Below are 72,089 nucleotides of genomic sequence, written 5' to 3'. Positions count from 1 at the left end.
TGTCAGAAATAAGTCGAATCTGAGCACAGAGACATAACAAAAGACATAAAAACCTACTGGTGAAAGGGTTGTCTAGTAGAAAATGCAATATAAAAATGTAAGTAAAGACCAAAACTAATTACTTACTCACTTACTACTACACTTACTAAATAAATAAGGTCTCCATATATGTAAATTGTAAAAAAAAGAATCCTCTTGTTTACAAAACAATCTTATTAAATTCAGCTTAACATGATTAAATGTGCTCTCGTCTGCAGCCTGCACCATCCTGATCACAGAGTGGAGGACTAAATACAGGAGAGAGATGAACAATCAGGACAACAACGCCAAGTCCAGAGCCGTAGACTCACTGCTCAACTTTGAGACGGTAGATAGAGCAATATGTTTTCTATTCATTTACCCAAGGCATTAAAACGTTTCTAACGTTTCAGAGTTCTGAAAAAGTCTGAAAAGTCTGTAGATGTTAGAGTTACAGGTCATTTCAGGATGTTTCAATTTTCTCTGGATTCTTTTGTTTTGTTTCCACAGGTGAAATATTACTGTGCCGAGGATTATGAAGTCCGCTGCTTTGAGGAAGCCATTCTGAAATATCAAGTAAGCTTGAAGAGTGACATCATCTGGTAACAAACCTGTTAAAAACATCAAATCAATCTTCAAATCTGCTGGCTGTGTTTGTGTAGTACTGTGAGTGGAAGAGCTCCGCCTCCCTGGCTCTGCTCAATCAGACCCAGAACGTCATCATAGGATCAGGACTGCTGGCTGGATCTCTGCTGTGTGCCCACCTGGTCTCAGAGGGACAATTCCAGGTATCAGTGTAGAGTAAAAATATGTAGAATCCAACATCAAAATCTAGTCTGCATACAAGTTATACGTCAGTCAGTAGCCTCATGTCACAATATTCTAAGATGATGATGGGTTAAATTTGTGTTCTCAGCTTTGTAGTGGGAGAATAATTCATACAGCTGTTTTCCAGTAACAATTATAATATGATCAGTGATGTTCAGAAGCTGTTTGTGTTTACGTTCCCCTCAGGTCGGAGACTACGTTCTGTTTGGCACCTACATCATCCAGCTGTACACTCCTCTGAACTGGTTTGGTACCTACTACAGGTGAGATGCATGCAGAGAAACAGGAGACCACTGACCCCGAAAGATCTTTGATTCATCAATGTCTGTGTAGTGTTTCTGTATATTATATATATATATATATATATATATATAATATTTGAATAAACTCCATACTTTTCAATGATGGGAGGCTGGTTTAGAGGGGTTTTTCTAGAACAACAATGCTGTATTTTGCTGTATTTTAAATCTCCAATTGGCCGATACTGGCATTTATTTATTTTACTTTTTGGTATTTACTTGTTTACGACTGTACTTATACTATTATCACAGTGAGAAGATACCATGTAATACTTTGTGTATGTATTTATGTGACTTTAATTACTGATAGTAGGAGAATATATCACATATATTAGCTTATATACACTTACTAAAAAATAACAGTATATTCATCTGAGAAAACGGCTAAAACCACTGTACATAATACTACTTCTTCGCCTACTTCTGCTACTAAAGCGAGTACTACTACCGCTCCTTATAGTACTACTGTTACTACTGCTAGTACTGCATCTAATACTGCATCTAAAATACTGGTTGCACATCGTGTGTCTCTGCAGGCTGATTCAGAGTGCATTTGTTGACATGGAGAACATGCTCACACTGTTGACGGAGCAGAAAGAGGTGAGTCACAAATAATAGATGCATTTCAGTAATATATATTTATTTATTTTATATATATATATATAATTAAATGTATATGTATTTATTCATTTTTCCCGACTTTGTTGAAATTGTATTATACTGCTAAAAAAGAAGTAAATAAATTATATAAAATATAAATGCATAAATATTCTTTTTTATATTTCAAAGTATTTATTTATTTATGAAACAAAATATTTTCTACACCTTGTCAACAAATACATATATTCTTCCTTTAAAGAAAACATGTCAATATTGTGATATGAACACATGCAAAAAAGTGGCTTTCCTCTTTCCTTCTCACTATTATTTCTGCCGAAAAAGAAAATAGATTATTTTATTTTATAGATCATAGATTATTTACATTTTTTTTTACATTATATTTTTGAATTTCAATATCATTACTTGTCATAATACTGGGCAAATATAATATTATTGTTTGGTTGATATTTCTTAAAATACATGTATAGTAATAATCTGCTACAAAAATAATTACAGATTAGCATTATAACACATTAAATAAATAGAGAAGTGTGTAAAGTAAAAATATATAATAAATATAATTATCACATATAAGAGGATAACACAAACTAAAATCTCCCTAAGTGTTTCTGATTGCTCTGCTTCAGTCTTCAGTGCTTTGAAACATAGAAACTCACTCAGTCAGAGGTCGGAGGATTAGAAGATCAACAAGTGTTTGTCTGTGTGTGTGTGTGTGTGTGTGTGTGTGTGTGTGTGTGTGTGTGTGTGTGTGTGTGTGTGTGTGTGTGTGTGTGTGTGTGTGTGTGTGTGTGTGTGTGTGTGTGTGTGTGTTTGTGCACATACACAGAGTCTGTCTGCATGTATGTCTGTGTGTACGTCTGTCTTTGAGTGTGTGTGTGTGTGTGTGTGTGTGTGTGTGTGTGTGTGTGTGTGTGTGTGTGTGTGTGTGTGTGTGTGTGTGTGTGTGTGTGTTTCGGTGGGAAAAGGCGTCCTCCGGCTGCCTCACTAAAGGCTCCTACATTCACAGGCCCTTGATATGGTAAACAGCCGCATGAATGTGGACAAAAGCATTAAGAGCACCTTAAAAACACAGCGGCCCTTTTCTTTGGCTTGGGAAGCGGCGGGCAAGGGGGAGGGGAGTCAGGGAGGAGGAGGAGGAGGAGGAGGAGGAGGAGGAGGAGGAGGGTGAGGAGGAGGTCAGAAAGTAGAGAGGGATCGCAAAAATCAAACTTTGCTGGCAATATTTTGGAAATGTTCATGATGACAAATCGCAATATCTGCATAGATGAAGGGATGAAGATTTAAGGAAGTGAGAAAAGGTGAGAAGGAGGTGATTATGAAGGAGGGGAGGAGGAAGCAAATGAAAAAGGGAAAAAGGAGAATATGATGGAAGGACGAAGAATGGGGGATAAGTATGGTTTTACATTTATTGTGTAAAACACATCTCACTGTCTCCTCTTCACTTTCTCTCTTTTCTTTCTCATCTATCCTTCTCATCTCCTTTTATTCTTCCCTTCCTCTTCTTTTCTCTCTCCCTTTTCCCTTTCCTAGCTCTCTTCCCTTCTTCCCTTCTCTCCTTCTTGTTTTTTCCTCTCCTCCTCTTCAATCCAGCAAAACATAAATAAAATAACCTCTTGTACTTGGTTAGTTTTTGACGTTAGAAACAGCAATTGTCAATAAAAGAAATCTCAACTCTAGGGGCACCCCACTTGCTTTCTCCAGAGCTTTTGACCACATCACATGGTCTTCATCGCCACATTGCAGATGGTATTGCAGATCCATAAAACTTGACATCATGCTTAGCACCTTTTGAACCTTTCATCCATGTTGACGTAAAACTAAATGGAGTTGAACGTTTCCACCTCGAACCTTGGAAACAGCAAAACTCCATCTGCTGATGAAGACCATGTGATGCGGTTGAAAGCAGCGGAACAAGCGAGAAGGTGGAACTTGAGTTGAGATTTATTTGATTCTTTTTCTGGCTTCTCTACTGTATCTTTCGTGTAAAACCAAAAAAATCTGTGTTCCTTGTATCTCTTACCCTGGTTTCCCCTTCTCTCCTCCTCCTCCTCCTCCTCCTCCTCCTCCTCCTCCTCCTCCTCCTCCTCCTCCTCCTCACAGGTTCAGGATGCTGAGGATGCACAGGACTTGCAGCTCACAGCAGGTCAGGTGGAGTTTGACAGAGTCTGTTTCAGCTACGTGCCCGGGTGTGTAGCCAAAACGACAAATCTGCTTCCACTTTTCTGTAGTTTGATCTGATTTCATTCAATTGTACATAAAACAAAGAGTGTCGTCAGCATAGAAACAACAGCATATGTCATTTAGTGAAACATTTAGAGGGAGGATGTTGGTTTGATTGATTCTGCACACAAACAAACATCTGACACCGTGACACTGGAGACAGCTGTTTGAATCTCACGTCCTACAAACAGTCAATGTTGGTCTTTTTTAACTGTGACCACCATGTTTTTTAACGTTAACTAAATAGTTTTTGTTGCGTTAATTTAAGTTCATTTTGATCCTGACTGTTGCTTTTTTATGTGTGTGTGTGTGTGTGTGTGTGTGTGTGTGTGTGTGTGTGTGTGTGTGTGTGTGTGTGTGTGTGTGTGTGTGTGTGTGTGTGTGTGTGTGTGTGTGTGTGTGTGTGTGTGTGTGCAGCATTGAAATCCATAAGGATGTGTCGTTTACGGTGGAGGCGGGACAGACAGTCGCTTTGGTACGTTGTCCTCTGTTTACTACATCTATTGTCTATCAAGTCTAATTAAATGTGTCACTATAACCAAATAAAAAAACAATATTTCACACTTACTGTACCTCCAGTGGTGTTCATCAGTAGTGTAAGACCAATACTCAGAAGTGTAAAAATACTCTGTTACAAGTAAAAAGTCCTGCAATCAAAATTTTAAGTGAAAGTACAACAAGTATTAGCATCAAAATATACCAGAAGTAAAATAACTCATTATGCAAAATTAGGCCCATTTCAGAATCAATATAAGAAGAACATGGAGATGCTAGAAGATGTTATTTGTGTGTGTGTGTATTTGAACCAACCCATGAAAATTAAAAAGCAGTGTGAGGGACTGCCATGTGATGTGAACATTAAATGAAAATTGAGACAGGACTTTCCAATAAAATGTGTGTTTCTTTGTGTGTGCGTACAGGTTGGTCCATCTGGATCAGGGAAAAGCTCCATCCTTCGTTTGTTGTTCAGATTTTACGAACCTCAGAGTGGCATCATCCGCATAGACGGGCAAGACATCTCCAAGGTAAATCAGGCGGAAATCTGGATCTGAAAAATAAAGTAAATTGTGAAATGTCTTAGTTGCACACTCTCTAATGTCCACCAGGGGGCGACTCCTCTGGTTGTATAGAAGTCTATGAGAAAATGACTCTACTTCTCTCTTGATTTATTCCCTCAGTAAACATTGTAAACATGAGTTTATGGTCTCAATCTCTAGTTTCAAGTCTTCTTCAATACAGCATGATGTTCATTTAGTAAATGATGCTCCATTTAGAGTCAAACAGACACAAACAATGGGTGACGTCACGGTGACAATGCACTCTTCTTATACAGATAAACACACACATATACACGTTAAACTGAGCAGATGGTAGTATTCTTTTAAACTGCTACTTTCACCATCAGTTGTGTTATCTTTTATCTGTCTTTCTCTCTCTCTGATTCTGTCTCTTTTTTCAGTCTTCATCTCCTGCCTTTTGCCTCACCACACACCTTGACTCCCACTTTCCCTCTCCCTCTCTCTACACACACACACACACACACACACACACACACACACACACACACACACACACACACACACACACACACACACACACACACAGTGAGCTCCTGTCACACTGTGAATAAATCATAGTAAAAGGTTCCTGAATAATGCAGAAACGAGTCCAGACGGCAGATGTGTGTGTGTGTGTGTGTGTGTGTGTGTGTGTGTGTGTGTGTGTGTGTGTGTGTGTGTGTGTGTGTGTGTGTGTGTGTGTGTGTGTGTGTGTGTGTGTGTGTGTGTGTGTGTGTGTAAAGTTAGCCCAGTTATTGCAGTTGTAGCTAAAATGACTCTGCTTACCATTTCAAAATCTCACTAAAAAACAAACGGCACACATGTACACCTGTTTCATTACGACAGACATAAATGTTCAAGTGAGCGTGACAGGGATTTTATGAGGACGCTCATTTATAATTAAACAGCAGGAGGACCGTTTTAATCAAAAGAAACACATGTGGTCGCCTCTTTAATCAGGATTCTGTGTTTGTTTTTTATCACTATTGTCCCTTTGAAGAGGAAGAGGAGGAAGTGGTTTAACGCCTCAGCTTCCACCACTGAAGGATAGTTCTGTTTATGTGTTCGAGTCTCTCGTTTTTATGCCAGTAAGAACTATAAATACGTAGCATCGGTTTATCCTCTTCCACTAAAGGATTCTTCTACGTTGTTGTCATAAATGGTTAAATCTTGCACCAAATCTTTGCAACAAATGTTAATGCTGCAACAACTTATGAGACTTAATGTATGGACTGGCCATAATTTACTTCCATTATATTGTTTTAAGCCTTTTTATAGGGTTCCAAAACAAAACAGTGTTTGTCCCATATTTATGACTTAAACAACAGATGATGTATTCCTCTTCTATGTGGCATCTACTGATGACCTGCTATCTCCCCCTTAATATCCCCTACTCCACCTTAAAAAAGACAAAAATGGGACTATATTGTTCATTTACAAAACAAATGAAAATGACTTTAGCTTTGGCAAACTGATCTGGTTAATTGGCAACGCTGACAAAATTGAGACACATATGATCGTGTTATTGGGAGGACGAACCTCATGACGGGAGGAAAAGACTACTCATAAGGCCATCTGTGCTAATCAAGAATAAATCCTTTACGATATAAGGCAATAACTTTTAATAGCTGCATGAGCTGTGAGTTATTTTTTACTCATAATGCAGGTGAGAACAAACGATCATAAGGGAATAATCTATTAAATAAGGGCGGGAAGTCCCTTAAACAGCTAATCAGAGTTGAAGAGAAGTGAGAGGTGTTTGTAATGAATTAATAAAAGAGAATTGGATCTAAAGATTGGTCATAAAGTCTCACCTTTGTAACAGAACGAGAGTGAGAAGGACTTCGGGTTTGATGGCAGCAGTTTTTACACACCATCTGTTTCACATTCCTGTTGACCCTTAATTTAAAGGGTTTTTGGTTAGGTGCCTAAAATAAGATATTACTTTCTGTAATCCCATATGGAAAAGATCGTACAAAATCGTACAAAAGGCCCCATGTCATATATATTACTTATAAGTTTCAGATAAAAGATATAAACATTTAGTAAAATTGATGTATATCTTTTCCATATGGGATAATCCGGAATCCAAAGAAAATTCTGATGTAAAAGTGGTATTGACCGTCTCGTCTAACTCTCGGCAGGAAAGCGAATAAACATACTTCCTGATTCATAAATTAAAAGTCTGCTTTTTGCACTAAAACTTGCCCTTAAGCTTGGTATTTTACCTGCCAAACCATACCTGCACAAAGAAGCAAAACAAATCACAAATTCATGTCATGTATTATGAAAAAAATACTTACTCAAGGTCCACTTACTTGCATTCCTCTGAGCTTGCAACTTCATCTCAAAGTTTTCTTCTTTAACTGTGCATTGCATTGGTTTTACCCAGTCTACAGATTGAAATGTTAAGCAATACTTTGAATGTGATGACAAAAGACTCTGCAAAGAGTTAGGTCAAAATATGATTCATATCAGTGATGTTGTCCACATGTTCCAGCTGAATCTGGGATTTGTTCTGCTTGTCGCAAACAGCTGCTCCTAGATCATAGGATCTTTTCTTTTCAGCAGTTAAAAGGAAAGGAAATATGTTTCCCAAATATGTCTTAATACAAAACTCACATAGCCATATGTCCTACATTAAGAGAGTTATTGATAACTGTTATCATTCCTCCTCCTCCCCCAACTGGCCATGAAATGACTCTAATACTACGACACTAACAAAAAGGGGACAACCACCACAGTCCTGTGCCAAAATGCATACAGCTGAAACCAATATGAGCTAGTCTGAATGGGCCAAGTCTTTTATTTATGACTATATTCAAAATTTCACAACATTTGTAGAGTTGGGATTTCAGTCTGTTAATGTGAGTGTTTAATAAATGTTTCATCACATTTGAATAATTGATTTTTAAATATAAACAGTGCATCACGTGTTGCACAGACAAAGCATGTTAAACTTTATAGTCTTTTTAGGCAACAAAACAAACTTTAAAATAAGTATTCGAACTAAGTAAAATATGTAAACGCATCACAATCGCAACTTTAACAACTCAACAACACTTTGGGACATGAACACCGGCCTCCTGGTTGAAAGTCCTGTGTTTGTTTGACGCATCCATCTCCACTCCCTTCCTCTGAGCATTCATAATTCACACTGATGTGTTTAATCTGTGTGTCCATCACAACAAAGGATCCTTAATGACTTTCCAGTGGTGCTGAAACGTAATTTTGACTAAACCTAAAGGTGAAGGAGTCGAGGTCATTCAAGTAATTCTTTTTGACCTGGTTGGTAAATATAAATACTTTTTGTTGCCTTTCTGCCAAGCAGGATATTTTTTAGATGTGCGGCCGGTTCTTGACTTTGCAACCTTTTGTTGTTTAAGCTCTTGGGTTTGTTTCTAGCCCACCGATCCTCTGCCACTCTGTTTGTCCCGTCATGTGGCAGCCACATGTGTTGAGCCTCTGATGAGTCCGACTCTGCCGGCCCGAACACAGCAGGCTGATGGCCGGTTACTGAGTGCTGGTGTGAGTCATATGTGTGTTCTTAAAGGTGTCTGTCAGGTATTAACTGCTCATAACATCTTCTTGTTATTCTATGGTGCACGTTCCTGTTCGTCAGTAAAGAGCGGTCACACAACACGCATATTAAAGCAATTGGGAGGAACTTTAATCAATAACTTTAAACAGAATTGTCGTAGGGTTAGAGCAGGACAGAGAGTTATCCAAGAGCCACATTTAAAAAAAGGAAAAGTCTGACATTTTGTTGTAGGTTAGCTTAGCGCAAAGACTGGAAACAAGGAGAATCCTGGCTGTCCAAAGGTAACAACATCTGCCGACTAGCATCTTATGTGACATGTTGTACAATCACATTGGAGGGCAGAACTGTTTACAGCTGTAACAAATTCCCCCCCCCCCAAAATCAAAACTTCAAAAGGTTTGAGTTCTGAGCTACAGAGACATGACTTTAACTGTAGCCTCTTCACATTCTGTTGATAATGTTAAAGTACATTTTTTTTATCTTCTAAACTAAAATTTTGGCCAGATCTTAATCCAAGTATTTCTTAACCAAGTTGACCCAATCCATCCAGCCAAAACATCCTTCTCTCTACTATATATCATCTACATATTTATATTTAGACAGGAGGTTGGGTATTTGGTAGAAAACAGTATTGGTGTAGAAAGATCTAAAATTATTATTATATTCCTTTATTGATCCCCGTGGGGAAATTCGGGTGCTGCAGCAGCTCAACTACATAGAAACAGATAATAAATAAAACATATTATACATCCCCTCCCTGAATGAAAACAGGGACAGGGGGGCTTCTGTTCCTCTGGTAGTCCACCACAAGCTCCTTGGTCTTGCTGATGTTGAGCTTCAGGTGGTTGTTGCTGCACCATGTGATGAAGCTCTCAATCAGTCCTCTGTACTCCTCCTCGTTGTCCCTGGTGATACATCCAACAATGGAGGAGTCATCGGAAAACTTTTGGAGGTGGCAGGAACCAGAGTTGAAGCGGAAGTCCGAGGTGTAGAGAGTGAAGAGGAACGGTGCCAGTACAGTTCCTTGGGGTGCGCCGGTGTTGCTGATCACAGACTCAGAGACACAGCCATCCACCCTGACGTACTGTGGCCGGCCTGTGAGGTAGTCTGTGATCCAGGAAGTGGTGTCGGGGTGCAGGTTCATCTCCAGCAGCTTCTCTCTCAGTAGGGAGGGCTGGATGGTGTTGAAAGCACTGGAGAAGTCAAAGAACATGACTCTCACAGTGCTTCCCTGCTTCTCCAGGTGAGAGAGGGCCTTGTGTGTCAGGTAGATGATGGAGTCCTCCACCCCGATGTGTGGCAGATAGGCGAACTGTAGTGGGTCCAGGAAAGCTGTAAGCTGGGTCCTCAGATTTACTGGCATAGTATTCATTATGTCTCCTGTGTGAGTACAGCTGTCCAGCTGTCTCTATTTTCTCCTTTGTTCCGCTGTTAATGTCTCAATGAAAAACATAAAAAGCTTTTTTTCTTTTTCCTCTCCATCTTCGATCAGAAACAGATGCTGTGTTGTTCTTCAGTGGAATAAATACCAAAAGTAAATGGCAATAATCAAATTAATGAAAAGTGAATGATTACCAGCCAAGCACCAGAGCTAGTGCAGGAAATGGAATTTGTATTGTTGAGGCTGCGGAGGAAAAGCTTTCCACAGGAAGTACTCAAAATACTGCAGAGAGTCATTGAAAACCGGAAATTATTTCTGGGGAGATCAAGAGCCAGATTTCTGAAACGATGAGGAGCTCCTTCTTAAATGGGGAACTGAACTGATCGGACCAAGCTGGACCCTTCTAGTCTGGACCAGCTGCTCTTCACAGTCTGGAGATGTAACTGTGTTTGATCTTGAATATAGAACATTCAGTTTTAAAACACTTCCACATTGACTGCAGAATTGGAGGTTGACACCTGGATTTTACACCGTTGTCAACTTGATCAAACCGTTGTCTATGTAAAACACGATCAATGACCAACAACTCCGTTTTCTCTTGCCTCTGTATATAACGGTAGTAACATACTACTTACAAGGCTCCACTGTTTGTACACACACAGTAAAGAACACAAGATTGGAGACTTGCCGCTAGAAATCTCACCACAGTCTGCATGGAAATATTTGATATCAATGTAGATTTAGTCCTCATGCTACAGGGTGCATGATTTAACAATAAGTAAGGACATTGGCAGTGCAAATGAAATCAGATGTAGAGAAGCAAAGAGAAGGTGAGTGGGTAGAGTCAGACATGAGAGACGGAGAGACAGGGACAGAAACTGGTTCAGGACGTGTGCTGTCTGTGACCCGGGGCAGCATGCATTATATAGTGTAGGATGAATTAAGCCATGCAACATTTATACAGACGTATGCTGTGTGTATGTGTGCGAGAGAATAACCTAGTTTAACGCAAACGTAATAAATATGTATCATGACCCGCAGATCTGAAGAGTCCATACATTGAAACATTTCCATTCCACCGGTACAACACAGTCTGTGTAGTAAATGTGAAATACAAGACTTAATATTTAGAGGGTCGGGTTTCAATGCTTGCTCCAATTTTGGAACCAGGTTGGCAAAAATATTTTGTTTGGTTACAAAACTCACAGTTTGGTTCCTTTCTGCGTCCGAAGGTGCGTCAGGCTTCTCTGAGGTCGCACATCGGCGTGGTTCCTCAGGACACGGTTCTCTTCAACGACACCATCGGCAACAACATCCGCTACAGCCGAGTAACGGCCAGCGACCAGGAGGTGGAGAGAGCCGCCGTGGCTGCTGACATACACGCCAGGATACTGGAGCTACCTCAGGGTCAGGATGGAGTGTGTTTGAGGGTGTGTGTGTGTGTGTTGGTGATAATGACGAAACTGCTTTAAAAATTGTTTGACATCGATGTTTGCCAAGTTGAATCCTGAAAATCTCGATGTAGAAATGAAATGATGATGATAATAATGAGGATGACGGTATTTCTTCCCAATAAGGTTATGACACGGATGTGGGGGAGCGAGGTCTGAAGCTCAGCGGTGGGGAGAAGCAGAGAGTGGCGATCGCTCGAACCATCCTGAAAGATCCTCAGATCATCCTGCTGGACGAGGTGAGAAAACGGGGGAGCGAGCAATTCACACACATGGGACTATTAAATGATTGGATTGGCAGTTGTAAAACAGGGTGGCACACACAGGGGGATTTCTATCTCTCATCTTGGATTACAACCGTCGCCATGTTGATTTTTATGCAACCGGTGAACGGAAGTTACCATATTTGATAAGCAGAGGAGTGACGTAGAGACGCCGTATACAGCTCTCGTAGTGACCTTTCAATCACAGTAAGCTCTAAAGCATCCCCTGCTTTATGGTCTGTTTGACTCTAAATGGAGCATCATTTACTAAATGAACATCATGCTGTATTGAAGAAGACTTAAAACTAGAGATTGAGACCATAAACTCATGTTTACAATGTTTACTGAGGGAATAAATCAAGTGAGAAGAAAGGACATTTTCTTATAGACTTCTATACAATCTGACTTCTTTTTACAACCAGAGGAGTCGCGCCCTGCTGGTCAGTAGTGATAATGCAAGTTTTAAGACACTTCGGCATTGGCTTCACTCAGCAGAACCAGAGGTTTATTTGACTCTGCTTATATAACATTATACTGCACTTACACTGATATACTGTGTTTGTTCCACCAGGCCACGTCTTCCCTGGACACCCAGACTGAGAGGAACATCCAGACCTCACTGGCCAAGATCTGCACCAACAGGACGACTATAGTGGTCGCACACAGGTGACATTACTGCCCAGCTGTGTGTTCGATAACTGCGAATCTTCCTGATAAGTTCGCTTGTTTTTACTCGAGCAGCAGACACAATTTCTTAGTGTCAAGACACCAAGCACTGCAACACATAGCCAATGGATGCTATCTATTATAAGATTAGATCAGATTCAACTTTATTGTCATTAAACAGATCACAGGTACTGAGACAAAGCCAGTTATGCCCCAAAAAGTATAAAATGGGGTTTAAAACACAATAAAAACTTGAATAAGAAAGTGCAGTCAGGGCGTCAAAAGGAATACTTTATCGTACTTAGGCACAGATTTGCATACCAACATGCTGACAATGACAAATGTCACGTGACGATGTTTAGCAGGTAATCTTTTTCAACCTGAGCAAACCATTCATTTAACATACAGTACCAGTCAAAAGTTTGGACGCACCTTTTCATTCAAGTACTTTGAAGAATGTAAAATATAAAACATATTCTGGTTTGTTGAGCATTTGTTTGTTTACCACATAATTCCATATGTGTTCCTTCATAGTTTGGATGTCTTCAATATTAATCTACAATGTAGAAAGAAAAACCATTGAATGAGAAGGTGTGACCAAACTTTTGACTTGTACTGTATTAGCATTTACTTATTGTGATTATGGGGCTAAAGGAAAAGCGGTATTGCCAAAGTCATCAAAATTCCTTTTAAGGGGGACATCAATGGATGTACCAAATTGTATGGCAATCCATCCAATAGTTGTTGAGACATTTCACTAAAAAAATAAATGTCAGCCTCATGGAGGAACTAGAAAAATAGTTAGCAGATCAGCAAAGTCAATAGAATACGTCCTCTGGGGATCATGCATATCATTCTGTAATTGGAGGTATCCAGGTATCACTAAACCCCTTTTAAACAGAAATGCATCATAAATATACAAAAAACATCTATCCGTCATCATGTGGACATTCAAGCAATATTTGGTCCAACGTGGTACTGGACATGAGTTTCTATTCTTTTGACATTTAGAGCACAAACACAAATTCTCCCATTGATATCACAACGGTCTTTTGCAAAGTGATTAAAGTTGTAATACAGGCCAAACTGAAAAAACAAAAACAAATGTGAGTAAGAGACATGAAAGGAAAAGGCCAGGTGATGGATGTGGTGAAAGGAAAACAGGATTATAGCAGAACACAAAGAGAGGGATGGAGAGATTAAAATGAAAAGCTGATCGGAGGATATGAGATGACGCGCGATGACAGGTCGACAAAAGTAAAAGAAACAGATGTCTGGTTATTCATCAGTCTGAGTGATTTAGAAAAAGACTTGAAAGGCGCTGACACTCGCAGACAGCGAAGTGGCCTCTGGTGCTGATTCCTGCTCCAGGCTTCATCATTTCCTCTGTGTTCTAGTACAATGGGTTGTTTTTGTTGTTGTTCATTAACATTATTAAAACGTGGTTTCTGTTGTACAAAAGAAGATTGGTTAAATTTAAAAGTGTGTATTTGTGTTTTCCACTACAACAAACATTTGAAAACAACATTTTGTTAAACAGATGTCCCAATTTCCACTCGACAAAAAAACATTGACAATTTAGTTAATCAGTTGCAAAACTCAAGCTTATGCTGCCTTCCAGAAAACACGAAACTTGACCTCCTTTAAGAAAAAGTACAACGGAACAGCATTAAGGGGAAGAAAAGCATCTACCCCGACTTTATGAAGGAGCAGTTTGTCTGACTTCACATAACAGTGGAAGCGCACATTGTAAATAATAAACCATCAACTAAAAGGCAACTTTTAAAGTATATTTGCCTGTATTTAAATAGAATAATAATTAGTATCATATAGTTAAACCAGTTCGGCAGGTCAAATTTACATCAATATATGTCACTAATGTTATTAGGAGGCTGGTAACGGCTAAACAATCTTTAAACGTACTCCTCCGCATGAACGTTTTAGAATTGTGGAGGCTTTTTGTGTCTACATGTGCAAAAGAAACTAGTGTTTTTCAAGGTCAGTGGTTGTTTCTGTTTGTATTTCAGCGTTGCAACCTGGAACGTTTGGAAGTTGACATTTGGACATTTCTAGAGTGAAAATACTTACATCCTAGTAGTGTGTAACGCAGCCTGCTAGCGTGGTTGTAGACTCTTTATATTAAAATGTGGTGGATGCATTGATACACTTTTGCACACACGTGAGAATGTGAGCACCTGTATGGAAACTGAGCCATGCATACAAACATTGTTTACAGATGTTGACTGTGAGTAATCACCTGTGACTGGTGCTGACACCAGCTGAGCTGTCTGAGCTCTTTTTGTTTGTATTTGTCATCTCCCTTTTTAGATTAATTGTATGGTGCTCATTTTGAACAAATATGGAACTCATATTGACCTGCAGTTGTAAAATAAGTTGATCTTCTTAATCTTTCAATAGCAGCAGCAGCAGATGGAGTCTGCTCTTAGGATCAGGACTGTTTATTGACTTTGTCAGTTGGGTTTTAAATAAAATGAAAACACACAGTCACAGCAGACAGGTCATGATTTCACTATGAAGGGTGAGCTGGAATCTCTCTTTAATCAAGTTAAGTTATTGGATGGATGGAATTTTTCCTTTCTCCGGCTGATAAAACCAAGCCATGCATATGAGCAGTAGCAACGTGCTAACACTTAAATGATGGGTAACAAATTGTCATATGGTTTTGTGGTTTTAAAAATGTTAATGTTCCTCATACTGGGCATTCTTTGACTTGGATTAATTCCTGCACGCTCTCCTGAAGTTCCATTGTCTTAAAAATGCAAATAATGAGTCTCAAAAACAATAATCACACTATGTTGTTTGCAAAAAGATGCAGGAGATCCTGTTCTAGTTAAATGTTTTTAATTAACTTAACTTGGTGCAACAATAGCATGTGTAATATTGGCCCTTTTTAACAGCAGACATTTCGACTTGTCATAGCAGGTAAAAAACCAGCCTGGTCTCACCAAATGGGGTATAAATGACTTTGAATTTGTAAGTCATTTAGCCTGCAAAACAACGCAATTCTTGCTTTTTACGTGTTGATAAGGGTTCTTGTCTGTACTGACTGCGATGTTAACTAATACGTGTGAATATGCTACGCTCAGAGCAAGTGACGTAGTATAAAAAGAGAAAGAATAACTTATGGTGGGTGGCAGCAGAGTTGGGTGGGGAGTCAAACAAACACAGGACTTTCAACTAGGAGACAAAAATGTTGATTTGTGTGATTTTATGAAAGTAAAATGGTAAAATCTCTCCTGTGAAAAGTGCCTATTTGATCAATCCTAATATGAGTTATCGAGGCTTCATACATCACAACAAAGAGCTGTAGTTTAGAATGCTTTTGCATTAGTGGCAAATTTCCCCACTGTGGGACTAATAAAAGATTAATATCTTCTTATTTTATGTAAGTTGTTTTGGGATAAATATACATTTGTCATAGTATAGAGGTAATGCAAATTGTTGGATAGTTATTTAGACAATAAGACCTTGAGTGGAAGTGGCAGCTGAACCTCACCAGTACATTCACTGGGTTTGATGGGCCTTTTTCACAGCAGGAAAAGCACAGGTGTTCTGTTTTATTTAGGTGTCCCAGTAAGCGTTGTCAGTAATCCAGCAGGCATAAAACCCACGTCCTGAAAGGCGTAGATCTAAATGAAAATCAGCCATCATTAATGCCATTAGTAACATCTGTGGTTTTCCTGCTATTACAAGTCAAAATATCTGCTAATAAAACAGGTTTGTTTTGAACAAAGTTGAACAGAACCTTAAAAACAGGACATGAACTACTACAGCGTATACACACTGGGTGTTTTCTTCCTGCTCTGAAGCCTGAATGAGCGGATGAGAAAACCTTTGACGTCTGCAGTCTCCGGGGAGAGATATTTCTACCTTTGACCGAGGTTTTCTATCAAATATTGAAGGTGGACGTCCAAAGATAGCCTCCATGACACTAAAGCAGAGTGGTGGCTCTGCTGAAGCTTAAAGTGACACTCAGCAGTTTGGAGAGGCATGAACTCTATGGTTTGCAGAACCATTCTTTTTTTGTTCTGCTCATAGTGTCGAGCGTTATTAATTCCACCGGCGATGAGGAAAACATGTCCCCCTTTGCCTTTTTCAAAAAACTATTTTAAGACTCAGATTCATATAGAACAAAAAACTTCTTCTTCACTTGCGTATAAATATCTTTTAGTAACAACGTTTCGGTACGTAGACCTTCATCAGGTTATTTTGGACTCAGATTCATGCATTTATCCCTCATATTTTCATTTTTGGCGAAACACTACAAGTGAATAGTGTCAAATATTTAATAGATAATTTGTCATGAAGACTCCCCACTTGATTACTTTCATTGATACAATGCTATTTTGTATTTAAGTTTTCTGAACTGTTATGTTTAAATTACCTTATTAAATATGTGCACATTTTCATACCTTTCCATGTATGAAAATGGATAAAGCCAGGTTCAAAATTATTGTTTCATTTTGTTGACATATTAGAGTCAATGGTTTTTCTTGAGAGAATCTCTTTGTATAATTCTTTTTAGTAATAATTGTTTTATAAATTAAGCTATGAATGATTTATGAACAAACCTCACTGTAGAAACCTTCAGAATATAGAAAGGAATGAAACTGTAAAGTGTGGTGTATGTAAGTGATACTGAAGTGGAGATTTATGGATCAGAGTCTGAAAAAAACTAATTTAGAGAAAACGACTTTTAAAGATATGTTTTGTTAAATTACAGTTTTTTGAAGACACTACAGGTAATTAGGGTAAAAAAACTAATAACTAATAAATATCACCATGAGACTTCCGAAGTTGATTACTTCTGATTATTCTTTTTTGTAATACAAGTTTTCTGAAATGTTATGTTTAAATATGCCAATGAGGTATTATCTAATGGTAACTTTTGGTGGATTAAGAAGAAATCTAAAGACGTAAATAGACAAAGTAGTAAAATAACCAGCTGGATATGTATTTCCGTTTTCTTTTCATTAGTCTGGAAGAAGACATGTTATGGAAGAAAAATATCCCAAAAACTCAAAAATGACCAGTGCATAAAAACTGCATGTTTTTACCAGAAATGTCTCCCCTTCAAGGGAAATATTGGGAGTTACACAAAAACACATCTGTGGACATCGGGTCACATCACAAAGTGGAGCCCAGAGCTGAGAGCCAGTTAGATGTCTTTAATCAGACTCTCATCAGAGACTGGTCATAAATATTAACTTTAATAATTTACAGGCAGGTTCATACGGAGTTCTCCAACCCAGAGGAACATACCCAGCTGTGTGTTTGTGTGTCGGTTAGTGATTACTGAGGAATGGCTTTTATAAGACAGCTGAACATATTTAACATCTAACCGCACATTATACGACTCTTTCTTTCAACAACATGTGTCTCCATCTTTTCCTTGTTTCCTCATCTTATCCTCCTCCTCCTTCCTGTCCTCTGACTGTCTCCGTTATCTTCCTTCCTCTCGTTGTGAAGACGCTGGTTGTTCCAGTAAAGTGTGGATCTTCACACGTGTGTCTTTAAAAAAATAGTATTTAGTGTTTGTAGCTCTGGCCATTAATTATATTGTTAATAATAATAATGTCTTTAATGTCGCAACCTCTGGGGATATAGCAGCATCACAGATAAAGGAGTCCAGGAAACACAAACAGCCCTTATACGAATTATTAATAAACTTTCAGCTTAATTCAAATTATTAAGAGGAAACAAGGTCTAGGCTACTTTATGCAAATGAGGGGCGTACAGCGCAACTCCTGAAATACATTTAACCCTTTGACGATCTTCTCACCTGTTTGGCAGAAAACAATACAAAAGCAGCAGGTGATAACTTGTGGAAATTAAAAAGAGGAATAAAGTTTGTGTTTTGTTTCAGGTTGTCGACCATCGTCGGAGCAAACAAGATCCTAGTGGTTCACGACGGACAGATAGCAGAGAGAGGAAGGTATGGTCGAGTCATTTGTGTGTGTGTGTGTGTGTGTGTGTGTGTGTGTGTGTGTGTGTGTGTGTGTGTGTGTGTGTGTGTGTGTGTGTGTGTGTGTGTGTGTGCTCGTGTGACACACCTGAATGATTGTGTGTGTCCTAAGTGCTTGCAAATTTGTTATCTGTAGATCAAAAGCTCAGAGTTGTGTTTTGTGTGTGACCCTTAAACCCTTCTGGTGTCTCTCTGTCAGCCCCAGAGGCTGATGGACAACATCACACACACACACACACACACACACACACACACACACACACACACACACACACACACACACACACACACACACACACACACACACGATAGATATGCCACTTAACTGCCGATGCATACAGTCCTTTGATATAGGAGCTGGTAATGAAGACTTCCTTTCTCACACACTGAGGTCACTCACACACACAAACACTAACAGGAGGTTAAAGAAGTGACGTGTCTCACTCTCTAATATCTATAATCAGATAAATATAGATCATACAGATGAGTGTATTCTCCCTAATAATCAATAGTTATGATAAGGACACACCTGAGAGATGAGTTGGTCACATACTCGGTGTGGTGGAGGGTAAACTCATGACGGGACTTTGTGACTTTGTTTGGCCCTGCAGGTTAAAAGCATTCATCTTTTGATCGACACTGTGATGTGTAAACACCAGACAGGCCCAGTTCAACCTCCGGTGTCCGAATACACACAATTTGTGCCAAAAAGTGTGGGAGTGTATCATGAAACAGAGACGGGAAGAGGCCTCATCCCGTCCCCAGGCTGTCCCTGTGCTTAACATTCCGTGTTGAAAAGGCTAATTCTGAAAGCACAACATTTGGTTATCATCATTTAGCTTTGATTCATCTTTGGTTCAGACTGGACCTTATGCGTTGTTATAAAGCCAAACTTCTGCTCTAGTTGCTCTCATTTACATATTGTTCTTTGTTGTTAGACTGCGACGGCTGAGCTCCACAAAGTGATTTGATTGGGGTTCATGAATATTACCTGTTAACCAGTCAAACCGTTACACTCAAGATCATTTCCTTATCTCATAATTGATAATGGTAATTGTGTTGTTTTGTTTTTTTGTGAGAAAAATTTAAGGAAAAACAGGTTAGCTAGACAGATGGAAAATGAAAATCTCTGCAGGTTTGTCATTTCTTTATTAAAATGTTTACAGTGGATAAAGGCTACATTAGCGGCTGCTAGCATTACCAATACGTCAAGATACCTAAAGGACAAAATACAGTAGGTCGACTCTCAAAACAATAAATACAGTCGTTGGAGAATACCAGCGACAGGGGCACGATGTGAAATGGTTGCAATTTTAGACACGTGAGTTAACGTTGAGAATTAAAACTGAAATAAACTGACTTTGTTAGAGTTTTTGCCTTGTTTTACTTGGTTAGGTTTGAGTTATCAATCTAGTTGGTTAGGATTAGGAGAAGATCATGCCTTGGTTTAAAATAAGCATGTTTGTTTCGTAATATGGGTTTAATACCTAGAAAAGTTAAAATACATTAACAATAACTTTTGTTTTAATTGGCTGCTTGCACAGACAACCTTTCCAGATGTTTTTTTCAGGTAGAACGATCTGAGCCTTACACCTTCACTACGAAATTTCTGTCATAAAGTTGCATTGTGGGTAATGTAGGCACAAGGTTTTGACAAGGAAGAAGAATGTGGAGATTAAAAAAAAGACTATGGTTCTCCTTTTTTGACAATGCTTAATAAACAGACACTTTTAAGATAAGATAAGCCTTAGCATAATTTTATACTCCTCCTCTTTCCTTCGTTAACCTCTTGACCTCCTCTTTCACTCTCTCTGTCCATGTTTTTCTCGATTTATTTTTCACTCTTTTTGCATTTCTGCGTCACTCTTCCTCTGCTTATACCCGTTTTCACTCTTTCTATTTCTATCCCGCTCAGTTGGTCTGTATCCTTATTTCTGACCCTCGCTGAGTGTCTCTCTCTCTCTCTCTCTCTCTTTCCGTCTGGCAGTCTAGACAGCGACACACTCGTGGTTTTATTAATTCATAGTAAAGTTGGTCAAAGTCTGCAGGAGGATTTTTTCATCCAGCTCAACTTTGTTTTTAAAGCAGCTCTGGTGTCACAAGACATTATGAGTGACCCTCCTTCTCCTCTGCCTGCTCAAAAATATCAAAAACAAGTCCTTTCTTATGTAAAATAAAAAGAAACATGTAGCAGACAGCACAACAGCTCCTACAAATTGTATTTACTAATGTACATTTGTTATATTGGACTTTTATTTTTAGAAGACAGGGTTGTCGGGAAAAACCAAGTCCCAAGTATTTCAATTTTTCAGAAAGGCAGAGAAGAGTTACTGACCCTTTTAAATGATGGCATTTTGGTAATTTTGTCAGTTTCTTTCTTGTCTCATCCTGTCTTCTCCTTTTCTTCAGACACGAGGAGCTGCTGGTCCAGGGAGGTCTGTACGCAGCCATGTGGATGAAACAGCAGAAAAGCAACGACATACAAACAGAAACACAGATGAACAACCAGCCCCCAGAAACTTGACACTGAACTGAGTATTAACCTTTTTTTTTTTTTATTCAGTACTCAACAGACATTGTTTTGTCATATCTAACGTCCTGCATCTGCACCCATGGCTAACTAGTAAAGTCTGTGCGGTTAGAAAATGGGATTGAAACTGAGCTGTTTGCAGCAGCTGTTATTCTCATTGGACCTAATGCAAGAACATTTCTTTTTTTTTTTACTTTCTCTAACTTTTTTTCATACAGTGAACTCGTACGATTGTGCCATGTCACATTCAGCAAAAGCCCCAAACTTCAGATAACTGTGTAAATGACCAGCGTGAACTTGATGAATGGCACCCATAGACTGTATTTAAGAAGTGGACGTAGTCATCGTGACTTCACCCATCGGTTTGTGCACTGCCGTTTTGCAAAACATGAGAGTAACGGAGGTACAAGCTGTTTCCTGCAGTGTTACGTTTGTTCTAGTAAAATATCATGCTGATGCCAGAAAACATGCAGAAGCGGCAGAAAACCGTACCGTTAGCCAGATAGCAGCTATAGCAGCGACGCTTAAGAGCTCTCTAAATAGCAAGGTGCTTGTGAAGAATCCACCCGAGTCACTTAAAAGCAGAGGTGATTATGTTACTGAGATTGTTTTGGTGAAAACATCCTGGATGGGCTGAGAGTGCCGATGTCAAAGGTCACTATTTGTGGTAAATCTATATCAGCAGCCTGAGGGCCAGAGAGAGGAAGACAGATAGGCAGTGTGCTGTATCTTATAACGGAGTCTCGTTAGCAATAAAAGCTTCTGAAACAACAACTGTGTCACAATGTTTCTCTGTAAAATGATGTTTCACTTTGAAGGGGTCTACATCAGGACTTCCATGCATCAGAAGCTCCCTTCAGACATGCAATTAGCATTTTTTTGTCGGTTTTATTTAGTGTGTGAAAGACCCTCTGGCAATTGGGAGGATCCCTTCTATCTCCCCCCAAAACCCCCACCTGAAATACAAAAAACAAGACACGCTCGAACCACAGACCTCAGCTTGGCTCCTTCTAGTTGCCAAGAAGAGGAGAGAAAATGTCCCGTTTTAATCCAGGTTTTCACAAAACACACTGGATCAAATTTTTCCAAAGGGGGCGTTTAGGGCCACAAACAGACGTGAAGATGGGCTCGTTTTCTGCAACCTATTGGAGCTCTTAATTGCTGTGTCTTTAACGGGGGAAAAACTTTCTTTGAATAAATGTTCTGCAGTAGTAAGCTTTTAAAAGACATTTTACTGACAAATGTCAAATAATTGTCAAATAATTGTTATATGATTTTAGTGACCCTTGCCTTTTTGCTATTGATGCTTAGATGTCCGCATTGGTTTTATTTAAAGATAACTTTATTGTCAGTATCCTTGTAGGTTTATAGTTATGCGATGCAACAAAAAGAAATTCCAATAAAGGTTAAAGAGAGGAGATGACCGTAAAAAAAAATTCAGTGGAAACTATTAAAACTACCTAATAACATCAGCGACACATTGTTGACATCCAGAGCAGGTTTTCCTATATGAAAGTATGAATTATTTAATAATATATGTTATGTTGCGTTTTAGTTGATGGTTTAAAATTGTAAATGTGCTCTGCCATTGTTGTGTGTTGTCAGACAGTTGGTTCTTCGTAAAGATAGTTATAATGATATATAATCCTAGATGGATTTGCCCAGAGTCAAATTGGAAACTCCGACTTTGAGAGGCATTTCATTGTACCTTTTCTTGTATGAGGTTGGACGTTGTAAATGAAGGACTTCTAAAACTGGAACCTTGGACACCTTAAATAACATTTGACTCCAGTAGATGCTGAGAACGCTCTTTTTCACAAATGCAATAAAACTCTCACAAGTTAAGGGAGGTAACAGCAGCAGTTTATCACAACATTTGTCCAACAAGCAGAACATCAATCTGCAGAAATGCACAGATTTCAACTGTTTGGCTCGCAGCCGTCCGTCCTCGTTCATTGCAGGTATGTTAGCCATGCCATATGGAGTTTGTTAGTAAGATTAGACTCATAAATGAAAGCTAATCGCGTTGCCAATTGTTTAGCTGCAAATGTATTTTAAAGCTTTTTGAACCTATTCTATTGCTGCTTAAGAAGGACTATTTGTTTACATACAAGAATAATAAAGAAATGTTTTTTTCTCACAATATAATAAGAAATAAGAAACAATAAGTGTATCGATAAGAGTTCTAGACTGAAGCTAAAGCTAAACAGGAAAGATTATGTTCACAGGATTAGCTGACAGTTACTTCTCTACTTTGCCCTTTTCTCCCGATGTGGTTACTTGTAGTTTGATTTCCACAGAAACAGCAGTGCTTTAGAGTTGATAGCCAGACAAATAAATCTCATGTACTTCACTGGTTTCTAAACATACTTTATTGACTAAACTTTGTGATTTGCTGCATGCAACTAGAAACATTTCTGCTAAATTACATCTCATACTCTGTACAGGTCATTACACCAACTGTGAATATGCACATGTCAACTTGTTGGACGCGGTTTTTGGTCCAAGATGTCCCACGCATTTGGAAGGTTGTTCTCCCAATCATCTCCCATTTCTTGAATAAACAAATCTCTAATGTAAAACAGATCAGTACAGCGACAGACACCAGTTCAAAACACAGTATGGCGGGACTGGGATGTACACTGGGCCGTGGTATATATGGTTACTCTGATAGAGAAAGAAGAAGGATGTCATGTACAGACAAATATCACAAAGTACCACCACACGTAGAGGTTAGTGTAAGGATGGGTTAATATTAGAACGTGTGCATGTTTCATGTGATGCCTGTCTATGTGATTGAGCACACACACACACACACACACACACACACACACACACACACACACACACACACACACACACACACACACACACACACACACACACACACACTTGCAAGTTGTGCCCTTATTAAAATGCCATAGCCAGTCTGTGTAGCAGTGAGGGCAGTCTCAGTACTTCATATCTTAATCATGATCATCGCCAACCAGTTTCTGTCTCTCGTTTCAGGGCTGTCTCAGTGTCTTTATCTTTCTGTCTCCCTCAGGTTAAGATGCATAAAAAGTCCTCCTTCTCTAAATCTTCAAATTAAATTTAGATATCTTCTATTTTATTCCTGTAGGTTTGGTTTGTAGGTTTCTTGCTGACTAGAATTAAACTGGATTTGTTTAAAACCTGTCTGGTTGTCTGATCACTCAGGCTGGTTGCCCTGCAAATCTAGCAGATCTGTAGAGTAGCAACTGTCATCTGCAAAGAAATTGACAGTTGACATGTTTGTTCAAACCGCTAACAATGATTGCAGAGTTTATGTCGCATCTCACATTGCTTTCTTTTATTTTTAAAGGACTTAGCTGAGGACTTAAGTTGTGAGAGTGTTAAATGTCATGAAACAAGCTCATTGTCTTTTTTAAGTTTAGTTGTAAACTACAATGGGACACAGTTTGGATGACCGAAATGTTGACTTTGGGAACTTATTTTAACAGTCATAGTTCTACTTGACAAATATGGTACAAATTCTCACTCCCAACCTTTCAAATACCGCAGCTCGCTCAGTGGCCCTACGCCTCAAACTCTACGTATCCAACTAGCGTCATTTTTGGACAAGTCAATATACACTTGTTAAATGCATTGTGTCTTTACAAGATAAACGTCCGTCTTCACAGGAAGTTTAGGCAAGAAAACTACTTAGTCAGGGTTGAGACAAGACCCTGGTTGATGTTAACTTGACTACGAATGAGTCACGAGACTAAAAACGTGACAAAAGTCAAGATTTACTTTTCGTTTCATACAGGACTCGGACAGCATTCTCCTGTATGAAAGTCCTGTGTTTGTTTGTACAACCCTAAGGGGGACAGTCTCACACTTCTCAGTTGCTTTGACCGCCTAATAACAATTGGTTTGTATAGGAGTTAGTGAAAAGTGTGTTTCAAACAGATTCTAAATGGTCCCTCCATGTGTCAGTATCAGACGCCAATGGGGAACTGACCTCGCTGTGTTATTAGATGAGTCGAGAGGGAGAACAGGTTGGAATATAATGATATAATGATATAATGATATAATGATTTGAGAAGAGCAAGTGGCAGAAGCTTATGTGTCGCCCTACTCTCCAAAAATATTGTCAGTGCTGATTGTAAAAGTTTAATCTTGACCTTGGAAACACTAGATGATAAATGAATCAACTCGGGAGACGCAGGTAAACGATAGTAAGTGGCCTTTGAGTTAAGATTTTTGTCAAACCATTTTCATTCACATTTCATGTGCACAAATGCAAAAAGTAAACCCACTTTATGCTTTAGGGTTTTGTCAGTTTTGACAAAATGTTTTAAATTTCAACCCTTAGATCAACGAAAGGAGAAACAGCCAAAAATGAAATAAAATGACAACTGCAAAAAAAAGCATATAACAAACACAGGAAGAAATTAAAGAAGGGAAGAAAATGAGATGGAGGCACGTAGGGAATAAAGTAGAGAGGAGGTTAGAGGAGGATATCAAGAGAGGAAAGGTTGGGAGGAAAGTAGCTGACCAAGTTGAAGCAAAAGGAACAGAAAAAAGAAAAGAAAGCAATAAAAGGAAGATGAACAGTAAAAAATAAAGAAAGTTGATTGGCTGTGAAATGTTTAAGTGAGCTGTGCCGCACGCACACACACACACACACACACACGCACACAATCTGGCAATGGTCTCAGAGTGGTTGTCCTTTTGCTGAACTCACAAAACACACACAACAACACACACACACACACACAAACACACACACACACACACACACACACACACACACACACACACACACAAACACATGGTTCACATGGTGTTCAGGACACTCCCGTTGGGATGAGCTGTCAGCGCCATGGTTACTGTCTGAGTTAGGACGGAAAACACATACAAACACACACACACACACACACACACACACACACACACACACACACACACACACACACACACACACACACACCAGAGTCCACCAAGCAAACTGAAACTAAAGTCTTAAAGTTTTGTGTGTAATTCAAACACTCATGTCTTTCTGTGTGTGTATGTGTGTGTGTGTGTGTGTGTGTGTGTGTGTGTGTGTGTGTGTGTGTGTGTGTGTGTTCATAATTAATTTGTTCCCCACTCCGTCATTCTCTCTCTCTCTCTCTCTCTCCAAGTCGATCTCAATGTCTCTCTCTCAGTTGGTCCGCCTGTGTTTCTGGTGCCAGAGTGCAGTGGGCAGGTTCTGGCAGCCCTGGTACTCTCGCCGCATCTCGCCTTCCGTCAGAGGCGGCGTGGCGTTGCAGGGGGCGCCGGCCAGCGTCACGTTTAAAAGGCCGGCCCACGGCTCCAGGAGGCGGGACATCCCAGTGCCCTGCTAACATCACAGGTGAACGAAGTGATTAGAAGATGATTTAGAAGAAGTAAAAAATGAAAGAAACCCCTTAAATGTGATAAATTACCTTTCCCAGGTGGTCCAGCAGGCAGCTCGCAGGGCTGATGTAGGACCAGCTGCTCTCCTCCCAGCCAGGGTTCAACCTCTGGTGGCTGTGGGTCTGCCGAGTCTGGCTCTGGATCAGAACCACGTTGAGGTGTTTCTGGGACCCTCGCAGCCTCTTGGACAGAACGCCGCTGTAGCTCTGATCCACGAACAGCAACACTCGCGTCGCCCTGCAGCCGGCCAGGTCGGCCAGCAGCTCGTTGACGGAGTATCGCTCCTTCAGGTCAGCCTGGGAACAGACAGAGAGAGAGACGTGGTCGGAGATGTCAAATTTTGAACAGTTTCGCTTTCTCCCATTTGGCTTAAAATAAATTAAAAAAGCAACAATTCCACAGTGAAAAACGCACCAATACAACGCTGATTCAATACAGCAGCCTTAGCATGCCAGCTAACGTGTTAGTGGTAGCATACACACTCAAACCCAACTGTAGGTGAGCTTGATGTTTAATGTGCAGCCACTTGGTTTCACAAAAAAAAAAGTTTTTCTAACATCAGTATCACCAGATGTGATATAACAAATGAACAGAATTTAAAGATCATGATTCTAAATATTTGTTTGCAGCCTGCTGGACCCATTTTGCCTTCAACTAGATGAGTTCATATCCACATTTTGACAGCAACACAAATACTTTTGTCTGGGTGGTCCTCATGTGTGTGTGCGAGTGTGTGATCAGAGGAATCATCTTATCAGGCTGAAAATAGCTCCCATGTGTGAACACCATTTCCACTCTGTGTTGGTGATTTGCTTTGAAGACAAGTCTGTATCTGTGTGTGTGACATTTCTGCATGATATCCCCTATGCACACACACACACACATGCACACACAAACACAAACACAAATACAGACAAAGACAGTAAAGGGAAATAAACCATTTGGTGACTTATTGAAGTTGTAGAATAACAGCAAAGCCTGAGCGGAAATGCTAGAAATTTGAAAATTAGGTCGTGAAAAATATAACTAGAAAAGGTCTCATGCTCGGCTGATGGTGACAAGTTTGTGTATTTGATAGAAGCGAAATGCAAATGAATTATGAACGGTGGAAGGATGAATTACTCTGGATTTGGGTATTAGTGCATTTGAAATTATCCGCTGAATTACAGACATCAGATGTGTGTTCAGCGATAAGGAGAAAACATATTTCCATCACAATTTCTACATCGTTTTTGTTTGTCTGAGGTTTGACTGGAGCTCATCATCTCGTTGTGTCCTCCTCTTCTTCAATGGTTGAATGGCATCCAACTGTTTATCTCCATAAAGCAACTAATAAGATTTGTAATGGATGGAACCATGAATCAATTAATAATATTTTGTCGTTGATGGAAATGCATTTTTTTTTTGCATTTTCACGATATTCTGCATATACTGTTAAAATTTTGCATAACTTCTTTCTTTCTTACACACACATTCTCTCCATCAAACCATTTTCTCTTGACCTTCTCATTCACTCACTCTCACACTTTTTCTTAAACCCATTCGTTTGTCATTGTCTGATCTCTCTCTACATGCGTGTGCCTCTCTTACGACGCCGTTGAGGTTGGCGTCCCACAGCAGCATGGTGCCATCGTTGCGCGTTGGCGAGTTCAGGTAGAGAACCAGCGTGTCGGCGCAGTGCTGCTTCCTGCAGACGTACGACACATGGTTACGAATCACCGCTTTCTCCGTTGCCGAGTAAACACCCTCGACATCGTCTGTGGGAAAGGGGGGGGAGAGGAGTAAGACATGTTGTAGAGATGGTTCAGTCCAATCTTAGTAGAGTTTGGCTGTTTTGGACCTAAAAGTAGGAAAACATGCTCAAAACTAGCTTTTTCTTTGTCTAGAACAAAAAAAAATGGTATATCTGTTCCACATATCTAAACTCTGAGCTGATTCTTTGCTTTTGCTAAATCATAGTTTTTTTATAACAGGGAGGCCGGGAAATCAAATGCAGCTACTATTACTTACTTTCTGCAGAACCTGTGCTGGGTTTAGACAGGATTAAGTCCACATTAAAACCACATGGTATAAATCAAGCCTCTTTGTTGAGGCCAAGACATACATTTTAATGATCCATGTTACTCCCTTAGAACTTTCACAGATATGAGGGAGATTTTTTTTAAAGGTTAGCAGCTTTAATGCAGATGTCAGATTTCAAAAGTATGCTTTCACATGAGATTTCTTTAGGGCTTGGGGATGTGGCAAAACTCTTCAAATAAATTTCATATATCGAAATATCAAGAGATAGCATGTTTTCAGGTAATTTAATAAATAAAAAGTCTTGAAATGTCATGAAATAACCACATGTTTTTTTTGTGCTCTTGTGAATTAAATACTTGACTAATGCAAAATACGGCATATTTTCTCATTAAACTAAGAATGTAACTGCTAAATAATCAGATTTTCTGAGAAAACTTTTGTTAGTATGTTATTGTAATTATTGAAATAATAACATTTAGACAACATAATTGTGTATAAAGATATCTCAATATACGATTTCATCCCTATACGATCCAATTGAAAGATGACAAGTTCTCATGGTGAGTTATCGCCCAGCCCTACATTGCTCTACCTAACAACTTATAACAGTGAAGTCACAGTAAAGAAAGTTGAAGTTGGTGTTTTAATGCCATGTTTGACTTAAATTTAGTGGTTTTGTGAGACAGAAGTAAAATAAATTTTAGTTTGACTGTTCATTGGGCGACGCCGTCCTACCAGGAAGCTGTCCACTGCTGGCGAAGAAGGTCTTGATGTGTTCTTTGTGGAAGCCGTTGTTCTGCAGCATTCTGTAGAACCTCTGAAGGTTCTGCACATGACGCTGGAACGTCATCTGCTGCTGCCAGCCACCTGCAGTTAGTCACACACACACATGTTCAGAGGGCAACGTGAACACAGCTGCTGTCTTTATTAGCTCCAAACAACCAAGGCTCTGTGTCGGTCTATCATTAGCTACATTCAGCTGGTTTACGGCTGATATAAAGCGGAGATGTTCAGCCCTGTGGGTGGTGGGTGGTGCTGGAGGCTTGTAAAGCCCAGTGCAACTGTTCCACGGCTCATCGCTATTATGATCCAATGTTTCGCCTTTTATTAACACTACAATGTTCTTGTAAGGTAAGTTGGATCTGAACGGATAAAGTGCCACCCAGTTGTTGTTCTTGTTCTTCAATGTAAAGATTGAATAAGTAGGAATCAGGGTTCCTACTTATTTCTAGAGACTATTTTCAAGGACTTTTCGTCATACACTAATGCGTTCCTATCTGTGGAAGTCTGATTTAAACTCGCGTAATCTACGGCTTTAACTTACCTGTGAAATCCTCTCTTACGTGCACAGAAAATATGACAGAATGATCGTCGATAATAATAAAAAACAGCCAGCAGTGAGTAATATTTACATTTTAAAGATAATGTAACTTATATTATTTAGAGTCTCTGCCTCTTAAGTTGTAACCTGCATGTGCTACCTTGTGACTTGACTTGAGGGTTTGTTCACAGCTTTTCCACAACATAGCAGCCTATTACAAATTAAACATTTATGTGATACTGACATAACGTTGTCCTTTCAGATGGCAATTTTATCTGTTTTAGAGAGCTCTGATAGATAGACTAGTATCTTAGTCTCAGATTAGGGAAAATAGAAGATACTTGATATAAATCTCCAGGCCATTTTCCTCTTATTTTATATGTGTGTCCCATGACTGGAAGATTTGTCAGCAGTTTTCCAGGTTTTCCAAGACTAGTGGGAACCCTGTATACATCATTTTGGAGGTCGTTTGTGTTTTATTCCATGAAGAAGATATAAAGGCTTACATTACAATTAAAGGTATGTGTTGGGGGCATGTTTGCCAAGATTGGAAGGTGTCTCTTATGTCCATCTGTTTGGTGATATTTGGTGAAAGCGCTGCAAATATGAAAAAAAACAAACTGTCCTACCTGAGATGAGCACGGCGTGATCACAGGTCTGGTAGAGTCGGCAGGAGAGGTGCGTGGCCAGCGGCTGTTGGTGGCAGCGTCTGGTGTTTTTATTTAGCTCACAGCTCGAGATGGGCAAACTGGGCGAGCCCATCGGCAGTGGCTGAGGGCATCTCGCAAACTCTGCATGGTCTGTTGGAGCAGAGGGTCAGGTCAGAAAGTGCACATGTGCTTATCATGAAAACAACATCCAATCAAACTGGGCATGCTGGTGTGCTCAACGGAGAGTAGGATGCACAATCAACAGCTAAGGAATACTTAATCTCCATATACGTGTGGCATGCCAGAGTGGGTTTGTGGTTTTATCCGGTGGATTGTCTATGTTTGCCATAACAGCATGATAACATTTTCCCAGCAGCTTTTCTCACGAGGCCCAGGTTTGCTGGCAAAGGCTGCAGGTGTGGGTGGTCTTGGCATAACATGAAAATAATTCTGCATCTCACTCTGAAAGCCTCCTACCAGGAAAAGTGAATCAGAATGCAACTCAACCTATAAAGTTTAACAACCCTAATTTAACCACGTGAGTATGTTTTCTTCACATGCAAAACCTGATACAAAATTAGCTTGTAGTCTCAAAATATTGGGAGGATTTTCATGAAATTTGGCACTGACATTCAAGGTCCCCAGAGGATGAACCCAAATTACTTTGGTGAGCTCCTTACTTTTCCCAGTGCCAATAATAAGTTGACATTTCTGGTTGTGAGTAAAATATCTTCACAGGTGTGATATAATTTGGTACAAACATGAAGTTTTCATAAGGTAAAAATTTGATTTGAATTTGAATTTTTCAGCACTGTTGCCATTGGTTGCGCTGTTAGCAGCAAACCACCAGCTCATGTTGAGAGCCATGTTGGGCCAATAGATATGCTTGGAATTTTACATTTAGCACCTTTAGCATTTTTCATTCTTAGAATATCAGCATGGTGACATTACCAGTCTTGTAAAAAGCTCTGTCTGTCTTTCAGTAATTAATAGGTGATCAAAGTTTTATTTTATACTTTATATTTAGAAGTACTGTTATCATCTCAATCGGTGTGTCCAGTCGAGACTGACAGAATGGGTTTAGCACTTAGACTGGCATAGGGCTAGCATCCAACAGAAGAAAAAAAGCATACCTTTCTATATGTTTGCTGGTTAAAAAGAAGTTCCTAGGAACCTTGATTGATTTCAGACCTACCAACACATCTGAGCCTCTGCGTCCGGTTGCTGTCTCCGACTCCGACCACCAGTGGAAGGAAGTGGACTTCACAGAACCCTCCAACAGCCCGCTCCACCAGGCGGCTTCCACCGCTGGTGGTGATGGTACTACCGCGCAGCGCCCCACTTGCCAGCCGACCGTGTCCATTACCCATGAGCCTCTCTGGCCCGGCTTGACGACGCTTCAGCTGGTTCTGACAACGACCCTTCAAAGCCAGAGTCAAACACTCCTCGCCTGAAGACACAGAGGGTGAAAGACATCTACATGAGAAAGGTTCATGATCAGCATAGCGAGAGATGAGTAAGAACATGTGTACGTAACATAAAAAAAACATTAAGAGTAAAGTTTTGGGGAGGATTGGCACCGTTGTATCAATGCAACTGAATCACATTCAGCTCCACAGCTCTCTTTCTTCCTGCCCTCACTAGGTTAAATGGGGTCTAAAGAAAGTTTCACTTTAAAAGACGTTGGTCCAAAACCATCTACAGGACCCAGCAGGGTGCACAGTGCTGTGTGTGTAGGTGTGTGTGTGTGTGTGTGTGTGTGTGTGTGTGTGTGTGTGTGTGTGTGTGTGTGTGTGTGTGTGTGTTTATGAATAATTGAAAGGTGTGTGTTCGTGTAACACGGGGCCAAATTCCCCTCAGCATCTGGCCCTAACCTCTCTCACAGCGGGAAGTCAACGACTTGCACTTTCAAACACGTCTCTTTTGCAGGACTTGTGAGGACCATCACTGAACACATGTCCCCTCAGACTATTTCTACATGAATGAAGCACTTTGGAAACACTTCTTCTACTCTCACTTTTTGCCTTTTATCCACAGTGAAGACGTCGTTATTGGACACTACCGAAAGTGGTGCTTTTTTGAAACGTCATGTTGGATTGTCAACCCTTTTACAGATATGACCAAAATACTCTCACTTTAGTGTCACGGAAGAAAGGACTGTCTCCTCCTGAATCTCTCCATCATCACTCACAGCGTTTTGGTAACTATGGGCAATTTCTCAATACAGCCATTAACACTGACATATCTTTCGGTTTTTGCTCTCAGATGACTAAAAAATGCAAAAATGTCATTTTCTTAAACAAAGAAATGTGTGGATGGACGGAAAACATTAAAGATGCAACTTATAGGACATTATGTATTCACCCGTTATTGGTTTTGCCCCAGTATGATATCTTCGGAAAAGTTATTTTGTAATTTTTCATGTGTTTTTCCTATAGATACAGCAACACAAGTTATCAGTTTGCTAGTTACAAAGACGTCAAGGTTTGGTCTAAGATAACTACAGAAATGGCGTCACTTAAGTATTGATGTTAAGTAAGATATAAGACATAGTTTGGGTTAAACTAATTATGGAAATGCCGTTACTTAAGTATGCAAGATACGTAACAAAAAAGTCAACGTTTGGGTTAAAATAACTACCAAAGTGCCTTTACTTCAGTACGGAAGTTACACGACAAATAAATCAGCGTTGACTTCCGGTTTCACATGGATTAATGGACGAACAGTGGTCTCCTGGGTGAAAGTCCTGTGTTTTTTTACCCACCTGACCACCCCAACCACCTCCATATGTGGACTTTATCACTAAACATGTGAATTTCATACCACTTGATTACATAGGATATATATTTCTTTCCATAGGTATAGCTACTGACAGTGTCTGAGAACAACTCTTGAAGTATAATTTTTTTACAATGTGGGTCTTGTGTGGGCTTATTTTCAGTGCTTTCATAGCATTGGCGATTCTGGAATTGACCTCAATGTCCTCAAGTTGCTTTTCACAAAGATAGAAGTGCAATCACGCACAGAGACAGAGATATGTCAGATGTTGTTGTGGGGCAAACAGAGCTGAAGATGTCACTGGGTTGGACTCCCACTGAACCGGAAAGTGTCCCGCATCACACAATGAGCTATAAATGGTGCTTTCAGAGGGTGAGACCACAAACATCCAACCTTGACTTTCTCTTCTGCTTCAGTTAAATGCACAACATTACACGCACACACCCTAAATATTACACATATACATGCACACTGGGTGCCACTGATTGAAGTACACCTGCACGTAATGAGTAATTTCAACAAAGCTAACAATGCTAACAGTATATATATGCACCCAAGACTGTCAGTGTCTGCTGACTCACCCAGGTAAATGCCATCCAGGTGGGAGCATCTCTTCTTCGTCACATTCACATCCACGTAGAAGAGGACCACAGGGTGTCCAAAGTTCTCCCCGGGGCTCGGGTCCAGAACCAGCACTGCATCGTGGGCCGTGGAGCCGGGGAAAGACTGCAGGTGTCTGTTGGGACCTTCTCCTCTATTCATCACCTGGCCGACGCCGAAACCTCCTCGTGGTTTGGAGCTCACAGAGCCACCCGAGGAGTCCGGCAGGATGGCCACAACTTTGTCTGAGTTACCTGTTTTTTGGGGGAAGAATAGTGTGAAACGAGGAAAGTAAACTCAATAAAAAGCTAATTCACACTTGTTCTTTCTGAGGCCGTGGACAGACTTTTGCACCTCTTAATAATGATGATCATTCAACCAGTCTCTTTTATTGGGATCTTTTGACTGATTTGTATTTTTTGAACATGGACATTTGAACACATCTTAAAATACTTTGACTCAGAAAACTTATACAACAATTGGTTGTACACTGTATATACACACCAGGCAATGGTCACTTTTGAGTTCCTGGGTTATTATGCTTCCATATAATGTCTTCTTTCGACTAGTGGAAAGATCCAAAATACACATTAAGGTCCATATTTTACTACTTTGTCCATTTTTGTCAGTAGATTTCTCCTAAATTCACCAAAAGTAACCATTAGATAATGCTTTGTTTGCATATTTAAACATTCAGTTGCAATGCAGAAAAGTTGTAATACAAAATGATTGTCTTCAAGTAATTAACCAACTGGACTATTCACCTGTAGTGTCTTAAAAATGTACATAATTTAACAAAACATATGTTTAAAGGCCGTTTTTCTCTAAATGAGTTTTTTCTCAGACTCTGATCCATAAATCTCTACTTCAGTATCTCTTACATTCACCAAACTTTACAGTTTCATTCATATCTATATTATGAAGGTTTTAGATTTAATTTATGGCTGTTGTAAGTATATTCTGATTTATGGAGCGATTCAAAGATAAATCAGAAGTTCCCTCTGCAAAAACCTTTGCCTCTAATATATCAACAAAATGAAACAACAATTTAGAATCTGGCTTCATCCAATGTTCAGAATTTTGTTCAGGATAATAATGCAAATTAATATATATTTGATAACATAATCCCTAATTTGCATATTTAAGCGAGTAATTTCAGTTTTTACCCTTAAAGAAAAAAGTTACTATAATCTGCCCCGATTACATTTGCAAAAATGTGCAATCTGACTATAGTTCCATTGTCAACGACTTGATTTATTTATTGATTAATTTTTGAATAGATCTATAGATAAAATAAACTTTTATGTAAGAGTCATTTTAATTTAACCGACTATAAATGCTGAATCTGCAAAATGCCTTATAGTAGAATTGGACTTGGTTTGAGATGTTTAAAGAGAAAAAATATATATTTGTGGAACTACATTTTTTTGTCACTGTGCCCATTTTCTTTTTTAGAAACAAATATTTTCAGTGTTTGATTTGGAAGTAATCAAAAATCCAAAAGTATTCATATTAGATTACTTTTTTGTAATCCTATACGAACCACAAACAAACTAACCCAGATCTGTTTTGACCCTCTTTGGCCTCCATACCTGCAGCTGTGCATGGTTCTGATACGTAGACGGCCACGGCGGACAGGGGCAGGTGGGCGAGCCGCCTGCACTCGGCCTCGGAGAGCGAGGACATGCGGAGGCACCGGTCCAGCTGGTCCCACTGCAGCGACTGGAGGCCCGAGCGGACCCAGCGCTCCAGGCGGCCCGGGGCCACGCCGCCTGCCGGGGCCAACGCCGAAACGTGGAGGACCAGGATGGAGAGAGGAGCCACAAGAAGCACCAGGAGCCTCATTGTCACACCTGGGTCCTTCTGCTTCTCTTAAACTGGATTCTTCTTTCTTTTAGTCCTCCCTTTTTTTGTTCCTAATTAAGTTCTTTAGTTTTGTTTTGTTCTTTTGATTTGTCTTTGTTTCGCTCTTTATTCTTCCTTTATTTCCTCTTGGGTCATCCTTTTCTCCCTTGATTATTCTTTTTCTTCTCTGTGTCCCCTTTAAACGCAGTCTTTTCCGGATATTTCTCTTTTCTTCGTTATTCTTTTCCTTTTATTCCTCTGTATCCTTTTTTATTCCTTCAGGTTTGACTCTTTACTCCTTTGTTTCTGTAGCTTACTTTGACTTCTTTAGTTGGCCCTCAAACTTTTCCTGCTGTATCTTCATCAAGCAGCAAATTGATATTCCTAAAGTTGTTTTCTTCCCTCTCTTTCAGAATATTTCTTTTTGAATATCTCTATTTTTTTTATTGATTCGATTTCAGCTGAAAGGTTAATATTCCGTCGTTCTTTTTCTTCCGTCTTTTTGGAAACAAACAAATGTTGGTCTACAACATCTTTGATCTTTAATAGGATGACAGAAAACTTCTTCCCCTTCTGTTTCTTTCTTTTTTTACTTTGTTCCTCTTTTTTTATTGATTCGCAAAAAAGAGCAAAACCAGAGACTTGTGGTTGTGATATCTGTCTTTCTATATTTTTCTTTCTATATTATCTTCTTCGTTTATCTCTTCTTTTCTTTGTATCTGAGTGGATGAAACAGACACCAACATCCTCTTGTGGTTGTTCTCACAATGAAACCCTTTTCCTTCTTTTCTCAGGTCACTCTTTCTTCTTTCTTCTTCTTTTCTTCTGGTTTTCAGAGGGTACAATATATCCAATAGTCCCCAAAGGCGCCAATTCAGACTTCTTTGATTGTTCTTGTGTGTTGTTGATAGAGTGACTTTTCCTCCCCCTCCTCTTCTTCTTCTTCTTCTTCTTCTTCTTTATTCCTCTTTTGGAGGAAAGATTTATTCCAACCGAGCCAGACGGAGCAAATTCAAGCTCTGTGTTGGTTTGGAAGGTGATAGATCATCCTGGAGTCAGAAAATGTTGTCCTCACAAACCGGACTCAGAGGACTTCTTGTCTTCTTATCTTTTTATCGTCTTTCTTCTGGGACAACCAGCTTGTCCTGCAGACTCTCTGCTCTCAGTGGCACTTGAGACTGGAACGTCCTCAGCTCTGACTGAAGTAGTCCTGCTGCTCAACCCGCTCACTGCTCAGCTTCAGTCTGCTCGCTCTCTCCTAGTGTCTTTATCTCTCTCTCTCTCCCTCTCTCTCTTTCCCTCCCTCTGTGTCTGCAAGCTCTGACATGCCAGTGGGATAGAGGGGAGGATATGAAAAGAGGAGAGTCCAAAAGCAGTAAAGGATGAGTGGGGGAATGATGGGAAGAGCGAGGGAAAGGAGCAAAGGAATGGTAGGAGGAAATGAAGGAGGGTTAAAACAAACAAAAGAGATGGACAGGGATGAAAGAAGGAAGGAGGACATCTAAGGTGAAAGAAACTGCAAAGAACTGAGAAAAAAAAAGAGGAAAGAGAGGAGAAGAGGGGTGAGAAGGAGCAGAGGAAAAGGGGAATGAAAAGAGGGAACAGAAAGAGGGAAGGAAACAGGGAAGAAGTGAGAAGAAGAGGACGGGGGAAGGAGAGTTTAAATGAGATAATCAGGCAGAAAATAGGAAAATAGGAGAGAAAGAAAGAGAAAAGTAAACTGGATGGAAAGGATGAAAGAAGGAAAAGATGGTGGAGAGAAAGGAGGGAGGAATAGAAAGTGTCAAGAAAAGGAAACAGTAAAGTGGAAGGATGAGAGGAAACGCAATAGACGAAGAGAGAAATTGAAATAGGAAGGAAGGGAGAAGAAGAGGGAAGAGAAGAAAAGAGAGGCTCAGAGGAAGAGGGGAAGAAGACAAGAAGAGAAAGGTAATCATTTAAAATTGTGACACAAAAAGAGGAAAAAGTGAGGAAACAAGTGGAGAAAGAAGGGAGGAGAGGAGCCAAGGCAGGAGGATGGCAGAGGTTTGCTGGTGTAGTTCTTCCCTCCAGTGAGCCCTCTAGTGGTGAGATGATGGCTGTACAGGCCTGTCTGGTCCTCTGCATGGTATGACACAGGCTCCCCAGTAATGCTTCTCATTTTCATTACAACAGTTAACTAGCTATGATAAAGAGTCATAATAAACATAACTAGTTTCTTTGTTTTGACTACAACATATGTAACATTTTCATATAAAAATGTATCAATTCTCAGAGAGGTAAAATCACGACACCAGTCTCATGCAAACTTGCATAGTGGTGAATTGTGGGACATTGAATGCAAGAAGGCCAATTACACTGAAATAAAACCAGATCTCACTTTTTGCAGCAGTTTTTTTTTTTATTTTGTGGAATTAAATGCACATAGCAAGCCAGCAAAAAGACAGCAATTGCATTTAATGAACAAACAAAACTTATAACTTATATTATGTCTGTTTTTTTGTATTTTATATCCCCAATATCTAAGGAACATTAAGTGCAATTTTAATGCTTAATGACGAGAACTGCATTTTCTACTTACCACTACCATCTCCTTTTTGATTTCTTTATCATTATTCATAGACTAATGCTTAAAATATCTTTATTTTGTTATCAGTAGATTATATTTAGTTATGATCTATATACCATTATCTATCTTGTATTATTAATTTACTCATCTTAATTTAGGAAGTGTGCACCCATCTAGTGTTATAGGGTGTTCAGGGATCCATTATACACTCTGGGGCCAGTCCAAGTCCTTTGTCTACCTTGATGTCATGTTTTTTATAAGACTGCATTTGTTTCTTAATTTAACACTATTCCCAAAAAGTTTGATTGTAGACGAAGAAAAAAATACTAAGAACTAAGAAGAATTTTATTTATTTTTTAGATTTTTTAGATAGTGGATGAATGTAATTGTGAAACTGATACAAAGTGCTGCCTGTGTACATTAACATACAAGATGTCGAAACATTTAACGTCATATGTAAATCATTCACAATACGTAAAATAAACTATTTAAACACCGAACGTACACAATATACAGTACCAGTCCAAAGTTGGACACACCTTCTCATTCAACTACTTTGAAGAATGTAAAATATAAAACATATTCTGGTTTGTTGAGCATTTGTTTGTTTACCACATAATTCCATATGTGTTCCTTCATAGTTTGGATGTCTTCAATATTAATCTACAATGTAGAAAAAAAAAATAAAAAATAATAAAGAAAAACCATTGAATGAGAAGGTGTGTCCAAACTTTTGACTGGTACTGTATATAAATGTATGAATATGTATAAATGTATATGTATTATATATATATAAATGTATGTCTTCTTTTATACAGTACCAGTCAAAAGTTGTATTTATTTTTATATATATATATATATATAATTGTTATTGTTATTTATTTTATATATATATATATACAGTACCAGTCAAAAGTTTTATTTATTTTATATATATATATATATATATATATATATATATATATATATATATAATTGTTATTTATTGTTATTTATATATATATATATATATACAGTACCAGTCAAACGTTTGGACACACCTTCTCATTCAATATATATGTTTTTATTGTTATTTATTTTATATGTATATACAGTACCAGTCAAAAGTTTGGACACACCTTCTCATTCAATGGTTTTTATTTATTTTATATATTATATATATATATATAATTGTTATTTTATTTATTTTATATGTATATACAGTACCAGTCAAAAGTTTACACCTTCTCATTCAATGTTTTTGTTATTATTTATATATATACATATATTATTTTTATATAATACCAGTCAAAAGTGTGGACACACCTTCTCATTCAATGGTTTTTATTTATTGTATATATATATATAATTGTTATTTTTATTTATTTTATATATATATATATAATTTCTTTCTACATTTAATAAATCGTTGCTGAACGCTGCGTTGTCTCGACCAGCAGAGGGCGCTGTGACTGAAAACCCAACCCGGAAGTGACCCGGCGCGTCCTCTCTCTCCACAGACGCTCTTCGGTGCTGATGTTGAGCTGTTCCGTCCCGCTAACGTGACTCCACCGGGACGACCTCCGCCTCTGCGACCACGTGTCCGGTCCTGACCCGTGCAGAGGTACGTAAGCATGCACTACACTCACGATCTGGTGACAAGTGTGTGTTTTAGTGGAGGAGTCGCTGAAAACACGCAGTAGCTACTGTTGCTAAGCTAACGCTGCAGAGGTAAACAGAGGCGGACACGAGCCGCGCGGGCACGAGCCCCGAGGACGCATGCGTTGTTGTTTTTAAATATATGTGTATAATACAGTAAGGTTGTGTTATTGTAAATGCTTAAAGTGCAGCAGACTAACTTAAAACACACACACACACACACACACACACACACACACACACACACACACACACACACGTGAACACCAGCGCTGCTCCACGAGTCACTTCCGGGTTTGCTGTCAGTGACAGATGTCCCGGATGTGACTGCTGATGAGCACACACACTTCAGAGGGACTAATTGGTTAAAATTATATATATATATATATATATATTTTTTTTTTTTTTGCATTGAATAAAGTTTTGTTGAAATACAACATATATATTTATTATTAATTATTATTATTATACTTTTTTATACTTGCTTACAAAAAAATGTAGGGACTTGCAAGTATATTTGTCTAATTACTATATATATATATATATTTTTGCATAAGGTTGATGATTGAATACAGTTTTGTTGAAATACACCACTATACATATATATTTATTATTAATTATTATTATTATTATTTTTTTTTTGCATAAGGTTGACAAAAACCTTTTGGGACTTATACATATATATTTGTAATAATTATTATTATATTTTATATATACTTAAAAAACTTTAGGGATTTGCAAGTATATTTGTCTAATTACTATATATATATATTATTTTTATTTTTATTTTTTTTATATATATATACAGTACCAGTCAAAAGTTTGGACACACCTTCTCATTCAATGGTTTATCTTTTTATTATTTTTTTTATTTTTTTCTACATTGTAGATTAATATTGAAGACATCCAAACTATGAAGGAACACATATGGAATTATGTGGTAAACAAACAAACAAATGCTCAACAAACCAGAATATGTTTTATATTTTACATTCTTCAAAGTAGTTGAATGAGAAGTGTGTCCAAACTTTTGGCTTCTGTATATTTGTCTAATTACTATCCAAAATGTCTCATAACTCTTAATTCAAGACAGTTATTCAACAAGTGGACATTGTTTTAGACAATACATATTGAAATACTAGTGAAATAAAGCATAAAAATGAGTTTTCCTAACTAATTTCAAGTTATCTTTATATATCTTGAAAGGCCTAAATATCAAATCTAATTTAAGAAATCTTACCAAGCTAATTTAAACTTGTTCCATTAGCAGATTTTGTTACTTATTACCAGCAATAACACCTTGTATGGATTGTTTTTTTGACACACTTTCCCAGTGTAGCATTGGTTTCTGTACTGTAAGATTTCATATGACGTTCTTTCCACACGAGGAAATACTTCTTGGTCTAATGATAAATGCCCGTTAGATTCTCTTAGACTGACTCTGCTTCTCTTCTTGCACACTTTCAGAAGATATAAGAACTCCAAGGAGACCACTTTCTCCTCTACGACCCGACACCTCGATGTAAGCCACGTCTTGGGCGTCCCAAAGCTTACATTTCATCCCCAGAGTTGTTGGGAAGAGGAACCTGCTTCTGGCTCAGTCTGTATCAGCGATGTCCTGTTATGACAAACCCCTGAGTGTGACTGTTAACAATAGTTGGAATCCCTTTGCCTCAGGATAAAAACCTCATGTGCCTGCCTGTCTGGGCCTCATGTGAAGGCTTAGTACCCTGCATAGCTACCAAGAGCTAACGGTGTCCTGCTGACGTGCAGCATAGCCGCTAAGCCCAAGTGCTGTACTGCTGTCACTGCATCTGTGGCGGCAGTTATGTTTACTGTTGGTCTGGATTTAACAAGAACTTGTAATCAATCTGTAGTACCCAAAAGCAAATTTTCAACTCTATTCCACTGGAGCTGACATTACAAAAGTCATTCTTGCAGAAGAACCGAAGGGGAGCGACCAGGAGCGAACAGAAACGTCTTCTTCCACCTCAGGCTTTGGTATTGTTGCGACTGTTGTTCCTATCCTCCCAAGACCTCTGCCCTAAACCTAACCCTTCAGGAATAACCACAGCTTCATTGAGCGGTGCCATGCCCACCAACCAGTCCTCCTCCTGGGACGGGGCGAACCTTCGGGCTTGCTCCAACGCAGATAGTCCCACTTCTGCAACTTCCGTTAGTACGCATGCCAAGACAGTTGTGGCCCCTAAAGTGCCTTTCACTCCGACTTCTCTGGAGCTGTCCAGGAAAAAAGAACAAGCCAAACTTCTCCCCTCAAATGTTGCCTCGTCTGCTTCCCCCTTGAAGCAGACAACAGCGTCCCCATCTGTGTTTTCTGTCGGGGAGAATGGGGACCGAAATAAAACCAACACCCAGAGCCAAATCACCACAGTGCCAGATGGGTCTCCAAACCTGCCACAACAAATGTATGGGATTCAAAACCCAAACCGGGCGCCAGCAACGGGATTGAAGCAGGCTGGTAGCAGCCTCAATGAACCCAGCACCCCTTCTTCCATCCCCCAGAAGGAACGTGAGATCGGGTTTAATGTCCAGCTGACGGGTACCATGCAGGAATGTATGTCGCTGCAAACCTCGCGACCAGGAAGCGGTTTAGCGACGAGCAGACGTCCGACTGCCAAAGGTGATGCACCGCTGAGATTGGAGCTTCTTTCTTCTGTTTGTCACCAGGACCTGTTCATCAAAGGGCAGCCCGCTCTGCAGCAAACTAACAAGTTGATGGTGAGTATTGATGTTTCAGCAGGTAAAACTTCAGCAACGCTCGTAATTTAAGAGCAACTTTATTTTTAGACCAAGGCGCTTCAGCCTGAGGCCTTCATCAGGGTCATCAGTGTTGCTGTTTTTGAATATTGAAGACACGTCAGCAAAGCTCAAGCAGTTTTTTTCCCCAGAAATAAAATGAAACATTGGATTTTCATCTCTTAACATGAAATTATTTCCGTGCCTGCCTTAGTACAGAGTGACCATACGATTCCGACTAAGACCGACTTTGTTTGCATTTGAGGTAGATTGTATTGGAATTGGAGCTCCTGTTTTCCATGAGAACTATATTGGCCCACAAGTAATCATTGGCTGTGTAGTAAAGAATATGTTTTTGTTACAATTACTACAGTGGAAATTATGGTTTCATATAGAACTAGACTGATAAATTGGCCAGCCCAGGCCTATATTTCGGTATCGGTGTATGTGACGGCCTGTACATATCGAGAAATTGCAGCACAGAAATGCCAAATTGTCACCAAAACATAGTTTGTCCAAGATGATTTTTCAATTATAAAATGTACCAATTAGTATAAATCTTGGCCACAATTCTTTAAAAATAACAAATACCAGGACTTTCAATTACGGATCATGTTGGAGTTCCAGAACCCTTTACGTTTGGTTAAGTTGATATAAATCCACTTACTGCCGCCTCTTCCACAACTGACCTTTTGCTTTACTTTGTCTTCTCAGCCTGAAGCTGCAGACTGTTCCTCCTCGCCATCAGTGCCTCCTCTAAGCCTTACTTTCTGTGAACATCAGGGGGCAACATTGAAAAAGGTCACCTCCAGCTCTGACAGCACAAAAGTAGAGGAAACAACAACAGCTGCAAGAAGGAGGAGCCATTCAGCCAGAGCACCAAAATGCCGCCAGGCACAAAACAGCACAACAACAATAAGTGCTTTAACCAATCAGTTGGTGGTTAGAGGTCGTCCTCTGACAGCGTTGCCAGCAACTACAAACGGCAAGCTCCAAACCAGCGCATCACTGGACCTGAACAAGCAGCTCCTAGAAAGTCAGTGTCCACCGGGAAGCACCTTGTCCACATGCAGAAGAATCAGTCTCCCAGAAGCCAGTCCGTTTCCAAATGGCCCCATGCCAACTGTGCTCAGTGCCAATGTCAGTGCCACACCGCTGGGTGCCATCACAGGTAATCACATTTATTGATTTTACTGTGAAACACACTGTAGAAAACCCAGGACAAGAGAATGGTAGATCATCTGGTTATTGAATATGAAGATTCAAGGACCTCAAATGTATGTTTTGCAGAAATATTCACGAATACAGTGAGTTCTAGTAATACTGCATTAAGATCAGAGGTCAAAGCAACGATAACTTCCTGAAGTAAACTTTGGTATTACTCATCTCAAGAGACAGCATGCGTTCACATGTATATATATTTTATCTTGGAGATTAGGACACCTACATATCTCACAATATTTTTTTAAGGATGTAATGTTTATTGTGAATATGTTAGCATTAAATAACACAATATAATGGCAGTTTTCGTTTTTCATTTGTGTTTTTGTCACAGAAGAAAAGCTCTAAAAGATGGGCGACATGTAAGTTTAGGAGAAAGATTTGCAATTTATGTTGTTAGTTTCTATTCCTGCAGCACATGTGTTTCTGCAGAGCTAAATTGTTTAAGCTTTATTTCAGAAAGCATGGCCACAATGTGTGTGTAGAGTGGTCTCAGATTCAGTTTTCTACTATGATCAAATTATTCCCACACAATCCCAATGAAGCTTGAGTCTGAGGTCCAATCTCCTAAAAAGTGACACTTTTTTAATTTTATTTTTTAACAATGATTTTCCCTCTTTAGAGATGAATTATTAACGATGAACTACTTTACTTTAAAGTAATAAAATAAAAAACAGGAGTTTGCAGTTAATTTCTTTTTTCCTATGAAATACCTTCTTAATATCTAGTTCTTAAGCCGCTAGAATGAAACCATAAATGTGCCGTTATACACCATGTGGATGAATCTCGTGATGTTGTTTTCCCTGTAGCCGTGGCCTCCAGTCCTGCAGGAGCCTTGGTGGGCTCCGTCACCACCCAGATCTCCGCCATCCACCTCACCAAGCAGGGACAGCCGGCCTCCGTGTCCTCTCCGTCTCCAACCCTGTCCTCACCATCGCCAACAGAGGACTGTCTGGTTGGAGAGACTCAGCTGTCTGGGTGAGTTACAGCTAATTGCTTCAATACATAGATCAAATTTTCCTAATTCTCACTCTGAATATTTCAATATGCATTATTTGTGTTCTTCCAGCCATGACTGTGTTATGCAGGTGGATGGAGTTGAGGAGGAGTTTCATGATGAGCTGGAAAACGCATGTAGTGATGACGGTAAGCTGTTAAATACAACACTCTGTGATTATTCACTCTTAATACTTGAGCTGCCTTTAGTCAGCGGGCAGTTTGCATCTTTATGTCGTAAGCAGCTGATTTTTGTTTGTCCGTTGTCTTCAGACGATTCCGACTGTTCGTCCATCAATGGAACCTCATCTACAGCCTCCATCGCTCCCCTTTCTGGGTAAGACGCCCTCTATGACCCCCCACACACACACATCAATATTGATATCACTATTATTTATTCATTTTAGGAATGGAACTGCTTTCACTTACAAATTACTTGCTGATTTACAAATTCTTTGCATCAAAATAAGACGAGGCAAAATAAAATTGTAACCAAATATTTACCCAAAATGAAATAAAATATCAAACTCTTGCACACCGGTAGTTCGACAAGTGTGTATGAGAATATCTAGGGTAGAAGAAATAGACCCAAAAACTCCCTCACATTGTGCTCTTCACTTGCAGGTTACTTTGACCCAAAATTAAATAAACAGAGCACTGCTTTCACTTTCACTTTCTTTTTTTAAACGTCAACACTGCAGTCGATCGTGTACATGTAATTGTGGGAAGCCGAAATCTTGATCATGATTAGTAATTGATTCATTGTGCAGACCCTACTACAACACAAACTCACATACTTTTTCTTTCGGCTGACATTTAACGCAACGACGTAAACACAGACTGATGCACACTCTGTGGACGACACAGTGGTTCTCTCTCACGATTACTGTTTTTTGGACAGTTTTTTTTTCCGGACACTCTTTTGTGTTTCTTTCTCACGGAGCTAATGGCCTTCTATTCTTACAAATGTGTAAATCCTCACTCACTCTCGGTCTTTCTCCCAATATGCTTAGTATCATTTTTTTCCTCTTGTGCGCCAAGTGAAGCTGTCGGCAGCCATTCAAAATGGTACAAACAATTCTAGATGAATTTATGAAGTACATCTACAAGAATTTTCCAAGCCCCTCTGCCTTTTTACTAAACCTGTAAAAAGAACTGGTGGGTGGATAAAATATTTTTTTCTTTCTTTATACTCATTATTTTGTGTACATTAAAACAATTCTGTCCACTTAGTAGATCAAAACTTTTGGTGTCAAGAATTTTTTTTTTTTCTCAACTTGAGCAACTTCAAAATGTCTTCGTCCTCTTCCTTGGCCCTCCCAACCCGGTTTCTAATTGATCTGCTAACATGGAATAAAACATAAATCCCTCAGATCCTGTGGACTCTTATCTCCCTCTCTTTCTCTTTCATTCTCCCTCACGGCCATTGTTAGAAGAGGCCCGAAAGCAGCAGAGCGTGGTGGAAAGGTCCGCTGTGTTGTGCGTCATATTGTTCTCCACCACGATGGCCTCGACAATAGAACTCCCCACCAAAGACTCGGAGCTGATTCTCTGTTAAAACAGCCTGGATAGGGACCGCTATTGTCACCTCCCCCAAACCAGCTGATTTGTTTATGTGTTCATTTACATACACCCCATCACCTCCCCACCCTTTTCCTGAACGCTATAGCTCCTTCTTGTATAGTATAGTGTTAAGTTAGCTTAGTCCAGCTGCAATGCTGCAATGTGTACCTGTCGGAGCTGCAGCAGGATAACATCAGCCCCTGTTCCTTCATCCAGCTGTTTTTTCATCTTTCCTTCCGTCATATATGACTGTCATGTGAGAGGTTTTTTTTTTATATATATATTTTGTGCGTAAATTCTCATTATTTTGTGTGTTATTCTGAAATGTTGGACTTAGTTGCGACTGCTTTTTTGAGAAAAAACACTTTACTGCTGCGTGAAAGTTCATGTCACTGAAGAAACCGGCTCTCAGTATTTAATTGATGTTGATTATGGATCTTTACTGGCTACATTTTCTGGTCTCTTGACTATTAGTGTTAAGATTTGTGGGAACGTTAATTTTAGGCACGACAGAAAGTTTTCCTTTTGGAAGCCTTTCTTCATTCGTGTTGACTCGCAGTGTCAAAATGTACTTGTACTCTCCGTGTGGTGTCTCTGACCCCAAATGCAAACAGCATCGCGTTACTGACACAGTGCAAACAGTCCTCACACTCGACTCGTGTTACAAACTAGAGTGGCGTCTGGGTGCCAACTTCAGGTAGTTAAAAATCCAGTGAACGTAACTCGAGCTGCATTACTTTTTAAAATTTGTTGTGAGCAATTTGCTCGTTTGATAGTGACGAGGTAATCAGAGCTGTGGTGCTGAAAGGGCAGTGACCTCAGCAGAAGACTAAAGGAGTTTACATGCAAGATATAGGAAGTAAAGAGTTCGTGCTTCGTGAACTACAAAAGTTGTAAGACGATGCTTTTTGACACATTTGTCAGACAATTTGTTTTGATGTATTTGTTGAAATTGAAGCTTTTCGATGAGATTGGACGTCTGAAAATGCTTTAAAATGTTTTGGTGAGTACAATGGAACCTGTTTTGCTCAGGGATCACAGTTCCCAATCTGACCTCTCACATGCAACCTTCTCCTTTTGATATAAACAGCAAAGTATCGTACCATTATGACGTTGGCACAGCCGAGGGAGGATGCACGTATTCTGCTGTCCACATTCATTTGTTTGCCTTCGCTCTCTTTCTCTCAGTGTCGAGGAGCCGATGTCATTGGGGGCCGAAGACGATCGAGAGGAGAGACCGGCTTTGGTCCCCAGTTTGTTCCCCTTCATCGCTCCAACGCTCTACTTCAGCACCGCCGATGAGAAAGGTCAGGTCAAGCCCAACTGCAGCTTTAATAGTAGCTAATGGGAGAGTTTAGAAGATGGCAAGTCCAAGCAAACAAAAAAGAGGGAGAAACGATTCCAAAATGTAATGAAAAAAAGCCTGTTACCAAGTATTTTATTTAGCAAGATCCTTAAGAAAATCACAAACAGAGTGACAGCTGAGTTCATGTGAGTGACTGGAAAATAGGCTAAATCTAAATAGTTACATTTTTGTCTTTTTGAGTTTGCAGTAGGTCAAGGGTGTTGTGTTATATCCTATTTCAAATGTGTTTTCAGTAGATGCGGTAAACTATTTCAGTATTTGCATCATGATGTAAATAAAATAAAAATAAACCACCGTTTCTGTGTTGTGCGCTCCACAGTGGAACTGCTGCCGGCAGAACAAAGACGACTGCTAAGATGGAAGATAAGCACCGTCACCCCAAATATCGTCAAGCACACCATCGGCAGGTCGCACTTCAAAGTCACCAAGAGTAAGTCATCACGTGGGCTTGTCAGTGAGAGTTACTGCTAAGAAACATTTTTACTGCACATGATTAATCCATGGTCACCTTAAATGATATCTGTCAGACGTTCTTTCTTGGATGAATCATTAAGGCAACAACTGGGTTATTTGAGGTGTTTAAACGTCTTTTAATTCAAATTAAGAGTGCTCCAATCAGGACTTTTTGGGCTGATCGTTGATTATTTGAAGCAGTAACGATCCCAGGGTCTATTTCCCTTCCCTTACTTTGTGCCTGACCCCCCTCCTGGACGAAAGGCCGTCCTCAAGGCACCTCAAGAGTTCCCGGTTATTTGCTTTGCTTTCTATCTGCTACCAGCTGGGTGATGAAGTTCTGTGTTTTGTTCTGTTGTTCATGTAGAAAGCCATGACTGGTTGGGCTGCTGGGGACACCACATGAAGTCTCCTCTCTTCAAGGCCATCGGAGAGCACCAGAAGGTAAGACACGACTTAGCTGTGAACATTAAATTAACACATTTTTTATTTTTTTGATTTCTTGACAAGAATAACACTCAACTTGGCTGTATTTTTTTCCTTCTGTCCTAGTTGAACCACTTCCCGGGAACATTTCAGATCGGCAGAAAGGACCGTCTGTGGAGGAACTTGTCCAAGATGCAGGTTCGCTTTGGCAAACAGGAGTTCAGCTTTTTCCCCCGCACCTTCGTCCTTCCTCAGGACATCAAGCTGCTACGCAAGGCCTGGGAGGACGGTGGCTCCAGGCAGAAATGGATCATCAAGCCGGTATGTTCTGCTAGTAGATAAACATGTTTTCACTTTATTAGTAACTATGCCAAAGCTGTGGAGGCAAAGCCGTCTCAAAAAACATTCTTTTATTACGTCCCAGACAGGAAGTCAGATTTTTGCTTTACTTTAAGGATTATTTACCAATATTTAATTTTGTCATTTTGCTGGATAGTTGGTAGTTCCGTCTAATGATTATTGGCTTTAATTGCTGTAAAATGTGTCAGTTTGGTTAATAATTACTGTTCCAAACGAGATCCAGATCATGAATGCTTAATGAAAACTGTGCTGAAGTTTAAGGATGTTTTTGTTTTTTATAAACAGCCTGCATCAGCCAGAGGAATAGGTATCCAGGTCATCCACAAATGGAGCCAGATGCCCCGCAAGAGACCACTACTGGTCCAAAAGTAAGTAGACCAGAATAGACTGCTAATGGTGTGAAACTTAGTAGCAGAGTGATCTTTTTCCAGAAGCTGACACTTCATTATGAATTGGCCATTGGGATAAAACATCTTTATTTGATTTGCAGGTACCTTCACAAGCCCTACCTCATCAGTGGCAACAAGTTTGACCTGCGGATCTACGTCTACGTGACCTGCTACGACCCGCTCAGGATTTACATCTTCTCTGACGGACTGGTCCGATTCGCCAGCTGCAAGTCAGTTTTCCTCACATTCACCCCAGTAAAAAGTCCAAATACTGTCGAGTAGTTAATGTATAACGGAACATAAATGATCCCCAAGGTCATTTAAGGAGGAAAAAGTAATGTGATCTATAAATCAATATGGCTGATTGGTGACTTCAAAAAGCTGATGATAGGTCTCATTTGTTTTAACTCCACATTTGTGTTTCTCTTCTTCAGGTATTCGTCTTCCATGAAGACTCTGGGAAACAAGTTCATGCATCTGACCAACTACAGCGTCAACAAGAAAAACTCTGAATACCAGAGTAACAGCGATGACAAGGCCTGCCAGGGACACAAATGGTTTGTATATTTTTGTTGAAGTGAAACTCGACACGTCTTTGTTACTATGTGTGTGTACATAACTGTTCCTGAACTCCAAACTGAACGTGTGCTTGTCTGTGTGTGTTTTCAGGACTCTGAAGGCCTTGTGGCAGTTTCTTGGTTGTAAGGGAGTCAACACCACTCTGATCTGGGAGAAGATTAAAGACATTGTGATCAAAACCATCATTGGGTGAGTTTGACCATTCAGGCATTTTGAATGCTGGGCAGATATTATTTTTAGAAAATGTATATTGCTTAATTTTTTTATTATTTGTTATTATTTATGAAAGTTAAAGTGAATACAATCCAAATGTATTAATTAAGATTTAACAACATTTAAAAATGACAGCATTTGACCAAAGTGCTGTAAAATCAAATATAGCCTTAAAAAAAACACAGTAAATCAACATAATACAAATGCAAAAATTGCATGATGATATAATCTCCTGCGTGTCTGTCATCAGGTCAGAGCCGTACGTCAACAGTCTGCTGAAGATGAACGTTCGGACACCTTACAGCTGCCACGAGCTGTTCGGCTTTGACATCATGCTGGACGAGAAGCTCAAACCCTGGATCCTGGAGGTCAACATATCACCAAGGTAACACACACACACACACACACACACACACACACACACACACACACACACACACACACACACACACACACACACACATACAGGTTTTCAATCTACATATTGTAACTGTTGTGTTTCCTGTCCAGCCTCCATTCCAACACAGCGCTGGATGTTGCAGTTAAAGGTCAGATGATCAGAGACCTCCTGAACCTGGCAGGCTTCCGTATTCCCCAAAAAGATGATGTGGTCGCCCCCTGCAGTAGTGCCTCCAGCTCCACCAGCAGGTAGGGAGGCGTTACTGCACCTCACTGACCACACAGGGGGTCCTGTGACTTGAGAGGAAATGACTTAATTCTGGTCACAATTGAGGAACTTTCTATACATTTCAACTCAAACTACAGCCTCAGTGAATACCTTAGAGATGAATTAACATTTGTGTGTGTATGTTTGTGTGCAGTCTGTGTTCGTGGACCCGGGAGAGGACCAAGTCAGATCTGTCTTCCGATGAGAAGGTCAAACGGGCCTTTTACCTCACCCAGCGCTACGCCGACCAGGTAAATGAACACGAAACACATTTAAGATTTGGTCCAAAGTGAATTAATAACAAGGCAATATGCTGAATCAGAGGTCCAAACATCTTTTAATCTAGTGTAATAAGTCTATGTAAGCAACACTTTGTGTCTTCCCTTTTGCCTCTGTCAGGACTTCCTCTCTACAGCGCTGGACGTCTTGACCCCAGAGGACGTCCGCGTGCTGGCAGAGAGCGAAGACGAGCTGACTCGTCTCGGACAGTTTGAGCGTATCTTCCCATCGCCGGCGTCTTCTCGCTACCTTCGCTTCTTCGAGTGCCCGAGATACCTCAACATCCTGCTGGACCAGTGGGAGCAGAAGTACTGGAGCTGCAGGACAAAAGGTACATGCGTTTCATAAATTATCTCCCTTTTTTTTTAACTATGATGATATTGCTCTCAGTGGAGTTGATTTATTAAGGATTTGCTTTTTTTAAAGTGCCTTTTTTTTTTTTAGACCTTAGTGAGACAGAGATGGACATAAGGAAGCTAAAATGGTTGGTCTATGTTAATGTAATATGTAATGTAAGTTGTTACATAATCCAATATAAGTGTATTGTTACTTTTTATATCTGTCATGTTTGGAGGCTACAGTGTGGTTCTTTATTGGCTCATGCTGAAGTAAATTACGCAAGAATGATTTTTCCTGCCAGAGATTTGGGTTGTCACCACAGTGAACAAGACAAAGAAGAGAACACGCTTGGATTCCATCACATCTCAGGTCCCTCCACAGACCATCTGCTGAGGAAGAATACGAGATTAAGATGAAATGTGTACTTTTTAAAATGTGTTTTAAACCCCTTAAAATGTGCAGCCAAAAAACGTTTTGGTCTTGCTGCTCACCATCCGAACAGAGATTTAGGTTTAGGTAGCTGAAGGAGAGAGAGGAGCTCTTTTTCTCAGAGTTTGGATACATGAAGGAAGGAGTAACATAAAGAGAGCAGAGAAATCACTGAAGCTGCTGGGAGAGTTAATCCAGATGTTATGGATTCTGTGTGTCTTCCTGCAGGTATCAGTCTGCTGACGTCTCTCTGTGAGAAAGGAGTCCATCTGGGAACCAGTGACCCTCTTCACATGGTGAGGAACCGTGGAAAAATGTTATAAATTAGTCTGAATATAAAATGAATCATAATCATTTGACATTTTCTGTTTTTCTCTGTGGTTGTGTTTTTGTGTTTCCCTAGTGGTCCAAGTCTAGCTACATCTCAAGGTTTGAGCCCAACGGACAAAACCTTGTTGGCCCATCCAAATCGAGGTATACACTCATACACGCATACACGCATACACACGCATACACACGCATACACACACAAACACACACAAAACCACAACTAAATATAAAAGCCAGGTGTCCAGATATCAGGGATACAGATTTATTATCCTTAACAGATACAGAGAATAAAATATTGAACATAGAAAAAGTGCTGATCCGGTACAGAACTTAATAATATATAACATTTAGATACAAGCATAATAAATGTCCTTATCACCCTTGTATGTGTAAAATAAACGTAATAAAATAAAGGAAGTACTTTGGTCACCTCTGTCATTTATTATAACAAGACAAAATGAATAGAACATGGATTAAAGGATTAAGTTCAACTTTCTTTTTCACGTTAGGGTTTAATGTTAAAACTTCCACAGCTTTAAGCAATATATCAGACTAACTAACATTACAGTTTATTAACTAGTTCATCTCTCTCCTGTCCTTTTCTCCAGGGTGGTGGTCACCCATCAGCACCGCCCCAATCAGGACGACTACGACGATGGTTCAGACATGGAGGCGGCTTCCTTCTCCAGCCTGCCTGTTTCTCCAAGTCCTGGATCCAGTGTCACCAGCAGTGCCTGTGCGAGCCCTCAGCCCAGCATCACCCAGAGCCTGCTGCCCCATCAGTTCTCTTCTCTCTGAGACTCCTCGGGGTTTGCTAACATGATGTTTACTTACCCAGATCAGACACAAAGCTCAGGGTCTAGGATTTAACCCTAAAACACCCTTCTATTGAGCCTTTCATCTCTAGTAGCTCCAAAACTCGGGATGAGAAATGTACTTAGATCTGTAAATCTAAGCAAACACTGTAGAAAGGTGTGGGTTTTGGTCTTTAATAGAATTGTGGTTAGCTATCAGAAGAAAGTTTCAACAATAACTACTAGTTTAAGGGGGTTTTTTTTGCAGGAAATGTAGGAACTGTTTGGTCTTTTTAGTGCTGAAATCAAAACATCTGTTTCATGGCGGTTTATCCTTTATAGATTTGATTTAAACCTCTATAACTGCAATGCAAGGCACATAAAAGACCATACCAGTTAATTGTTGCCCTATTTACTAAAAATCTATAATATGCCAATTTATATTCAAATGTATTCTGAGAAGCCAGAGAGTCACTGACATTGATGACTGTGCGGTATTAAAAATAAATCATCCTGCAGTAACTTGAAACATGCTGGAGATCCATAATGCATCACAGCGAGCGTCATGTCTGCTTTTATTTGTCAAATTTAAATCTATTACATTGCTTAACCAGGCAATGATAATGCAACTCATACAACAACAGGAGCGGACATGACAGGTGTCAGAGTACTACCTTTATTTTATTAACATCATTAGCATGTGAACACTCTCATTAGAGGCAAGTAAAAAATATTGTTATTAGTACGGCATGGAAAAAAAACACGATAGGAGAAACATTCGGGAAAAAAAGTTTAATAAAGCTCAACTTGGAGTCATCCAACGAGGCAAAGCTTCAGCCAATCAAGTACGAGACAGAGAATAAAATGAGTCTAAAGATACAAGTTTGCCTTCTGATGGGTATTAAAACTCATGGATGGTACTTTGTTACGTCTTCCATGAAACCCTCGGATTCCCATCAGCTGTCACACGCCGCTCCTCACTGGTCCTTGGTATTGAAATCTAAACTGTGAATAGGACACACTGGGTCTTCCTCACACATTCCTCCACAGAGCAACGTTAGCATCAGCTGTCGGTTTGTATGTGTTCTGCACTGGCTTTAGCAAGAACACAACTGCACAGCCAACACTACTTTACACAATGCAGTAACTAATGACACTATAATGCTGTGATTTCTCAAAATGTCGACGACTGTTACTGGTTCGGTGTTAAAAAGACTCTTGATTGCACAAGTGTCACATTCCTGGCCTTATGGACTCAAACCTTTGTGTTTGTGTAGAAGTAGAGAGTTGGAGAGAAAAGGTTTTGCCTTACAGTAGATTAGAGATACTTGAAGACTGATCTTGGATAACTTAGTCTGACATGCATGTCAGTAGACAAAAAGAAAGTTACTTTTTAAATTTTAACTTAGAGCAGTTAAATCCGTCATATTGCAGTCATCTCATAAAAACTACTTTGAATTTTAAAAAGGGCTTTATTTTTCTGTGTGATGATTTATTTGACACAAATGATAGTATATAGAATAATATAGAATATTTCTAGTAAGCTGCCAAATCAAAGTATATCCAGTGTACGTTCATTAACACAAACATGTGTACAAAGTACCTCTTTAACACTTTAGGTTACTATTGTAACCCCGGTTCTCTGAGTAGCACGAGTGTAGAATGCTGTTCAAGAACACTGATGTTTGAGAGTTTATGAACAGAGTTGTGGATTAGGGTTCAGTGTTTGAGGGATTTCTTATAGAAGATATCTTATTGTTTCCTCAGGACAAAAGTATCTACTGTGAGGAGACAAAAGGACACAAAAAAAACTACTACTTGAAGTTTCAAATGTTTGGGCACACTTTCTCTTAAAGCCAACATCTATTGTAATAAACTGACAGGCAGAACTGGTTGTAGATGAGAAAAGTGAAGCTATCACATGAAATCATCTACTTCCTCTTGACCTCAGTGTTTGAGAATTCTCCAACAAAGTCATCATGACACTCTGTTTTATTATTTGAAAAGTGATTCCTGCTGTCAGAAGTTACAGAAAAGTGTGGAACCTTAACTTGTTTACAGATAAGTTTTATTATGTAGCAGACATTTATATTTTAATGCAAACTTGTATAAACGATAAGATATAAGAATTTAAATATAGTAAAATGCTAATTTTGACATAGGTCAATGCGTTTAAAGAAAAAAGGAAGTGAAGTGGAAGCACAAAGTGGAGTCTGGTGGATTTTCCCTGCTGTACAGAACTCTGTCTGATCAGAGGAAAAAGATTCCTTTCATGGAGCTACTCAATGCACACGATAACAGAAGTAGTACTGAGGAAAAATACTTTAAAAATACCTTGAATTTCAAGTAGGACTGGGACTATTAATTATTTCAGTCTCTAATAAATATTTTTATTAACTCTTGTTATATTTAATTAATCCCTTAGTCTATGAAATTTCAGACATATTCAAACTTCTTTGTAATGTCAACATTCAAATTCAAATACAGAAATATACAATTAATTAAAAATACTTTAAGATGAGAAAGCTGCTGCCTTTTGGGCCCTTGATGCATACAAAAATATACAAGAATTAAACTCTTTAAGGATAAAATAATTCAGGAGTCTTCATGTTATCATTTGACATTTGACTTCCTGTGACGCCTTTATCAGATTCTACCACAGCAAAACGGTCGTCACGGCTGCTTTTCAGAGTATAATATGTGTATTACCCTAAGTTAAATAATAACGCTGCATTTGGAGTTGTTTTTAACATAACAGAAATGTTAAACTTCAGTAGAGTTGATCATATTTTTGAACTAACCTGGAAATTGTAAAAAATGTATTCTCAAAAGGGCTGTATGAATTGCTCAGGATGACTATTTCAAAATAAAAGTTATTTGTGGTACAATCTCATGATTGGGTCTTTTTCTATAAAAGGTATATATATATATTTCCATTTATTTTAAACAAGGGTGTTTCTTAAAATTTTTTGTTATTTTTTTCAACACAAGAGGAACTTGCATTTTGTTAGTTATGAATACATTTTCCCCTTTTCCTTTAAAGAACATGTTAAGCCTATGAGAGTTTTTGTGTTTGCCAACTGGTTCCAGGATCCACACATTTGATATGAGTTACATTTACTTTAAATTATATCGCTATATATTTTTAGAGACTTATAGAAATCCCTTTGTATTTTGGTTTAATTTGAATTAGTTGATTTGTATTATTGTTTACATCAAAGCAAATTTACATGATACCTTTCAGTGACCTGTAAGTAAAACAGTTTAATCAACTTTTGTTATACAAGTTAAAAGTCCAGATCCTTTATAAAGCAGTTTGCCAACGATGACCCCGTTTACATCTGCAACAGCCTGTTTGCAATGAACGCACACATGATACATGCATATGAGAACTGCATGCACTATTCATGCAGTTGTAAACTATTAATATACAAGCTTCTCTCTATAAAGTAAAGTTGTGTATTAATGAATTTAATGGCAGAGTTTAACCAGCTGGTTTCACCTCCAAAGTACAAGTGAAATGCAAAGATTTGCTCTGCTCAGCATTGTTTAAAATAATTCCCATGCTGAATTTTTTTTTCTGTATGACTTTGATTTGACATAGTATTTTCTTGCAATTGTTGATGACATGTTTAATCAGTTTTTCTTGTGATTTTTAAGGCTGCATGTCATATCACAACTGTGTGAAAAGGAGTGGATAGTTGACTACGTTCGCTCAGTATGTCTATAAATAGTTTGACATGTAATGGCCCAGTGAAACATGAACATCTCAAACACGGGTGAAGCCTTAAAGCTGCACTGGTCTAGTTTATTTTTTAAATATAATATATCTGTGTAATGTGAAAGTTGTCACGTGTTTTGTTTTTTTTCACAGCATTTTAGCATCTTTCAGCTGATTCACTCACTGCTTTAACCCAGTGGCATTTTTATGTCTGCAAAAAAACCAACAACTGCCATGTGTTCTTGGCCTGCCTAACAACAAAACGACAGACAAAGTCAGCAGCTGTCTGGGGAACAAAATGGCACATTTAGCAACCAAAGAGCCACACATTTTGCATCCTCAGGAGTTCTCATAAAATATTTAGTATCTTCATTTGTGCTTGAAACACGACTTCAAATCATTTGCTCGTGTTTCTCTATCTGCTGGACGTGTAAATTGGCAACTGTTTGCTGACACCTCGCCACAACAGCTCCGTTTTCATGATTTGTCGGTGTAGTATTTAAAGCTTGTTGCGCAATGTTAATTAGTCCCCATATGAGCAAACACAGGAAGAAACAGGAGCTGCTGTGCTAGATGTCAAACGCAATGGCAGGGGTCCAAAGACTTCTAGTATAGTTGTGTTAGACCCGCCCTTCAATGCCATCCTGTAGAGCAACAAGAAGAGCTGCTTGTAGATTAGAAAAAGGTGTTGCTGTCACCTTGATGATTGAGACTGAATAAAGGCATTGTGTTTCATAGGAAAAACATGTCCCATGCCTAATTAGTAGTTAGACGACAAGCATTTCATTCCTAATCATGTCCAATGTCTAAGTATGTGTATAACGTACAAAAGGGTTTTGCATGTTTTAGCACATAAGCTCCTGCATAAATGACATGATTGCAGGTTGCACATACTTTGCATTATTGACTATTTACCAAAGCAAATCGCCTGTGTTTAGATGAAATTCTTTTAGTGGTGATCTGGTTCTGGGATTTCCATTTCTGCTTTTATTCAACTGAAGTGCCAGTGATGAAGTGTGTGTCCTTCTGGTCTTTGTTTACCCTCCAAATGTTTTGTTTTTATGCTGCCAACACCTGAAGTTCTCACCAGTGGATGAAAAAGAAGTGGTTGATAATGTCTGTCACCATACTAGGATATGTGTCTGTCTTTAGCCCCCCCTTCCTTACTCTCCCTGTATTCATTTCCCCTCCCTCTCTCTCTCTCTCTCTCTCTCTCTCTCTCTTTGAATGCCAAAGGCCTCTCACCCCTCTCAGTCCTGATTTAGACCTCAGTTTTTCCCAGACATTCACACCCTGCTGGCTGAAGCTGGCCGAAGCTGTGCACAGATTCTGCTCTCCCCTTCAACCTTTTTCGTCCAATACCGCCTTCTTTCTTTCTTTCCTTCCTTCCTCAGTCTCTTCCCTTCTTCACTATGACTGGACTTCTTTATCCGACATGGTAGGAGTTGCCTGACAGATGTCCGAGTTGGACAGCGGGTCGTGGGCTGTAGTCCAGGGTTTCAGCAGTCGGTCTGGATCCACAGAGGCAGCCTTTTCTGCTCCTCTTACCCAATCATGGAGCCTCTTGCAGAGGTAAGACACTCTGCTCACTCCCTCTCTGGTCTGTCCACTTCTGGTGGCCGCTGTCTGTTTGTGCATGTGTTTGGACATGGCTTTGTAACTTAGAAGCTGCAAAGACAAAAAAACTATAGGATTTACTTTTTGCACCTGTCTTAATTTACTGTCCAAAAGTAAATCATATTCACAATATTGTCTTATTGGCCTAAACAAAGTGTCTGTGTCCATGCACTGATTCTATGTCTGTAGCTGCTAACCTTGATTTTTATTTTATTATTCTTTCATTAATTCTGTTCAATCTAGTTTTAGTGTGTTCATTTTCTCATTTCCCATTTTGTTCATATTTGCTGTTTTTCGTTAATGTTTAATGTTCATTTTGACAATGTTTGTTTACTGTAAACGCCAAATTTAACAAGACTACTGTAGGTCGAAACCTAGTACATTCCAGGACGGTCTATGGACATTGTGTTAAATTGTGGCCAAATTGTTACTGGGATACTAAATTCTGGATTTTGTTCATGTCTAAGTTTTCTGTAGTGGTCAATTAATATTTGTTCTTAAAGGGTACTGAAATGGCATATCATATGAGATGGTAACACTATGTTTGAGGCAAATAATTGGGGACTGCTTTAATTCAATACATTATATTAATGCTGTTTCCAACTATTTGTTGTTCTGGATTACTCATCAGTGTGATTAAAGTTACTTAGTACAGCAGAGCAGACCTAGGTGAGCTCCTCTGACAATTACAAACATCCCCCACAGCCTCAGATGCTGGTCTCGAGGAGCTGCAGTGTTTATTCATATTCAAACTGAAACCAACACTGACGGTACATTTATTATCACCTGACAGCTTTACTGCTCCTCTGCCCAGATTTCCAACAGCTGTGAGTGCATCCACCTCTCACTCTCTCACTCTCTCTCTCTCTCTCTCTCTCTCTCTCTCTCTCTCTCACTAGAACAACCACACAGCTACGCCGACACCCTACAACTACAGGATTTTAACACGTTTGAAACATATAAAGCAAAATAATATATTTATAGTGTCACCAAATAGATACATATTTATTTTTCGTGCCTCTAAATTTCTCAAATGAGGCTCTAAAATCTCTCAATTATCGTTTGAAAGCATGTCAGACATGTAAACACCAGCACAGCATGGCTTTTTGATCACCAATTGAGTATCAGGAGATTGACTCGATGGTCTTGAAACAGGATCCTTAATGAAAAACATATTATTATTGTATGATTCATTTTATTTTAAGGTCAACATTTGGACAAAAAAGGAACTTTAGAGAAGGCACCACACAAAGTGACAATGCAGGTATAAGACACAGTCACCTGTTCATGTCACATAGGTCACATGGACGTAGTTCTTCCAGGTTATCATCCTGGTTAAGGCAATTGCTACGGGGGCCATTCATCCATAATAGCCCCTGAAATGAGGTACGGGGGAAACTAACTTTTGCTTTTTTTTACAATATTTTTTTAATAAAAAAAATAAATAAAATGATAGCAACATAAAATATGTAACAAAAACATAAATATCCAATTAATATGCTCTATTTTATGGGTTGCCCACACAATAACCCCAGTGCATCACCTTGATAGCTAATAAAATGCTTGAGTCAATTATCCCTGCATCAAGATAACTTACAAGATAATTATGTTAAATACACCTTTTCTTTTAAGTGTGTTCTGCATAGTTTGCAGGTGGCACCAATGAAAATCTTTCCAAGGGCACCAAATTGGTGAGGGCCGGTAATGCAGGATATCATGAAGTTTTTGTCTTCTAGTAATCTTTAATGATTATACTTTCAAAAGGGAGGTGCCCAATGAATGTTGTGGCATCCTTACTCTTAGACTAAGATCATCCACAACAGTCCAACTACATAGATCTAATAACTGTAGTACCCATCTGTGGTGTTTTACCACTAAAGAGCTTTCTATCCCTCTGTTAAGGGCAGATCACATAGACGGTCAACATCTTTCAAAATCATCTATTGGTTAGGAATTTATCTGACATGTAAATATCTTGCTGAGAAGAGTTTCCTGAGTCACCTGATTGTTTCCCAATTTTGAAATTGCTTTAAATTCCTTCTTCAACAGATTTGCCATTGTTTTCATTACCAAGCTGTTTCCACTGTAAATTCCTTATTGGCAGCCTGTCTTTAACGACAAAGACTGTGGAGTCAGTTATGGCAACCTCCACCTCCACCTCCACCTCCACCTCCACCTCAACCTCAACGCTGACGTCCGCTAGCAGATTCTTGGCCTCCTGCCATGACGTGCACCAGCCCAACCTATAGAAACTCCTCACAGCTGCTTCTACAACAAGTTTTTTTTAAACACTGGAAGTCTGTTCCAACAACTTGTCTCCAACGACATGCCAGAGGTTGACATGGGGACATGAGTTCCCAGCAGACCCTCAGGGACATCAGGACTATGCCTGGCCTGGATGGGGGTCATTGCTGAGCTGTGTGTTGAGTTGATTCAGTCTTCAAAGCGTAAACTCTGAGCTGTTACTGAACTGTTGATATACTTCCTTTCCCAGGGCCCGTTATTTGAGATGGACCAGGATGAGGAAGAGGATGTTCTCTCAGTGAAGAGCGGAGGTAAAGATGAGAAGATATTGTAACTTTTAGTGTGTTTAATAGACTACTACTTCTACAGCCTACTGTTACCACTACTTATACGTACGTACCGGTACTTTGCATGTGTACAGTAAAGGACGTGATCATGACTAGTCAAGTATGGGCCATGATGTCACAGCAAAAGTGATTACTGGCAACAGTGACAATGTGCAAACAAACTCCAACCTGTCTGAATTAATTACAAAAACCACATGCTGATGCCCAGAACAAATATCAAACATTTATCCTGATTATTGCAATAAAGGGTTTCCAATATTTGGGTTTGACATCAGATCTCTAGGCGCCAGCATAGAGTTCATAAGAAGTGGGCGTAGTCACGGTGACGTCACCCATTGGTTTGTCGACTCACGTTTTGAAGCGTCAAGTTCAGCTTTTCGGCTGTCACCATCTTGGATTTTTGCAACCAGATGTGACACAAAAGGGAGGAACTAAGTACAACTAAACGCTGAATAAGACATTTTTAGGCGAACAAAATGTGACAATTAACTTTCATGAACTGAAAACACATTGTGAAAGGGTTTAAGTTGTAAGACAAAGACAAGGACAACTCCCAGACCGGACAATGCCATAGTAGACACCTGTCAATCACTGTGTAGCCCCGCCCTAAAGCATACCCTGCTTTATTTTACTATATTTGACTCTAAATGGAGCATCATTTACTAAATGAACATCATGCTGTATTGAAGAAGACTTGAAACTAGAGATTGAGACCATAAAACTCATGTTTACAATGTTTACTGAGGGAATAAATCAAGAGAGAAGTAGAGTCATTTTCTCATAGACTTCTATACAACCAGAGGAGTCGCCCCCTGATGGACAGTAGAGAGAATGCAGCTTTAAGGCTGAGGGTTTCTGCCTGGGCACCAGCAGTGTAAACCTGTGTTTTCAGTTGTTTATTTGTTTGTGGCTGTACGTATGCAACACCTGCTCTTGCGCCCCCTACAGGCACAGACCCTGACACGTTCATATACATGAACTTCATGAAGAGTCACTGCTGCTACGATGCCATGCCTACCAGCTCCAAACTGGTCATTTTTGACACAACACTAGAGGTAAGAAACACATTTTTTTTATACAGCAAAATTACCCACAAATGCATGACTGTTCTGGGTTGTAATTTTTGAAATACTTTGTGTGTTTATATCAGGTGAAGAAGGCTTTCTTTGCTCTGGTGGCTAACGGGGTGAGGGCGGCTCCACTGTGGGACAACAAGCTTAAGTGTTTTGTGGGTGAGCCCTAATAAGTATCTGTCTATATCTCTGTCTCTACTGCATACTAAAACAGTCTAATACAGTAGAGGTGTACAGTACACAAATGATCGAAGTCTACCGAATCATCAGTCAATCATCACCCCATATTTGAGCACCCATCAAAGGGGAATATAAGTGCTTACACCAAGCTTAGCTTTTGTATAATAATGTTCAAATGTTAATGAGAAAACAGGTAAAGCCACATTATAATCATGAGCTGATTTTTTCAAATATTTTCAGCATCTTGAGCCAGATGGGTCTTATTGTTTATATTTTGTTTCCAATTTAACCCACCGATCTAAACCTTTTTGAAAATTATAATTAAATAAGGATCTAGTTATATTATTTCATGGTTTGCAGAGCTACTTCCTGTTTTAACTCCATGATTAGAAAAGAGGAATACAACTGTGTTATCATGCAAGTGTATTAAAAAATATCAAACAATAAAATGTAGACAATTTTTTGTCTTAAAGCACAATGTTTTAATCATAAAAACCTTTATGTTTAAATTCAATCAGTCTCCTTTTATAAAGTGTGTATGTGTATTTTGTAATTATAGTCTGCCTGAATAAATACAGAAGAAAATGAACTCAATGAATATTTACAAAGTGGCCAAGCATTCAGTGCCACCTCACGGTACTTTCACAGACTGCTGTCAACGTTAATTTGGGAGTGAAAAAGTGCTGCGGCTCCTTACATGCTAGCATTAATAGGTGTGTGACCTTCATCGGGTTGAAGCCCAGTTTTCTCAGGGTTCAGGTTTCCTTAGTGCAGACATCTGGTTTCAAATGATGCTGGCTCAGTTTGTGTGCTAACATTTAGAGGAAAGCAGGTTGTAACATTACAAACGCCTCCCTGAACACGTAGACCAGGTCAGTGAGAGGAAATGTATCACTAGTAATGAAAACGGAAACAGCCTTGAACATGAGCAACAAGTAAATCTCAATCACCCTCAATGAGCTGACTAAATTAAATATATTAAAACCAGATTTTAAGCCAAGTTACGCTAACTCCCCAGTGAGGATACAATGCTTTATAAGCACAGACAACACAATTGTTGGATGAATAAAGAATGGAGATATTTATTTAGATCCTTAGTGAGTTACAATCTAAAGTTTGTTAGAGAAGAGTAATAATTCACAAGATCATTTCTGAAGATTTGTGTCAGGTAACGGCCGTTGTTGTCATTAGTGATGCTTTTGTTTTTCTCCTGAGAATACTCTAATATATGTGTAAAATCTGTTCAATTTCTAAGGTAACATATCATCCTGTCAGCTTTTAATTGTAGTTAATTTTGCTCTCCTTTTTTGTGCATCGTATCTCAAAGGTTCTCTAAAAAGGGGGGAAGTATGGAAAAGATTTGTCACTTAAATATATCTATCTTGTACGGATGCATCTTTGCTCTTCATTAGTTAAACAGCAGTCAAGCAGCAACTTTCCTTTATGTAAAAAGGAAGAAACTTTGATGAATATACTTTGATGTTGTTTCTATTGACCACTGATAAATCCATGCTTCCTGTGTGTGTGTGTTTGTCTATATGTGTGTGTGTGTATATGTGTGCAGGTATGCTGACCATCACTGACTTCATCAACATTCTCCATCGTTATTACAAGTCTCCTCTGGTGAGCTGTGGGACCTTTGGATTAAACATTTATATCAAATAAACAAGCAAATTTTAATAAAAAATCACATATCAAAACTGTTATCAAGTGCTGAGATGATGTTTGTTTTGTCTGCAGGTTCAGATCTATGAGCTGGAAGAACACAAGATCGAGACATGGAGAGGTCTGTTCAACACACCCATATCATTATATCGTTCATTTAATTAAAAAGAAAGACATCTACATTTGTTTTAGGTAGTTTGTGTTAATAATTTGTGTCTCTCTCTCTCTGCAGAGATCTATCTCCAGTACTCTATAAACAGACTAATCAGCATCACTCCTGACTGCAGGTAACACGATTCTTTGAAATAATTAACTTAAAATGCCATATACCATATAAAGTATCACAACAGTTATAATTTCAGCTTCGAACATACATTCTCTCTGGTATCGAGCTTACAATAGTTACTGAGGTAATAGATCAAGTGAGAAGTAGAGTCATTTTTCACACAGACTTCTATACAAACTGGTGAGAAGTAGATCGGATGTACAGATGACCATTTTTAGTATGATATTTTATATATTCTTTAACTTGTTTTATGATATTTTTATCTAGTCTTAAACTTTTGGGCTTAAACAAGGAACTTTCCTCCTGTCAGATGCAAAATGGGGTTTATTTTAACCTAATTGCTGCTTTGCTGCACCCAAAATGTCACTAAATTCATTAAGATGTTAGATTATTGGGGTTGAGAGATGATATAAGTACTGCATAAATACAATAAGAGTCATATTGTTCTCTTGCAAACAGGATTTAGCTCCTGTCAGATGCAAAATGGGGTTTATTTTAACCTAATTGCTGCTTTCTGCACCCAAAATGTCACTAAATTCTCAAATCAGTGTTCAGAGTCAACTGTAGTCTGAGCTGTGTTCTGTTGCAGTAAAACTCCCAAAGAAGAAATTGTGGGATCATTGTTGCCTCCTAACAGAGCATCAAATCCATAATGAGTCTTATCATTCCATGTTACAATCCTCACATGTATTTATTCTAACCTTGATCATGAGTTTCATTGTCTCCTCAGTCTGTTTGATGCCATCTACTCCTTGTTGAAGAATAAGATACACAGACTGCCGGTCATCGACCCGGCAACAGGAAATGTCCTCCACATCCTCACTCACAAACGCATCCTCAAGTTCCTCCACATCTTCGTAAGACTTCTTCCCTTTGTAATAAACATATACCCACATTCAATATTGATTAAAATTCCTTCTGCTTGCAGTACAACAAGCATGCATTTCTTTATGTCATTGAAAACACAGGATTCTGAAAATGTCCTACAAATAAAAATAATATTATATTTATATATATATATAACTTCGGGTGCTATTCTTGGTCTGTATAATTTCTAATAAATTATTTTAAATTATTTTTGAATTTCAAATATTGTATATTTATTCTCTTTCTTCCCCTTCAGGGATCAATGATTCCTAAACCCAGGTTTCTTCAGAAGCGGATCAATGAGGTGTCGATCGGTACCTTCAAAGAGATTGCGACGGTCCAGGAATCGGCGTCTGTCTTTGAAGCTCTGACCATTTTTGTAGAGAGAAGAGTGTCCGCTCTGCCCGTAGTCAATGAGCAAGGTAGTCTAACATCACACTTGACATTTGGTGGTTTTAAAAAGGGGGATTTTTATTTATTTAATGTTTTAAAATCACATATGGGTAAATGGAGGGTTTCATTCCGGAACACTTTGGATCCATTGTATCGCTATTGAATTCAATCACTCCTAATTTCAATTCTTAGTCCAATGTGGTTAAGAGTTGATGACATTTTTTTAGTTATGTTTCATCATCAGCCAGTAAAACTCACTTGTGATTTCTTTCAAATATTGATTGTCCTTCATGCATTATATTTTCTGTTGACATTGTCCTTGTGTCTCCTCTATAGGTAAAGTCGTGGCGCTGTACTCCAGGTTTGACGTCATTGTAAGTCATTTTCACACATCCTATAAGTCCTGTAAATCCTTTGTTATGCTCGGTCAAATTGTTTTATTGTTGTTTTTGTCTCAAAATTCAATAGTGATTACAACTCAGAAAAAGTCTGTACTGTAAAAAGTAAATAAATATAAAAAAAAGAAAATACTGTGAGATTGATTGCTAATCACATCATGAATTTGTACAAACTAGAAAGAAATCACCAATTTCCCAAAAGCATAAATTAATTCCAACATGCAGGAAAGAATCACCATGAATTAACAATTTTAAAATTCCCCAAATGAATGCCCAACACAGCAATAAATCTTGTTAACATGTATGAGTAAACGTGCATATTATACATATGTACGTATACAAAAGAAGTGATAAGTATCCTCAAAATGGCTATCTTCAGTCTGGGCTACACTGGTTGAAGAAAAAAAACCTGATTTAATTTATATATAGTTAGGCTGCTATTTTGCAGGTTTTGCTGCACAATATTTTTTTTTACGTTTTTTTTCTCTCCATCATTCAGAACTTAGCCGCCCAGAAAAACTACAACAACCTGAACATGACGATGCGGGAGGCCATTTCCTCCAGAGCCTGCTGTATGGAGGGAGTCCTCAAGTGTTACCCTTATGAAACACTGGAGACCATCATCGACCGCATTGCCAAGGCCGAGGTAACACACACGCACCAACAGTCTGAATGACGAATCTTTATCAAATGTAGTATGAATAACATGCACATATTGATTGATTTAGTTGTGGTTTAGCAAGATTTTTGCATTATTCGTACTTAATTCTCACCCTTACTGAATTCTCGTACTGAATTCTCACTCTCTGCGGTAAGCGTGTATTTAAGGTACAGTGTGTTTGCAGTCAGAGTGTCTTTATTTTCAAACTGAAACAATATAAGTGGGCACGTTACAGTTATAAGAAAGAGCAGATCAAAATGACATATATGGCACAATATGATTATTTTAACTTGATTGCCTGTAGAAGCATTATAATCAAGCATTATCGATAAATCCTTTTTCCTTCAGGTGCATCGTTTGGTGTTGGTCGACAGTGACGATGTGGTGAGAGGGATTGTCTCTCTATCTGACCTTCTACAAGCCTTGGTTCTCACTCCTGCAGGTATTGATGCTCTGTACTCGTGACTCCGACCCTTCCATTCACCCCTTGCTCTTTCTCTCGATCCCTCCGGCGATCCATCCATCTGCCTTCAAAATCTCCAAAAAAGCTTCCTTCTCCTTCTGGAAATCTAAGCTCCTCCTCCTCCTCCTCCTCCTCCTCCTCCTCCTCCTCCTCCTCCTCCTCCTCCTCCTCCTCCTCCTCCAGTGAATGCTCAATGCTACTGACCAAACTCCACTTCATCTTCAACTTTTCATCCTCCTAAAGACAACGAAAGTCTTTTTTCTTATCCATGGGAATTTTTCTGATGTCGAAGTTCCAACCTGGCCAATTTGCTCCCTCTCTGAAATCTCCTGATCCTTTCAAGTATACTTACCAAGAATAAGTACAAACTACACCATTCAGGGATTCACCTGAAGGCCCCAACTGCAACTCCTGCAACCTATGGAATATTTTCTTAAACCTTTTCTGTGATATCAATTAACTGTCACCTTCTGCTCCCTAACAGTCAACCAACCATCTTTAACCTCCTTACATTTCTTCTAAAACTCTATCCCCATCAAAAACCCCTTTTACCTCCACCCAAACCAACCAAGCCGTTTCCTTATCCTCCACGTTCAACAAAGTCCGACACCAACCCATTGTCATGCTGCAGTTCGTCCTATGAAACCACCATGTCACCAGCAACTCTTAGCCAACACATCCCAGGTAGGAAGCCTGGTGGCTGCCTGTCTGAGCTTGCATCTTCACTTTAAATGACAAAGTCTTGCTGCAGCTTGTTGTGGCTCTTCTGTAGATTCTCCAAATGGATCATATGAGGGGGAATTGGTACACATGTAGTTATGGCTTCTGTCTTGACATGTGCGCAGTTTTCAATTCAACCTATATTAATGTAAGAAATGACTTACAATAAGCTAAATATGCCTCAATAAGGCAGTGAATGTCCAATTATTTTCCATCAAGGTGTCCATTTGCTGTGGGTTCCATTTATAGTGTACCATTCCCACCCATCTCTGCTTTAAGAGTCTGTTGACATTTGGGGACAGGTGTGTCTGAACTTATTGTTTCTGTATATAATTAATGTGATGTATAATAAAATGTTTATTTTATTAAACATTTATGTAGTTTGTGTTTTGGAAATGCAATGAAAAACTAGTGCAGTGCTTTCTGACAACAGGCTGTGCTCTCGGAGAGCTTGGAGGTCTAAATTTGGAAATTTCAAAGGTGAAATTTCGACATTGAATTGTCTGGAACGCAGCATGAGACAGAGTTTGCCTAGTTGTTAATTATTGTTCTCTATTTTTGGAGAGCTTTTAAGACTTCTCATCCATGTTCGCTTAAAAAAAAAGTTAACTAGACAAACTACATCTGCCAATGAAGATCATGTGCTATGATTGAAAGCTTAAGAGCAACTACTAAATGGACCATGTGGTGAGAAGTTAATTAACACGTTAGGCTGAAGACCTCATCTTTCTTGTCCTGTGTCAGCATGTCAATACAGTTTTCTGCATTAACATCATACCAGATTTACCCACAATACAAGCAGCCATCTTGGAGGAACTATTTGTACTCGTGGGATGTGCAGTTTTGACATTTCCCATAAAAAGACGACAACAATGTAAACATCCAGGCTGTACAAATACAGTATCATTCAGTTTTCCTGGTTCCTCTGATATGATGTGAACATGTCTTTGATGAAATGGTCTGTAGAATTAGACTGTGTGCTAAAGAGCTTGTCTTCTGTCTACAAACATTGTAAACATTTTATCGATTATGAATTTTTGCCATTGAATTTAAATAAAATTGTATAGGAATGTGCTCTTAGTTGCAACACCATGAATTGTCACCGTGACTAAAGTTGGTATAAGAATGAAAACTTAAATGAGTGAAAAACTTCTCCCCTGTTATTTGATCTTTTCCAGATATTTTCGAGGGATCATGCTGTCAAGACTGAAGAGAACAAGATGGAGATTGATCCTGCTAAACAAGACTATGAGTTGACAAGAACATGCAGCTGAGAAGTCACTGGTTTTAATCCCGGTCTGGAAGACAAATATGGAATGAGCTGCAATGTTATGCCCTTAAGCAAGGCATTTTATACCCAAGTGATGCTGCTCAGTGGCAGCCAATAGAAGACTGTGGTTGTGCTGGGAAGCTACCAGTGTCGAACTTTATCACAGCTGTGACTGGAAAACAGCTTCAAACTGATGATCCACATCCAGAGACTTTTTAAACTGACTTTGACTAATGCATTATATTTGATTTTATTGTTATTTGTAGTTATTTTTCTTGGAAATTGGATGCTGTCCTCCCTCAAAAGACGACCCCATAGGTTGTGTGTACAAGCAGTACGTCACCATGCCTTCACGCTACACTAGTTAGAAAATATGAGCAAAACAAAGTTGTCACTCATAATTCCAAGTAGGTCTTCCAAGTAGGCTTGTACCAGCCAGTCACAGCACAGTAGGGCGGGACTAGATGGAACAAATGGAAAGGAAAAATAACGCATTTGTGTCTAAATTTCATTCATTTAGTAAGTACATTCGTAAGTTAACTTATATCTAATTTTTGTTTTATTTTATTTCGTTTCCTAAAACTAACCAAATTGCGACCATTTTACAATGTAACCCGAATATTTGAAACTATTACAACGCGTTGATCTCCTGCCACCAATGGGGACCTACTTTAGAAAGACGCTCCTGTGGGTCGTATTAGAGGATAGAAAGTTGTAACGAACAATCTATGTGGTCGTATGGGTTGGATAGAAATTAAGTTGTTTATACTATATGAAAAAAAGTAATGTTTAATGGTTTGTACTTGACTTTCTGGTCTTAGAATCATTACAAATTATTCATTAATTTAATGAAAATATTGTATCTTGGAATTATGATAACGTTTTTTTGTAATAGCACTCATTTTCATGCAACTGTAAGGTTGTTATACTGATACTTACCTGCAATAAAATAATGATACCGTAACATTGTAAGGATATTAGCATTATATTATCCCTATTTCCTTATTATTTGTGTTTCTATTTATAATATAGTATCCCTTCTTATCACACCTTACGTTGTCATGTTTTTATTACCCTATAATACCCTCATGCTTTTGCTCCATTTCGACACTATTACACAAAAATAAACCACAACGTTACCACTTATTAGAACCAAGATTTAACAGGCTTTTACATTTGCAATTACCATGGCATTACCCAAACATTACACTGTTGTACACTTGACATTGACACCCCTATTACCTTGTTATTGTTAAGCTGTGAACCAGGGTATTTATCTAGAATCATTCCTGGATTACTTGTGCACGACGAGCGATGATTATTCCTGAATGTTCTCCACCATATCAAAACTAAAAAACCTTCCTGAAAAGCAAAACTATAGTGTCTCTGAAGCGTATATTTATTGTAGTTACTAATACCCTTCAAATCAAAACATTTATCCTTGTTTTTTATACATAACATTTCTACTTTTCTCCAGATATTTGTAATTTAAATGTGGTCCAGCTGATATATAATAGTACATGAAGTCCACTCTATCAGGTGATTAGACAGCTGATGTGTGTCTGTCTGATGAGGTATGACTGCTCTATTTACCAGGGGTGGATTTGTTAACTCTACCACTTTCTTACATCCTGGTCACATGACTACAAGTTTACATGAACACACACACACACACACACACACACACACACACACACACACACACACACACACACACACACACACACACACACACACACACACACACACATATTAGCTAAATAGCTCTGCATCTGCTTATATCTTGACAATCCTCCATATGTGATATAAGGCAGATGAAATGTAGTGATGAAGTTATCCTTCAGGGCTTTCTGCTAGAAATCTCCTTAGGTTTAGGCAACAAATCTACTTGGTTAAGTTAAGTAAAGTTCATGGTTTGGGTTTAAATAAACCCCTCCTAGCAGAAAACCTTGAAGGCAAACTTCTCCAATATGCAGATGACACCTGATAGATGTGATTGTAAGGCATTTTATCTAACCAATGAATCAATGGATTATTTGACAGCCAAGGATAAGAAATAATAGCAATGCTACTGATAATAATACAATCAATAGCACAGTACTACCACGACCAACAGTATTCAAATTATTACTAATACTGCTTCTGCTAATATTGCAATAACTACTTATACCACTACTACCGCTGCTACTGCTTCCAATATTGCTTCTTAGTATAAAAAAATATTAAAAAATAACTTTTCCTCTTGAAATTTCCAGCAGCAAAAAAATGAGGAGCTGGCCATGTATCGACTTCATGCTCCCTCTGCTTTACAACTTAATTCTCTGAACAAACAGTTCAAACACCAATCACCAACTCAGGCTGTTACTTCACCTTAACGTCTAACTTTATCTCTGAGTCAACACATTCAGGGGAGATGCAGCGGAGCGTATCCTGCTGCCAGTACTGATGGGTGACACTGACATCTGACTGCAGAAATGGATCCCAAACTCAGGTAGGAGGACGCTTCTGACCTTTGATTACTGCAGCGATGTTTGGTTTTGAATCAACAGGCTAATTCGGTTTATTTTACTGTGGTTGGATTTTTGCCAACCTGAACTGAATGTATTTCAAGTCTGTGTTGTTTTGTTTCCGTGATCCAGACCAAACCTCAAAAGAGAAAGAAAGAGACGCTTTCAAATATTGTAGTTGTTGTAGGTTCACACTGCTTTAAACATAAAGTCATATGGAATGAGTTTTAGGATCTTAAATATCAGCACTAGACCGACCTGTAAGGCTTTGTTCAGATAGACAATAGCTAAGTGTCCTCATTCATTTCAATGAGAGAAAAACAACTGTCTCCTTTAAATGTAAATGTGATAAATCCGCTGTTTACCTGACGATCATTGAGACTGAGGATAAAATGAGTTGTAAACTGTTAGTGAACAGCTGTGCAGTGTTATAGCATCTGTTTATGCCTCATAACTCAGAGATGGATTACTTAAACTGGACTTCCTGGATTGTACTCCACTGGGACCTGTAGCAACATTCCTGCAATGACCCGAAACCCAATGCAGAGCTATTATTGGTCCCAACGCACAGTTTTTGAAAAATAAATCATTCTGCCTTCATTAATTGGAAAGCTGTGACAAAATAAATATTGGACTAATACTTAAAGTTGTAAAAAAGAAATTCCATTGGAAACCATTTTGAGAAATTGGTCTTTGGTTGTATTTATACTTGAAAGCAAAATACACATTCATTAATTAAGATGACGTATGTGAGTTTGATACTAGGGAGCTGTTTCCACTTTCATCTACTGCAGGAAGAAGAAGTTTCTCTGTGTTCACCTTAAATCTGAGTTTAAGACGTGTTCG

The 72,089-nt window shown here is 39.0% G+C and overlaps 3 protein-coding genes across 4 annotated transcripts in view; all 3 read left to right on the top strand.

Moving 5' to 3' along the window:
• abcb6b (ATP-binding cassette, sub-family B (MDR/TAP), member 6b) overlaps positions 1 to 20,856 on the top strand; it is a 27,198-nt gene extending 6,342 nt beyond the window's left edge. The window contains exons 7-19 of the mRNA XM_054615851.1: positions 258 to 367; positions 529 to 594; positions 681 to 806; positions 1,033 to 1,109; positions 1,682 to 1,745; positions 3,867 to 3,952; positions 4,404 to 4,461; positions 4,907 to 5,011; positions 11,199 to 11,373; positions 11,544 to 11,656; positions 12,252 to 12,346; positions 18,234 to 18,302; positions 20,742 to 20,856. Coding sequence (XP_054471826.1) covers positions 258 to 367; positions 529 to 594; positions 681 to 806; positions 1,033 to 1,109; positions 1,682 to 1,745; positions 3,867 to 3,952; positions 4,404 to 4,461; positions 4,907 to 5,011; positions 11,199 to 11,373; positions 11,544 to 11,656; positions 12,252 to 12,346; positions 18,234 to 18,302; positions 20,742 to 20,856 — 1,259 coding nt within the window. The remainder of the gene's footprint in view (positions 1 to 257; positions 368 to 528; positions 595 to 680; positions 807 to 1,032; positions 1,110 to 1,681; positions 1,746 to 3,866; positions 3,953 to 4,403; positions 4,462 to 4,906; positions 5,012 to 11,198; positions 11,374 to 11,543; positions 11,657 to 12,251; positions 12,347 to 18,233; positions 18,303 to 20,741) is intronic.
• An 18,637-nt stretch (positions 20,857 to 39,493) lies between these two features.
• Positions 39,494 to 55,708, top strand: ttll4 (tubulin tyrosine ligase-like family, member 4). The gene is made up of 21 exons (XM_054615617.1): positions 39,494 to 39,635; positions 41,138 to 42,409; positions 43,142 to 43,598; positions 44,458 to 44,626; positions 44,718 to 44,794; positions 44,918 to 44,981; positions 47,396 to 47,514; positions 47,893 to 48,003; positions 48,394 to 48,470; positions 48,579 to 48,773; positions 49,098 to 49,180; positions 49,303 to 49,431; positions 49,636 to 49,758; positions 49,871 to 49,969; positions 50,244 to 50,378; positions 50,504 to 50,641; positions 50,815 to 50,911; positions 51,060 to 51,270; positions 51,936 to 52,003; positions 52,111 to 52,181; positions 52,646 to 55,708. The coding sequence occupies exons 2-21, from the start codon at positions 41,762 to 41,764 to the stop codon at positions 52,833 to 52,835; spliced, it is 3,261 nt and encodes a 1,086-aa protein (XP_054471592.1). The 5' UTR covers positions 39,494 to 39,635; positions 41,138 to 41,761; the 3' UTR covers positions 52,836 to 55,708.
• A 2,383-nt stretch (positions 55,709 to 58,091) lies between these two features.
• prkag3b (protein kinase, AMP-activated, gamma 3b non-catalytic subunit) lies at positions 58,092 to 68,727 on the top strand. 2 transcript variants are annotated; one of them, XM_054615021.1, is made up of 13 exons: positions 58,092 to 58,124; positions 60,664 to 60,724; positions 61,667 to 61,815; positions 61,911 to 61,992; positions 63,578 to 63,636; positions 63,754 to 63,799; positions 63,911 to 63,965; positions 64,695 to 64,821; positions 65,088 to 65,253; positions 65,561 to 65,598; positions 66,122 to 66,268; positions 66,632 to 66,725; positions 68,645 to 68,727. In XM_054615021.1, the coding sequence occupies exons 1-13, from the start codon at positions 58,107 to 58,109 to the stop codon at positions 68,674 to 68,676; spliced, it is 1,074 nt and encodes a 357-aa protein (XP_054470996.1). In that variant the 5' UTR covers positions 58,092 to 58,106; the 3' UTR covers positions 68,677 to 68,727. The 2 variants fall into 2 exon arrangements, with proteins under 2 accessions (XP_054470996.1, XP_054470994.1); XM_054615019.1 differs by having other exon boundaries at positions 58,107 to 58,124; positions 60,664 to 60,728; positions 61,671 to 61,815.
• Positions 68,728 to 72,089: the final 3,362 nt, after the last annotated feature.

Source organism: Anoplopoma fimbria, chromosome 16 (assembly GCF_027596085.1).
Source record: "Anoplopoma fimbria isolate UVic2021 breed Golden Eagle Sablefish chromosome 16, Afim_UVic_2022, whole genome shotgun sequence".
Taxonomy (NCBI): Eukaryota; Metazoa; Chordata; class Actinopteri; order Perciformes; family Anoplopomatidae; genus Anoplopoma; species Anoplopoma fimbria.
The sequence above is the reverse complement of the archived record's forward strand: the minus strand, read 5'-3'. Positions and strand labels throughout refer to the sequence as shown.

Bases quoted from the DNA above. Each gene is read 5' to 3' on its own strand.
- ttll4 (XM_054615617.1), top strand. From the start codon at position 41,762: ATGCCCACCAACCAGTCCTCCTCCTGGGACGGGGCGAACCTTCGGGCT. The intron at 44,627-44,717 runs GTGAGTTACAGC...GTGTTCTTCCAG, and splicing joins GGAGAGACTCAGCTGTCTGG to CCATGACTGTGTTATGCAGG. The intron at 48,471-48,578 runs GTAAGACACGAC...CTTCTGTCCTAG, and splicing joins CCATCGGAGAGCACCAGAAG to TTGAACCACTTCCCGGGAAC.
- prkag3b (XM_054615021.1), top strand. The intron at 64,822-65,087 runs GTAAGACTTCTT...CTTCCCCTTCAG, and splicing joins TCAAGTTCCTCCACATCTTC to GGATCAATGATTCCTAAACC. The intron at 65,599-66,121 runs GTAAGTCATTTT...TCCATCATTCAG, and splicing joins ACTCCAGGTTTGACGTCATT to AACTTAGCCGCCCAGAAAAA.